This window comes from Notothenia rossii (genome assembly GCF_949606895.1).
Source record: "Notothenia rossii genome assembly, chromosome: 4".
Lineage (NCBI taxonomy): Eukaryota > Metazoa > Chordata > Actinopteri > Perciformes > Nototheniidae > Notothenia > Notothenia rossii.
Window position 1 is genome coordinate 75,284,230 of NC_136902.1, and position 72,089 is coordinate 75,356,318.

General features: G+C 41.9%; 5 protein-coding genes across 5 annotated transcripts; 1 reads left to right on the forward strand and 4 right to left on the reverse strand.

Annotated features, from left to right (window-relative positions):
- Positions 1-8,688: 8,688 nt before the first annotated feature.
- On the reverse strand, positions 8,689-12,650 carry LOC307037453 (extracellular calcium-sensing receptor-like; the record flags this gene model as incomplete). Its single annotated transcript, XM_079678337.1, is given in 7 exon segments — positions 8,689-9,344; positions 9,347-9,820; positions 10,286-10,409; positions 10,613-10,840; positions 11,010-11,804; positions 11,939-12,236; positions 12,418-12,650. Coding segments are annotated over 7 exon segments (2,574 nt in total). The 3' UTR covers positions 8,689-8,922.
- Positions 12,651-28,718: 16,068 nt separating this feature from the next.
- Positions 28,719-32,552, reverse strand: LOC307037459 (extracellular calcium-sensing receptor-like; the record flags this gene model as incomplete). Its single annotated transcript, XM_079678343.1, has 6 exons — positions 28,719-29,736; positions 30,189-30,312; positions 30,515-30,742; positions 30,912-31,706; positions 31,841-32,138; positions 32,320-32,552. The coding sequence occupies 6 exons, from the start codon at positions 32,550-32,552 to the stop codon at positions 28,829-28,831; spliced, it is 2,586 nt and encodes an 861-aa protein (XP_079534469.1). The 3' UTR covers positions 28,719-28,828.
- A 2,455-nt stretch (positions 32,553-35,007) lies between these two features.
- Positions 35,008-40,168, reverse strand: LOC307037461 (extracellular calcium-sensing receptor-like). The gene is made up of 6 exons (XM_079678345.1): positions 38,654-40,168; positions 38,175-38,472; positions 37,246-38,040; positions 36,845-37,072; positions 36,517-36,640; positions 35,008-36,053 (listed from the first exon to the last, which is right to left on the reverse strand). Exons 1-6 carry the CDS (start codon positions 38,884-38,886, stop codon positions 35,146-35,148), a joined length of 2,586 nt encoding a protein of 861 aa, XP_079534471.1. The 5' UTR covers positions 38,887-40,168; the 3' UTR covers positions 35,008-35,145.
- Positions 40,169-57,594: 17,426 nt separating this feature from the next.
- Positions 57,595-61,280, reverse strand: LOC307037452 (extracellular calcium-sensing receptor-like; the record flags this gene model as incomplete). The annotated part of the gene is made up of 6 exons (XM_079678336.1): positions 57,595-58,502; positions 58,962-59,085; positions 59,290-59,517; positions 59,689-60,483; positions 60,569-60,866; positions 61,048-61,280. The coding sequence occupies 6 exons, from the start codon at positions 61,278-61,280 to the stop codon at positions 57,595-57,597; spliced, it is 2,586 nt and encodes an 861-aa protein (XP_079534462.1).
- A 7,577-nt stretch (positions 61,281-68,857) lies between these two features.
- Positions 68,858-71,920, forward strand: LOC307034923 (extracellular calcium-sensing receptor-like; the record flags this gene model as incomplete). The annotated part of the gene is made up of 6 exons (XM_079673849.1): positions 68,858-69,078; positions 69,162-69,450; positions 69,541-70,278; positions 70,369-70,596; positions 70,701-70,824; positions 70,985-71,920. The coding sequence occupies 6 exons, from the start codon at positions 68,858-68,860 to the stop codon at positions 71,890-71,892; spliced, it is 2,508 nt and encodes an 835-aa protein (XP_079529975.1). The 3' UTR covers positions 71,893-71,920.
- Positions 71,921-72,089: the final 169 nt, after the last annotated feature.

Sequence of the window (72,089 nt, forward strand, 5' to 3'; positions counted from 1 at the left end):
AAAACAGGGAAAGGCTTGAAAAACACTGAGAGTTGAGACTCAGGGTGCAGGGTGAGGGTTTCAGTGCAGGTATTCAGGCTCCATTGAATCCCCCTCTGGTTCTTGTGCTGAAAGAGGGAGTAACAGACAGGAGAAAGGGTTATACACACCTATATAGCACACCTATTGGATGGGAAATTGCCTTGGGGAGATAAGGTGTGGTCTTTGTTCCCAACTGAAGTTATGGAACTTTAATATTTGTGAGTTTAACAAAGTATGACAAATGGCATCAGTAACAGATGTGATATGAATTTCTATAAAGTTGTCTCACATTCTTGGTCATATTTTATATACAGTATATAATGAGTATAACATGTCCAGTAAGTAGGCTATAAAGTGTTTCCTAATACTGTGTATTCAACCACTATGGTATAGTGTATGGTACTATGGTATGGTATAGCTTAATCTGTTATCTGTAAACGTTCCCTAAATCCACTAATTTAGGGATAATCCACTGACATCCTTTAATACACATGTTAATTTGAATCAGATGTACTGATAATATCCGCAATATAAATCTTTAAGCTTCTTCTTACCTTTAAAAGTCTGTCACGAACGGTCTATTATGCTGCAACTCTACAGCTCTGCTAGCCTTGGCGCTAACTTCAGGGGAACGATTGAGAGGCTCCACGATCCGCCATTGCTGTAAAAAAGTGGTCCATTGGAGTGAACGGAGATGACATAACTCTCAGTCTATACGGCGCTGGGCCTAACGTTCCAGAGATTGACAGCGTGTCCTCGTTTTCGCAGATCCGTTTAACCGTTTGTAGGTCGCTGAACGGCATTAATTTTAACCAGCGCTAGTGGGGGCATCGAGGGACAGGAAAGGGTGTCGAACTGGGAAAAACGATCGAATAACTGTCTGTTTTGCAAAATACATCCCATCTTCTGGGAGAATAGATGGATATTTGAGGGACTATATAATTTGTATGCGTATGGATCGACCAGGATGTGAAGTGGTAAATCCAGAACACTGAGAAAAGGCGCGAACGAAATTTGCCGTGATTGGTTGAATTCTTAGGCTGCTGAGAGCATATACAGTTATAAACATCAACAGCAACAAATGGACGAACAATATTCAACTACATAATAGAGTAGACTCCATCTATTTGCATACAAATCATATGTATGTGCACCCACTTGCATGGAAAGGAAAACGTTATATTTCAACGTGGCCACAACGTGGTATTTATACGTTATATTTCAACGTGGCCACAACGTGGTATTTTCTTTGTAAAACCACCGAAGTAATATTTTTTGCACAAATTACTATCCTTCAAACTCATATTCTGACAAAAAGGAAATAAATAAATAAATCTATAACATTAAACAAATCAGTATTTTTAGACGGGTGCTTGTGGTGAACCACAACGTTGGGGCCACGTGGCTACCACGTTGTGCACACTTAGACGGGTGCTTGTGGTGAACCACAACGTTGGGGCCACGTGGCTACCACGTTGTGCACAGTGCCACCAAACTACCACTTTTAGGCCACGTGGTGGCAACGTGGCGTGTTAGCTGGGTTAACGTCACTGCAGGCATAACAACAGCCGGTGTTTCTCGTGAGTCTTTTCCCCGGGAAACAAACACAATACACACAAACGCAAAAATACACAAACACACACGTATATACACGCGGCGCGGAACACTGTACAAATCCCGTTTCAATAATTCCCCTCTACTCTAAAGTCGCATCTAAAACGCGATCTGATCTAGCTGTGTATATTTTGTTATTTTGTATTGTTATATATATTCAATCTCATTAGCTACACGCATTTTTTAAGCTTGTAAAGGGAAGACCACAGCTCGCCTCTCACTGGCCACTCTGCTCTTCCGCAGCGCCGCTCCCCCTCCCTCCCGCTGAAATTATGAATGTAAGGCATAGTAATCATAGATAACACGGCAGGGTCCGTTACAGTTCGTTTTCATCTGATTTCAAATAAACAAAGTCTTGGCTTTCAGAATATTAAACTTGTTTCGGCAAATGCAGATGATAAATACAGGTTTGAAGTTTGTAATGGCATAATTACAAGCGGAGAACTGAGTAATTTAACGTCACAACAGGCATAACAACAGCCGGTGTTTCCCGTGAGTGCAGTAATGCAAACGAAAATATCTTCCCTCCGTAGTATTTTTGATCATTTGCTCCGCTAATAATCAATCAGATCGATGGATTCCAGAGAAGAGAAACACTTTAAAGGCCTTTTTCTCAAAACGATGACTCTGTAACAGTCATTATATAATGTGACATATTTTGCTTAATGTTTGGAGTACAAAAACAATCCTGATCTCATTAGAAAGCTAGGAATCAAAATGTGTCTTCGGGTCAATGCGAACGATTTCGATGGAGCAGGTCACTTTGCATTAGGTAAAATAAAGCAGGCAGACATAACAGGAAGAATATGTACATTTTAACCCAATCAAATAGGACAATGTCACACCATTCAAATGTATCCATGTAAATTACAACCAATAAAAAAGCTTAGATTTGTTTATTTGTTACGTTGTTTACTTTATTTGTTACGTTGTTCTGCTGTGTGTGTCAGCCGTTAACCTAGAGATATAAAGAATATATACACTTGCAAACATGTCAGAAGAACCAGCGCAGAAGAAAACTAAATACGGTCAATCTAAACTTAAATTTAACAACTGAAAGGTCACATCCCTGACTACCACATCTCCGGAGGCTGGACCTTCTTCAAACAGCGAAGCCAGATGAACCCAAAAGCAGCAGCTCTAGTCTGCGGCCGCAGAAACTGTCAAAACCGCCGCCGACCCCACCGCCGCCGTTGTTGAACCGAAACAGGCTGGTTCCAACTGCATGGAGGTTTGCTGTCAGGACATTGAGGCGGTTAAAGCTGTACAGCTAACTATCAGAAAAAAGGAGACCGCTAGTAGATTATTTGGGCAAAGAGAAGGTACTTCAACGCAGAATGGTACAAAAACAGAGTGGTTAATTCTTTGCAAAACCACTAAACGATAGTGATAAATTGCGATGTTAACAACCTCATGATAACCTCATTTTTTTTTTTACTTAGGATCATACCTGTGTTTAGTCTAGAAAAAGGTGAATGTGTGCATTTTATTATAAAATTGTGTATATTTACAGACTGTTGCAAACACTAAGAAGCTTATAAACATCAGGTTTAAAACTAAGAGCTTTACAAAAAAGTAACACAATTAAAGATGTTTGGAGTTTTATTTGAGTTATTCATTTACATTTTTTGTCAAAGAGATGCTGATTTGAAACCGTTGTAGCCGTTACGGCATTTCCTGTTTCTGCCGGAGAGAGGGGAGTTTGTCCCAAAGCTTGCCGCTGTATTTACTCCCTCCATCTGACAGGAGGGAGCCTCATGTGTCACTCCACGGAGTTCACTCCGTCACGGAGGGGGAGTGTCTAGGGAGTAGTTTGGGATTGGGCCATACACACGCACTTTTTTTGGCCCCCCCAATTCTAAAATGAATCCGGCGCGCCTGACGCAGAGACATACTGTCTCAGGCGGGGGGGACGATCTTTCACCCACATCCGGAGTGCATGGCCCTATGGGCCTGGCCCGTGAGTGGTATAATCTGAATGCAGTGGGTCTCCCGCAGAAGGTGATAAACACTATTCAGAGTGCAAGAGCTTCCTCCACTAGGTGTCTTTATGACTGTAAGTTGATGGTGTTTGAGGACTGGTGCCTTCAAAAGGGCACACCTCTTTTCAATGCCCTGTGGGAGTGATTTTATCATTTCTACAGGACCTAATTGATAAACACAGAGCTTTCTCCACGATCAAAGTCTACCTGACTGCTATTGCTGCATGCCATGTGGGTTTTGAGGGTAAGACGGCCGGCCAACATCCTCTGGTCTGCCGTTTTATGAAGGGAGCTCGCAGGCTCCTTCCTGTTTCCAGGTCACTGGTGCCCTTATGGGACTTGACAGTGGTTTTAGATGGGCTCACTCGAGCCCCATTTGAACCCCTGAAAGAAGCTGACATGAAGCACCTGTCACTCAAGACAGTGCTGTTACTGGCCCTGGCATCCGCCAAGCGAGTCATTGACATTCATGCGCTATCTGTACATCCTTCATGCACTCAGTTCGCCTGAGGGTTAACGAGAGTGTTGCTGAAGCCCAACCCTGCCTTTTTACCTAAGGTGGTTGGTTCATGTATCCCCATTGACATTGAGGCATTTCCTCCGCCGCTGTGTCCCTCCGGGGAACAGCAGCCGAATTTGCTATGTCCAGTCCGTGCTTTACGCACTTATATGGACAGATCAAAAGAGTTTTGTCATAATGACCAACTCTTTGTGTCCTGGGCTAACCCTCAGAAAGGCAAGCCTGTTACTAAGCAACGGCTCTCTCACTGGATTGTGGAGGCAATTGCTTTGGCTTACACGAGTCGGGGTCTGCAGGCACCTTCGGGTTTGCATGCTCATTCGACTCGTGGTCTGGCTACATCCTGGGCTTTGTTCAGGGGTGTTTCCATCCAAGACATTTGTGCAGCGGCGAGCTGGTCCTCGCCGCTCACTTTTGTCCGCTTTTACAGATTAGACGTCTCTGCTCCCAGTGTGGCCCATGCAGTGCTGGGCCCCCTGCTGAGTTAGAGCTCTCACTGTTAAATTCTGGTTGGGTTTGGTGATTTTCGAGATAAGCTCGTCTGGCAATACGGGAAATACAATATCCCATAGTGAGACATCGAACGGAGTGTTACGAATGAGAACTATAGGTTACTTACGTAACCCCAGTTCTCAGAGTAACATGAAGTGAGATGTCTCACCAGACGGCCCTCCTTGCTATGGTGAAGCGAGAAGAGGTGCTTATTTTGAATGATGCATGCGGCGTAGCGCAAGCTACTTATAGGGGGTGGATTCCCTGACGCTGACGTCAAGATCACCAGCCAATCAGGATTGGCGTAATGAGATTGATGCTTCTGTTTGCTCCGCGATGAGGCGCATCCCATAGTGAGAAATCTCACTTCATGTAACTCTGAGAACTGGGGTTACGTAAGTAACCTATAGTTTTGATCCTTGAAGGGGGTGGAACTTTTTTTACCTCCATTACATGATATGCAAATTAGGCAATGACGTCATTTAGGGACTTCTGGCGACCTTTCGGACAGCCAATAGCTACTTTCCTTACTATGGAGTTGGCAACACTGGCTACCAAGCTAAGCTAACATGCTCCCCATCTGCACACTGCCGTGGCATTTTACGTTTCTAAGGTAAGCGGACATGAAACTACTCAGCAAAACTATAAATAATAATCTAAGTTATTGAGTTTTTAGCATAATACTTCAGAATCTTAAAATCCCTTAACGTTTGTATGCAATTGTGCTAGATTCAACACTGGAATCAAGCACATATTAATATGTTTGCATGACATTAGTTATTTATATTTTGATATCCCTTATTTATACGTTTAATACATTTAAGTCAAGCTAAGGTACATGTGATGGTAGCTAGTTAGTGCTCTTACCTGTGAGGCCTCCTCCAAACAGCATAATAACCAGACTGTATCCTTACAACTAAGTACCAGTTCTAGATCCTTGACTTTAGACAAACAATTCAAGAGACAACATGTATAGAAAGACCAATCTTTATTTGAATGTGCCTCTTAACCTGATATATTAGTTATACAGTAATAGTATTGACAATCTAAACAAATTTAGCAACTCAACAGTCAACTTTATGTTTCTTATTGTCTTAAGCATTTGTTATTTTCATTTTCCCCCTCTCATATTCAGTGTGGACGGATTGAGACAGCGTGGTGTCCAGAAAACTGCAGAGACTTCAGGGAGAAACCTCCGTGTGATGGACACACGGAGTGTTTGTTTGGCCCGGAGAGGACTGAGGGTCTTTCCTCAGCGAGGGGGACCAGGCCTGATGGAGGAGCCCATGCTGGGCAAAGCTGATACCAACTGCACAGGCCTAGTCTGTCACTTTATTTGACTAAATGTGTTTACTTGTGCATTTAATAGTTTTACACCTTCTGTCCATATGTGCTTTTTATTTAAAACATGTTTGATTAAGTTTTGGTTGACATTTCAAAATTGTATTTGTATTTGCACTCCTTTTGTCCATTATTCTTACTGAAAATGTTAGATTACACATTCACATCTGACTGAAGAATGGCCCCATTTGAAATAATTAGCTGATGGAGTGTAGATGTGGAAATAGGTGCATTCAATCAGCTGACTGTTTTTACAATGAAAGTAGTTTCTTAGTGTACTGGTCTTAAAATCTCATAGCATCAGCTTTTAATTTTCCTCTTGGATGTTCTTCTTGACCCTCAGAGAAGGAGAAAATGTTGTGTCTTTCAGGCATGTCCTTTCCTAACAAAAATTACAGGAAACATAAAACATATTATTGCAGAACAAGTGTGTTATTTTTGAAAGTGGTGTGTTTGTGTGTTTAGGAGCTGTAGATATAATTATTTTGTAATTGTAATGTTTTTTTTTTATTTCAACAGTGAGCTACAAAGGCAATCAGATTATGAATGAACAGTATGAAGTTCATCAAGATTGAAATATATGTTATAATCAAAATAATATGTAACTGTTATCAAAACATAGTGCAGCTGTAGAAGCTTGCTCTGTTGTCTCACTGAAAGAATAACTTTTACCACGTTTTTTTTGAACAATATTCAGAGATAAATAGCAGCAGTTCTCACTATGTGTTAAATATCTTTGCCTTTAATACATTAAATTAGAAAGCTGACAAAATCATATTGCATATCCAAATGTAACTTTTTGCACAGAAAAACCCCTCAACTTCACTGGTGTGTAGGTGATCTAGTATTGTTTAATGGAATGTATAGCCCATGTATTAAAGTCAATACTTCATTCATTTAAACCAATATCTTTCTTGATTCTTTGTACAGTATGAAAAAAAGAGTCTTTGTACCTGAACTGAAGTTCACTGCTGTGAGGAGTCCAGTTCTGTCTCTCACTCTCTGGTCCAGCCTGTCTGCATCACCTGGACACCTTAAACAAACAGATATATATGTAAAGTAACATGTGTACAAACAATATAACTGATTCCCTTCTGTTGAACATGTTGGATTGTGTATTGTCCGAGTCAGGGTCCTTTTTATTTTACTGTAACTTTGGAAGTTGTGTTACCAATGCTTACTGTTTATTTGATACCCATTTGGTAATGCAATTAATAAAAACAACAAGGTTTGGGTTCGTTCTTCAGATGACTGTGACGTTAACGTGTAAGCTCAATAATGAACTCCAGATCAACCAACCATATTGTAATATCTAAGTAATCATCTTGAAATGTGACATTAATAATTGTAATATATACACACATCTTATTGTGAGGTTGATTTCACATACACTACTACTTTGACATTAGCTTGTTTACATACTTGAGCATAGCCAATTTAAATGAACCTTCGTGATGCATACAGTTCCTACCTACATAATAAAATATCTCTCTAAGTTACAAGGATGACCTTATTTTATCAACCTCAAACAGAAGCTGTTTGTTCAACAGTATTATCCCACTTTACACTTGACACTTGCTTCAAGTTGTGTTTCCTGGATGAACTGACCAGGCAGAGTCCCTGTAGCTAGGTTCACGGATCAGCTAGCAGATAGACAAGAAGCTAGCAGTAGCAGTCACTTGACAGAGCGGTCACTCAATGTGACCACGCCCTAACTTATGCAAAAACTTTCAGACCTAATATAAATAAAAGGGTTGTGTTAGAAAACAATTCACTCACAGATCCATAATCATGAAGGTGGAATCTAACTATATCGATAATAAAATGTATGGAGCCAGGGGTAGAAACATGTTTTTTTCTGCTGTAAAATTGGGCATTTTAACATGGGGGTCTATGGAAATTGCTCCTTTCTGCAGTCATCGCCTATCGGCCAATATATGAACTGCAGTATGTAGCACTTCCGTATTGGCGTCCCGGCTCTTCCCCAGAGTTTGCCGCTTGGTGTCTACAGAAGGTCCAGTTGTGATAGACACGGTTCGCCACTGACATGCACACATTGTGAAACTATAACGTTGGTAAATGTTCTATCACTTTTATTTTTCACTTGTATCTTATTGTGAAGTTCCTGTCAAAGCCTAACAGTATGGTCTTATCTAGGAATGATTTGACATCTAACTTAATTGCTTCCAAAGGATTAAAAACATAAGCATGTAAACTTAAAGTATGATTCTTTCTTTCTTTCAAAAATCAATGCTTGAGAACATTTGAATTCTCAAAAATTGAAGCTAGGGTGTTGTGAAAGATAGAACACAATAATAATTTTGTCTCAAATACAGTACAATGAACATACAACGTTGAAAATATGCCTGATCATACATACTTTTTACATTTCTGTACTCCTGGAATTGTCTGAATTGTGTTAATTACGTAATCTTGCCTTGTGCAGAATGAAAAAATGCCTCCAATAACAAGGTCACCATCTTGGAACAGTTCAGGCGGTTGTGCTGAGTCTTGCAATCAGCACAGAGTCCCCCTTCCCCATTAGAAGAACCAAAAGAAGCGGCCTGAGGGCTGTGCTCTTCAGGTCAAGCCAATCTGCTTGAGAGATCATGACATCCCTTTATACACCATCAATAACAAGAAGGGCATTTTCCTGTTTGAAAATAAGTCTCAGGAGACGAGATGAAATTTAAGTTTAGTCAAATGTTTTATGCGAGACAATGTTGATTTTATTATTTGAATAACAATTTCTGGCAATTAATCTGAAATCATATAGGAGATTGGTATTTTGGGTCTGCATATCATTTTATTCTTTTTTTATTTGCATATATACATATTGGTTTAAACTTGTATTCTATAAAAAGGAGTCATCTCCATATGCTAAGTTACACAGTAAAATAACTCACAGTTGGAAACAATAAAATAAAGTAATATAATTGTAGGGTTCCATAATTATTTTAGGGCTCCCTTTCCCATTATATATTTTTTTGTATTCCTCTCTGGTTTGAGTAAGATGATATAACATTTTGGGATGAAAATACAAAACAGCAGTCCAAAACTGGAGGACAGAATAGCAAATATCTCTACAGCAACACTAAACTTTCCAGGAGAGCTTACATACGCTGGGATGAAAGTGATCCATACAGCGCAGAATATCAGCATGCTAAATGTTATAAACTTGGCTTCATTAAAGTTATCAGGCAGTTTCCGAGACAGAAAAGCAAGAATGAAACATAAAATGGCCAGTAGTCCTATGTACCCAAGTACAGACCAAAAGCCCAAAGCTGAGCCCAAAGCACACTCTAAGATTATTTTGTCTTTGAAGTCTTTAAAATTCTTAAAAGGAAAAGGAGGAGAAATTGTTAACCAGACATTACTTGTATTAGAGTGAAACCCAGAACAGTTAGTTTCTGCTGGGCAGGCCCAAACCACTTCATCATATTACTGCCTGGAAGTGTAGCCCTGAAGGCCATTAGCACCACTATAGTTTTCCCCAGAACACAAGAGATACAGAGGACAAAGGTGATGCCGAATGCTGTGTGTCGCAGCATGCAGGACCAATCTGAGGGCCGACCGATGAAGGTCAGAGAACACAGGAAACACAGAGTCAAGGAGAAGAGCAGCAGGAAGCTCAGCTCAGAGTTGTTGGCCCTGACAATTGGAGTTTTCCTGTATCTGAAGAAAATCAATGCCACAACAGCTGTGATGCATGTTCCAAATAAGGATGCTGCAGTGAGCAGCGCTCCCATAATCTCTTCATATGATAGAAACTCTGCCGCCTTCTTTACACAGGCATCTCTTCTTTCATTTGACCAGAACTCAGGGTGACACCGCACACAGGTGACAGAATCTGGAGAAAAATTGTTGGTAAACATTATGTATAATTATTTTTTAATGTTGTATTTGTCCCTACGTTGCATATTTTCTAAGCATACAAGACAGTACAGCACATAATAAGTATATAAAATGTTTTGCTTATTTGTACAATCACAAGTTCTTCGCAGGGATTTCTATGAATTTCTATGAATAATTAAATGATTTATTTTAGGTAGACTTGAAGTAGAAACATTTATTTTACATTGGTGCTTTAACATAATGCATTAATCCTAAGGAAGACTTTTGCATATATGTATATAGCTGACTTCAGAATTCTGTCTCAGTATCTGTATATGTATCATTTGCAATGATTTGTTATGGAACGATATTGTGTTTTTTTCTTCTTAAAGGTCTGCATGGTTTTGAAATCCCCCACAAACTCACTGCAATTTCTTAAAATGAACAATACATGTTTTGTCTTGCATTCATGTAACTACACCTGTAATGTTGCTGATGTCTCCCTCTGCACATCTCATACAGTCATAGCAGCAGACAGGCATTCCTTTCTGGAGAACCTTGCGGCTTCCTGGAAGACATTTTTCACTGCAAACTGACACAGGCACCTGTGGGATCAAATTGACTATGAGAAGAAAGAAAAAGATCGGCCTTCACTTTGATTACTGTGTTGCCTTTTTATATTTCCATTTAAAATGTTTATGCATAACAAACACACATTATGACGTGCATGACGAACAGTGTCAATTTCATATTTATAATGAAAAAAATTAGTGTAATTAGCAACGACATTGAACTTAGAGTATTTTACCTGTTGGGAGTTCTGTGTCCAAGTTATAGACTCATTTTGAAGATGTAGCTGTTTGTTTGCAGGTAAAGATGCATCATAAAGGCCAACTGTGACAAACTCCACAATGTCATTTTCTCTTGGCTTCCAATTTATAATTTCATACTTTGCTGCTGGGTCTCCATTTTCATTGAAGTAAACCTCTTCTCCTTCCTTTGTTTTAAACTGAATAGTTCTTATGTGCTGTAAAATCTAAAAAACAAATATCCGTCAATGCAGAACATAATTTGAAGAATGTGTTGTGGTCCAAGTGTTTTAACAGCATGAGAGACAGCAAAAGTTTAATTTACGCTTTTTTAAACATGTTGCTTGTTGATGTGATTTGATGTAAAAACTTCAGTAACATTGGTGTTCAACTCACCGTATATGGATCTAGCTGCACCTTGGTGTTACATGTTTTGTTACAGCTGAGGATAAAATGAAGTGTGTGAGCCGCAGCATACACTCCTTTATATACATTGTTAAAGATAGGCATCAGAGACATATCGGTGAAGATGTTTTGCACTTCAGTCAAATCTTCACGTCCAGTACATTCTTTCTGATTTCTTGATGAAGACTTTGACTGCTTGAACTTACAATTAAATAACGTCTCATAAAACGTTGTAAACATTTCATTACTAGATACATTGAGCGGCCTCACATCCAACATGAACTCCCTCATGCCACTGACATGTGCTTTGGGGATGGACAGGCCTATAGCACCGTCTAGAATGTGATGCTTATCCGAGGCTGCAATTTGTGAATCAAAGATCCAGCCCTCAGAGCCTACCCACTGGTTCCCAGTCAAGTTGTGGTGAGAAAATTCATGTATTATCACATCCAAATCCATGCCGGAGAGGAAAGCAATGATCACCTTGGAAGTGGAAGCCTTGATAATGTCAATTATCTTTTGTATTTTGTCTGGTGGATCGGTTCTAAAGAAGGACACCGAGTACTCAAGACAGATGCCAAGCTGCTGGGCCGTTTCTGTGAATGTGGCCATACCGTTGTTTCCATAATCATCATTTGTTCTAATAGCTCCAACCCAAGTCCAACCAAAATGCTTAACCAGCTGTGCCAGGGCTCTGCTCTGGTAGTAGTCACTGGGTATTGTTCTGAGGAAGGATGGGTACTTGGATTTATCACTGAGACAGGCACAAGTAGCAAAGTGGCTGATCTAAAAGAAAAAAACAAGTTATATCCCAACGTAAAGATTCAGGATATAAAGTAGTTATACAGCCAACTACAATCCCTTTTGCTATACATAGTTGCAATAGTTGAATATTAATAATAACCAAGAATCTTACCCACCATTGGAATATGAAAGGGTCCGATGGCAGTAGCCATAGCCATGCAAGGAGAGGAAGAACGTTCTCCCATAATGGCCTGCACTTGGGCAGGTCTTGTACATGGTACTTCAGAGGGTTGTGATACAACTTCATTACCATTTGCAAAGGCCAAAGCAACCCTCACACTTTTGGCAATTGAGCCACAGGAATCATAGATCCTATAGCCCAGAGAGATGCCAGGCAATAGGTCTGTGCTGTTATTAATCTCCTCTACGGCAAATAGCATAGCCTGGGCAAACTGGAACCCTCTGAAATCCAAGCTTGATGCAAACAGTTAATAATAATTAGTCAAAACAATTCCATCAAGTAGAAAGAGTGGCAAAGTACATGGAAGTATTTGATGATAAAATCAAACACAATAGGAGTATATCCTCATTTAAATATCCAATGTTATACCCTTTCAGAAATTTGAAGCAAAATATTGATATGGTATACTGTTACCTGGTGCATTGCAGTGGCAGTGGTTTGTCCATGTATGAATCCCGTCTGTTCTTCCAGCTGCTGTGGAAAGAGAAGATTCCCCCCAACATTAAGTCCCCATCCTTAAACATCTGAGGGATCTCAGGATCCCCTCTCTGTGTGCACACTGGCTCCTCAGCCTGAGAGAAAGATGCCATTAGCAACAGATGTAAGAGTGCCCATCCCTGCTCCGGCCACCTCTGTGTGGATGACATACTGTTTGAGTGAGACAAAACAATTCAGTGGCATCACATGAACCCCAATGCAAATTTAAATTGAGCACTTGTATTTATATATTTTGGAGAAACTTGTGAAAGAAAAATGGAACATTGATTTTTTATCTCTGTGGACTTGGGGGCAAAGGAAGGAGGCGCCAAACAGGAAAAGGGTTATTTGCCTTACCAAACTTACTGGTACTTGTGTGCTCTCGATTTATCTGCTAAAAAAACAACTATTATTCAATTATTTCTCAAAAGATCATATCTTGAAACTTCTCCAATCCAAAATCCATGGCCTATTTCCAAGTTGCCTTTTATAGTTAAAGCCAGCTTGGAGAATGCGCGTGAACTGTGAGCGTAGGAGCCTCGCAGTGCCGGAACTGTGGCACGCTTAATTTTGCCACTTTTGCGCTTCAGATGAGGTCCCACGCAGTCTGCGTGATCTGCGTGTAGGGAGGGGCGGGCCTGGATGGTATGTTTTAGGTTTGTCAGCTTCAACTTCAGTAAGCAGTTTTGTTTTTTAAGAAATCTACCTAAGGATTAGATATGAAATGCATAAATAAAGAAGCAAAACATTGATCTAAGGAAAAGTGCAGTAGAGGAAGCCGATGGCCTCGGTAGCCATTCGGATCATGCCTTCTGCCATGCCTTCCCTGAGCCAGCTAGCCCACCTACTTTCTGACTTATCTTGTATTTTCTGAACCCTGTGAGCCTTCAATCGACCTGTTGACCAGTAAGCCTGACATCCTTCGGCCATGTCTCAACATGTCTAATCTTGCCATTTGCAGGACGTTCTTCCTAGAAGAAAGCATTCACCATGCCATCTTTGTGGATGCACAGCCAGATCATCAGCAGGCCTTTTACACTAACTGCCAGCCAGATCAGTCTTCGTTGACACCTAAAATCAGATGACCATCTCGTCCAAATCATCGGTTAGCCTACCTGACAGTTCCTGCACTGCTACTCTCACTAAACAAATAGAGCATTATTAATTTGCTAATGCACTTACACGTCACAAAGAACATTCAAAGATCAGAGGGTTGCACACTTTTTATTCCTCCAAATGAAGTAACTTTTATATAAACATGCACCAGTGGCGAACCGTCAGGGCCTTCAAGGTATTCAGAGAATACCCTGGAACACTTAACCCAAAAAAATCGATTTAATTATATAAATAACACGTATGTAAAATGAATAAATTAGAATCATATCTGTGTTGTTGATCTATAATATTACAGTGTTATGTTGATTTGTTTGTCCTTTGCGGTCCAAGTACCACGCATTTCAGTGGTTTTGTGTTAGAAAAAAAATACCAATCAGATCTTGTTCTGGGCCTCTGTGTAGAATATTCTTCAACCAAGGTGTTCTATTTCCTTGATAGAATGCCCTGGCCGTTGCACTGAATGAGAGCGTACCTTTGGATTGACAGTTTGATCAGCCAATCATATATTGATTTGTAGCCAATGGTCGTATTCTTTCAGAGTTTTCCTTGGTTCCAGGGTATTCTAGAAGGCCCGGTAGTTCACTGGCTCGAGACAGAGGATCTAGATAAATGCCACAAAGCAATTCATATGCCGTTTTATTGTTTTTAATATTGAAATGGCAAGTACATCCGGTGAAGATGATGTTGTTGCGGAATTGTTGTGAGTACCCTTTTCAAGACGACAATTCAGTGAAAAGATGGACATTATAACGGCGCTGGGCGCGGCAGCGGAGGGTGTGTGTCTACCATAGACTGTATATATAAATGGACGTAGGGTCCGTGACGTCACCCATAGGATTCTGCAGTAGGAGTGGGCGGATCGATCCCAAAATATCGATACTTCCGATATTACGTTACGTTTCAAAATATCGATACTAGAGCCAATAGGATCGATACTTTTATACTTTTTTTCCCGTCTCCTCTACTCGTCAATTTCTTCAAAAAACTATGTGCAAACGAACACAAGTATGTGCTCTTTTCTTCTCTCTCCATGCTGTCCTCCTCCCCTCGAGGCTCGCGCAGCGCGCTCCCTGCCTGAACGTCGATTATCAAGCTGACTGACAGCAGTCGGCAGGGCAGGACAGCAGCAGCCAGCGACTCACGAGTGCAACACACACACGCGCAGGGGCGCAGCTGCCCTGTGTCAGGGGGGTATGCAGCAACAATTTTGGCGCCCCCCCCACAAATCTTTTTTTTTATATATATATATATAGTAATAATAAATAAATAAGTCTGCTGGACATGGCCTTTAAATAATAAGGGTTTATTTTAAAGCATATCAGCCACTGTAGGTCTACCATCATTAAATAATAAACAAATTTACACATTTACAATCATTATAATCAATGCAACATAAAACATTAAAACATTAAAATGCAAAAGTAAGCTTACAAAGATCCATTAGAACACACTCTGTTAACAACAACCACAGATGTACATCACTTTATAGCTAACTCTGGTACCTGAACTGTCTTGTACACGGCCCCTGACAAATAAGCTAATAAATAAAAAAAATTAAAAAATGATGTAGCTTATGTAACAATGTTGCTACCTGAGATTGTAGTAGAGCACTCTTTAGTTGCTACTAAATCGTAACATGGCGTGCCTTTGCACTTGCCCATTTATCTAGTATTGCATCGAATGAAACAGTTCGTGCCACACTGTTTTCAATTGAAATGACTGCTAATTGGGTTAAGCGATCATTGCTCATGTTGGAACGAAGGTATGTTTTAATCAGCTTTAGCTTGCTGAATGATCTCTCGGCAGAGGCAACTGTCATAGGCATTGTCAGGAAAACTCTCAGGGCTACTGTCAGATTTGGGAAAACCAAATCAAGGTTCTCCTGTAGGAGGACATTTAGTTTATCCAGAGCCTTTTCATGCCCCCTAAGTAGACGGCTTGCTGGGTAAATTTCCTGAATGATATCCCTTGAAACATCATCGGTAGCCAGTGCATATCTTGTCACTGATTCCTCCAACTCAGCTTTTGTCATGTGTTCCATTTTGTAAATGAACTTAAACTTTTCGGACACAAGCTGAAGATTGCAAAATCTGTCAGACAACTCCTGAATTACAGTGTCAACAATAACATTAAAAACCATGCACCTAAAATGGGTCTCAGGTTCCTGTTCAAAATGGCCAGTGCTTGAATCATCTCCATGAAATCTCTTTTGCTTTCTGCAACGTCTTTCCTTAAAGTCAGGGGAAGCATCCATCTCAATGGCTAGTCTGCGTGCAATGTCAAGGGATTTCTGAAACCCCTCCTCTCTATACTTACAGAAGAATTCTTTCAGAGAATCGATCATCCTTATGGCAGTGTCCATCGAAATGTTCACTGCTTGCATTGCCTTGCTAACAAACGTGATCTCTGACAATAGATCATACCAAATCAAGAGGCACATCAGAAACTCCATGGTAACAATCTCGCCAGAGAGCGACTTTGCCTCTGAGACTGTTTTGCCGTCTTTTTCCACTTCCTCAAGCTTTTCCAAAGCGTCAAGAATCCCCCCTAACTGGAAACGCACAGCATTGACAGAGTCTATTTTCGCCTCCCACCTGGTTTCACTGAGAGGCTTTAGAGTAATGTCCACAAACTCTTTGAGGATATCCCACCTCTTCACCGAAGCTGAAAAAATGGTGTACAGTCTCTGGATAGTGCCAAAAAAGGTAAGACACACTCTGTTTGATGATGCAGCATCACATAGGAGAAGGTTGAGACTGTGGCTACAGCAGGGGATAAATAGTGCCTCTGGACACTTCTGCTGCACCAAGGCTTGAACACCTTTGTGTATACCTCTCATATTCGAGCCATTGTCATAACTCTGTCCCCTACAATTCTTCAACTCCAACCCCAGGCTATCCAGCACCCCAGTCAGTGTTTCTGTGAGACCTTTACCAGTTGTGTCCTTCACAACTATGAAGCCAACAAAAGACTCATTGATGGTGGCTTTCTTTTTGTCGTCCGTATGAACATACCGGATTATGACTGAGGCCTGCTCCTGCTTTGAAATGTCAGGAGTGCAATCCAACTCCACAGCAAAGTACTTGGAGGCTTTGACCTGGGCACAAATTTTACCAAGTACACAGTCTGCAATTGAATCTAAAAATTCATTCTGAGTGCACCAGGAAAGATATCCTGTGGTTTTTTTAGCCGCTACCTTTCTAAGATGCTCTGCTAGTGTGACATCATATCGTGCTATGACCTCAAGGACACCCAGAAAATTTCCATTTTTAGGATCTCCTAATGTAGCATTCTTCCCCCTCAGTGGCAAGTTCCTTTCTGCGAGAAAGAGTATGCAATCGATCACTCTCGTTAACACGCTTCTCCAGTGTGCCTTTTCAGCTTCTATGGCTTTTTGCAAGGTACTGTCAATTGTCTTACCAAGGCGTAAGCGAGATGTTAATTCTTTCCACAAAAGATACGCGTTGATGTGTAAACCACTGGTTTCATGGTGCTGCAGCGTTTTTGAAAGACTCTGCCAGTTATTATATCCCACCACAAAGCGTGTGTCAACAACGCTAGCTCCACCGAAAAGTTTACACGCAAAACAATACACCTTATTCGTACTTTTAGAATACAGTAACCAATCTCGTGCAACTTTCTCTCCATTTGACATTGTGCGAAAACAATACGCTTTCGAAAAACACCTTCTAGACTTCTCTGATCTTGGATATGGCCCATCAGGACATTTGTGTGGGCCATTTTCAACAACACACTGCCTAAATGAGTCCCCAATCTGATGTGGTGGTGGCCAGTCTGATGGATCTTCTGAGTAAGGCCTTGACTCAGCCCTCTCCTCTTCACCTCTCTGTTCCACAACCTCATCTTCACCTCTCTGTTCGACATTCTCTTCCACCTCATCTTCACCTCTCTGTTCCACATTCTCTTCCACCTCATCTTCACCTCTCGGTTCGACATTCTCTTCCACCTCATCGTCACCTCTCGGTTCGACAATCTCCTCAAATTCCACCTCTGTGGTGAGTGGCTCTCCATCTCTGTCTGCACTATTATCCCCAAAAAGGACACAGTGAATAGGTTGGTCAACAGAACTTCAAACCATACTGGACATTGAGTTTTGTGTGGTCAAACTAATAGAACTCCTACTACCTGACATCATCACTGGTCTCATCTCTACTTGATGCCATCGCCGACCTCATGTCTGTCTCATTCACTCCTTGCCTGTGTTCTTTTCCACTAAGATATATTGTCAAACAAACATTATGAAATAGATTTTCCATATTAGTTTTTCCTTATTAATAATATTAAAATAATATTAAGAAATGAATCTGTTGGTATCAAGACCCCTACACTTACACCTAATGTTAGACCTACCTGTTGCCTTCCCCTGTCTTTCCTGAGCCACCATCCTCACACCTGAATAAAATGAATTCACTGTTAAAGCAGCTGTCTAAATTAAATTATTATATCAGCCCAGTGATAAGGCAACTTAATAATAAAAAAAACAACACTATTATGCCGTGTAAGGTTGTGCTGCTGTTGAAAGTACATTCACATTTTGGATTTTAAAAGAACAAATAAAAAACACTATTATGCCGTGTAAGGTTGTGCTGCTGTTGAAAGTACATTCACATTTTGAATTTTAAAAGAACAAATACGGAGAGCTACTTAGCACAGACCTGTAAAGAGATGTGACCCTGTAATAACAGCTTCTGTGTCACCAAACAGATGTATAGCCTGTATGTCTGACAGCACAGCTAACATAGACAGCTAATGGCAGCACAACATATTTAAATGATTCCATGGTTAGCTATGTTTTCCAGCTTCTTGACATTTATTGTGCATGCTACCTTATATTTACCAGTTGTTATTTTACCTTAATACAATTTGGACGTGACATGCATGGGGTTTAACCAAAATCTAAATGTAGCTATCAGAAACATCGGTTTGCATTAAAGCTAGCCGTAAACCACACTTCAGCTGCTAGTGTTAGCAAACACTAGCCAATCTGAGAACAGTCTGTTAACATGAACTGACATTTGCAAGCCTCTTATTTGGTAGCAAATGTGTGCATGATTCCATGATAAACCAGAGTTATTGCATTAGTTATGTTTTCCAGATTCTTGTCATTTATTGTACATGCTACCTCATACTTTCCATGTCAGCGCTGGCGCAGCAACATTGGTTTGCATATTCTAAGCTAGCCATAAACCCACCCACCTTTGGCTGCTACATGCCCAGTGTTAGCATACGCTAGCCAGTCAATATTTCCAAGCACAGACAGACGTCACACTTTAAATCATCCTATTCCTACCTGTTGCCTTTCAACATCCACTTATTTAGCTGTTGTCGCATCCCTTGACACGCCGTCTCCTTTTCCCTCTTTCTTTTTCTATTTTCTGCCCCCGACCGCTTTTTTGGTTTATCCATGATTTCTTTTTGACGTTAACTCACAACGAGCGCCTGCTCCTCAGTGTTCACGGCGTCCCTGCTCGTGCTCCCTCCTCTATGTCAAAATTCTATGATGGAATCTTATGAGATAGGGCGCCCTTCTCTAGCATATTACTCCTCTAAAATGTTTTAAAACCTTAAAGGCCATGTAATGCATCTAACACAGGTGTTTTTTAACATGTAGTTTAGATATCACCAGAATAAAAATAAATAAAAATGTTTAAAGTTTCGTCATAATTAAATGACATATACGTTAAAAACCGATGTTGGTTCCGAAGTTTGCCGAGTACGCCCCCGATCACTCCCGAACGAGCGGTGACGTCACACGTGGCAAACATTGCCATTTGATCAAATCAGTCCGAATGGCAAGCAACGCGATAACTTCAGACAGCGACAGCGACAGCGATCATTCAAGCTCAGATTCGGTGGGTTATCTGGATACAGTTACAGAAGTAGAGAGTCAACCAGCTAGCCTTTCACTTCAAGGCATCTTGCCTTATAAGTACGAGCCTCCTGCCCAGCAATCGAACAACGAGGCAGAAACTTGTGAAAGAGAAGCGGATTCCGCAGCCGGCGAGACTCGAGTCGGCAATACTGAATGGTAAATTCTGTTTTATTTAATTTGACCTGCACTAAATGTCGATCTTAATTTGTCATCTGTTCCTCACACGTCCGGCAGATATTGTTTTGTTTTTTAATGTTATGTACAATATTCAGGTGTACATGTCAATGCTGTGAAAGCATGCCCACTGCAGATGAATGTGTATGCTGCAGAGAGATCTGGCAGGTGATGGAACAAATAGACAGTTTGCAACCTACTGACCAGATAGCAGAGTCCTGCATCGGGTCGGGTATCCGCGGGTACCCGACGGGTGACCCGCAAAAAAGGTGATTTGCGGGTGGTATTTTTTCAAACGCTTTTTTCCGGGTTCGCTTCTGGGTAAAACAAAGATGATGCGGGTCCGGTTGCGGGTGTTGCATAATAAATATATTTAAACAATAATAATTTAGTTTAATGTTTAAATCCTCAGACCTCTCCTCCGCGTTACCGAGCATAATCATAACCTCTGCAGTGCATCTATCTGCTGCTGAGCGCACCACATTCTGAATGGCTGAGGTGAAGCTCTCTATAGGGGAGAATACAGCATTTTCAATAACTCTTCCTCAAGAGCGAAATCCAACGTCTGGGAGGCTTTTGGTGTCATCCTAGATGGAGAAAATAAACAACATCCCAGGCTTTTTGAGCCAAATATGCAACTGCGTGTGTTAATAATTGCACGTTGTCACTGCTTATAGGCCTATATATGCGGGTTCGGGTCGGGTTGCGGATCATGTGCCGGCGGGTCGGGTCGGGTTGCGGGACTAATTGGCAATATGTGCGGGTAGCGGGGCGGGTTCGGTACTGCACGTCACGGGTGCGGGGCGGGAGCGGGTCTTGAAAATCAGACCCGTGCAGGACTCTGCCAGATAGAAGACACCGACGAGAAACCAAGGTGCATTATTAGCCACCCAGGCTTTAGAGAAGGCTGTCTCAGTGTTTGGACACTGAAAATAGCGTATCTTCAATACAAACAACAACACAGAGCAGTTGATGGCCCACTACACCAGTAAGTAAATATTGATTGACCCAACTGCCTATTGCAGCTTTGCTTTCATATAATACTTTTAGTCGCTACAGATATGGTACACTTTTAAAGATACCATTAAACTCTTTCAAGCAGTCAAAAACAGCTTGGCTTTTATTTTTTCTGTGTATGCAAGTTCAATGTATGCTTGGGAAAAGAAACAACTACACATGTGAGGAAATATATAAGAGGTCTATGATTCTGTCAAGCAGTCATGTAAAACCTCATATTTATTTTGTACAAGTAAAATACAAATATCATGTTATAAGCCAATTTGTAACCATTGCTACATAATAGTACTACATAACATTTTATTTTTCTCCAAATATATTTATAATCTGTATACTTTTTTTTCATTAGGAAGTATCGATATACAGCTTATCGACAGTTTGTACGTTGGTGCTGGGGTGTACTCGGCCCAAAAATCAGAATCCCGCTGCCTGCATGTGCTGTAACCGAGATACGGAAGACTTACCCTGAACCGGGAGGCCGCTATCAGGGATTTCAATGGCCAAATCTGTAATTTGACATAAGTCATGCAGCTGAACTGGTTAAAATGGTTTCGCATGATGTAAATAATTTACAAAGTACATCATTTACAATATTATTTTTCCAAAGAAACATGTAAATAAAACAACATTTTCCAAATCGCAAATTTGTAAGATTGTATTAATTTACTGTTTGATAAATAAAAAAGGGTTCTTTTGTTAATTTTTCACTTGTAACATTTTATCTTTATTGCAGTGTACATTAGTCTATTTTGGTATATGTGCGAGCCCACAAATAATTAAAAGTGGTAAAAATAATAAAGATATTCAGACGTAATTCATTTTTGGCCTTACTTATTTCACTTCAACTTTTATATATTTCAGTCACTAGGCAAGTTCACTGTACTCTGGTGACATTTAGCTCAAGCTGGCATAACACCTGTAGTAACTTAATTCTGACCCGAGTTTTGTGCACAATCTTCCAGCACCCATGATCAATGTTTATAGCAATCAGGAAACATTCACAGCTCACAATTACACATCGCTTCCCCATCATGAATTGTTAGATAAAAAAAGTTTAGCGAGGTCCGGTTACACATATGTTGAGCGAAAATAGCGGAAGGATACAAAACAAACAATCCAGACGGGGCTGGTGTTTGCCACGTGTGACGTCACACAGCTGGGTTAATGGCTGGCAAGCTTTTTGCTACCGGAGCGGAATAACACGGGAAAGTGGCACACATTTCATGTTATTTGGGGGGTATTTATGGAAAGAATCATTGATGTTGATATGTCAAATGAAACAGTGGAAAGTGATGAAGCGATTTATTAACACAGAATAACATTTATTTTGGACATTACATGGACTTTAAGGAAATGCAGAAACTATTTAGAAACATAAAGAAAATACCATTTTATTTTTATTTAATTTAATTTTTTTTTTTTACCATCGCTTGTTGGGCGCCCCCACTGGTGTGGCGCCCCTATGCGTCGCATATAGTGCATACCCACTTTTTGCGCCACTGCACACGCGCATGATGGCTGAGAGAAAGAGCAGCGTTGTGTGGAGCAATTTCACAACTGGCAATTAAAACTTAGCGAACTGTGATGTGTGCAAGAACACAGTTCGCTTACTCTGGCCACTTTGTATTGTTATTTTTCATGTTTGCACTTTAAATATACAAAAGTAAAACGTTTATTTGTCTATAAAAACTGTCCTGTCTTTATTCATGAAAATTAATTCAGATTTAGTCTATTTATGATGATTTCAGTTCAAAAACCATGTCATGCAGCTCCCCCCTATATGAAAGTACATAAGACGCTTTTCATTTAAAAAAGTATCGGTATCGATATCGGTATCGGCGATACTGGCCCTGAAATATTTGATATCGGATTGAATCTAGATTTTGTGGTATCGCACACCCCTATTCTGCCGAGTTGCCGAGAAGCCCCTAGTAGGCGGAGTCGGCCACTAACGGCTCGACAGTGACGTCAGAGTTCAACTCCCGCCTTCTCCAGCCTGCTCCAAATAAGGGCAAAGAGGCGGAGCCGAGGCGGGACCTGCTGCCACCGAGCTGAAAGTTCCAGAGCTAGCTGAAGCTACCAACAGTGTTGCCAACTTGGCGACTTTGTCGTTAAACTTGGCGGCTTTCCAAACCCTCCGGCTAGTTATTTTTGTCAAAAGCGACTAACGACTAATCTAACGACTTGTAATGGTGTTATTAGGGACTTTTCTGGGGTTTGGAGACTCACGTATTGTTCTGCAGATAACGAGCTGCCGTGAGCCCCTCAGCCCTCCCTTAGTACTCACAGGCGGCACACTCACAGTTGCCTCCCGCAGCAGCTCAGCTGCAGTAAGAGCAGAGAGGAGACAGCCACACTCTCCCGCGTCGAGACAGCTTCAGTCACTTAATCACCTCGTCCACTGTGTGTGTGCCTCTCTGTGACAAGCTAAACATCCACGTAGGTCATCATGTCACAGTCTAAACTGTATTCACAAAAGTACAAAGGAGTGGGAATCAAACCCTGAGTTTAAAGGATGGTTGAAGCAATTATTGGAGATGACACACGGGCATACTATACTGCCTTTATTGTAAGGGATATTTCTACTAAAAACTATTTCTACTTTCTACTTTTTCTAATAGAGACATTTCTGATCTACTGTCGTCTGGATTTACTCTGGTGGTTTCAAGTTTTGATCGTTGAAGGGGGTGGAACGTTTTTTTTACCGGCATTACGTGATATGCAAATTAGGCAATGACGTCATTTAGGGACTTCTGGCGACTTTTCGGTCAGCCAATAGCTACTTTCCTTACTATGGAGTTGGCGACACTGGCTACCAAGCTAAGCTAACATGCTCCCCATCTGCACACTGCCGTGGGATTTTACGTTTCTAAGGTAAGCGGACATGAAATTACTCAGCAAAACTATAAATAATAATCTAAGTTATTGAGATTTTAGCATAATACTTCAGAATCTTAAAATCCCTTAACGTTTGTATGCAATTGTGCTATATTCAACACTGGAATCAAGCACATATTAATATGTTTGCATGACATTAGTTATTTATATTTTGATATCACTTAATTATACGTTTAATACATTTAAGTCAAGCTAAGGTACATGTGATGGTAGCTAGTTAGTGCTCTTACCTGTGAGGCCTCCTCCAAACAGCATAATAACCAGACTGTATCATTACAACTAAGTACCAGTTCTAGATCCTTGACTTTAGGCAAACAATTCAAGAGACAACATGTATAGAAAGACCAATCTTTATTTGAATGTGCCTCTTAACCTGATATATTAGTTATACAGTAATAGTATTGACAATCTAAAAAAATTGAGCAAATCAACAGTCAACTTTATGTTTCTTATTGTCTAAAGCAGCGGTTTTCAAAGTGTGAGGCGCGCCTCCCCTGGGGGGCGCCAGAGAGCTTCAGGGGAGGCGCAGCGTGAGACACAAAAGAACGAGAAAAAGACGAGTAAAATGACACTTGCCCACTTGTGGCTGTCAGTGGAGACCGAGTTCCCCCACCTCGCCAAAAAGGCTGTAAAAGTGCTCATTCCCTTCACCTCCACCTACCTGTGTGAGTGCAGGTTTTCCGCATTGACTTTGATCAAAAGCAAGTACCGGTCAAGGCTGCAGTCAGAGTTTGATCTGCGTTTATTCCTCTGTGCATCAAAGACGCAGACTCATTGTTCACACTAAAGTAGGGGTGAGTGTAATAAGGAGGCAAAGTTGACGTTCAGTGTGTTACCGGGAGCATATAAGGATTTATCCACCATGTTGAAAATGTTAAAAAAAATATGTCTTGAGAACACGGCGTGGGGAAATATACGGGTCGTGCTGCAGCTAGATGTTCCTGTCCTCTGTGAGAAGGTGTCGGCGACTGACATGCAAGGAAGAACGGCTGTCCACAGGCTGTTCCAACTTTAACAACTGTATTAACTTCAAGGGTAGTGAATTGAACATGCAATTGTAATTGGGTGTGTGGTATATTTTTATGCATGGACACCCATGTTCCACAACACACAAACTGAACAACACTCAATTTTCCGATCGCTACCAGCGTCCTTGCGATCTTGTTATAATAACAAGTGCACGTTACTGATGCAATATGGTTGAGACCATTCGGGCTTATTCTAGAGGGGTGCAAGGAATAGTCCAAGTAGTGGGGGAGTTTTATACAATATGTTTAAAACATAAAAATAAAAAGGTTTAAAAAAGTTATTGTTTAATGTTTTAAGGAGGTGACGCTACTCAGCCAATCAAATCGGTGCAGTCAGCACGATAGATTCAAACACACACAGAGACGAGACAAGAGGAGAGAAACAGTCGGAGTAATTTCAAATGGCGGAAGGTAGACAGTGAAAACAGAGCATTTAATTACATTTTCTCTTACTGGACCTCTTTGAAATGCAATTGAATACCCCTGCATTATAGCAACAACAACAATAATAATAATAATAATAATAATAATAATAATAATAATAATAACAGCAATAATAATTGGGAGGGGGGGCGCGGCTGTTCTTATGTTCTCTGAGAGGAGGCTCACCTACCCACACTTTGAAAACCCCTGGTCTAAAGCATTTGTTATTTTCATTTTCAGCGTGGTGTCCAGAAAACTGCAGAGACTTCAGGGAGAAACCTCCGTGTGATGGACGTCCTGTCTGTTTGTTTGGCCCGGAGAGGACTGAGGGTCTTTCCTCAGCGATGGGGACCAGGCCTGATGGAGGAGCCCATGCTGGGCAAAGCTGATACCAACTGCACAGGCCTAGTCTGTCACTTTATTTGACTAAATGTGTTTACTTGTACATTTAATAGTTTTACACCTTCTGTCCATATGTGCTTTTTATTTAAAACATGTTTGATTAAGTTTTGGTTGACATTCGAATAAATTGTATTTGTATTTGCACTCCTTTTGTCCATTATTCTTACTGAAAATGTTAGATTACACATTCACATCTGACTGAAGATTGGCCCCATTTATTTGTGACGTTGCAAACTCTGCGGTACAAGGCACAAGTGATGTGAGGCTCATAAAGCGAGGCAAATAGAAATAATTAGCTGATGGAGTGTAGATGTGGAAATAGGTGCATTCGATCAGCTGACTGTTTTTACAATGAAAGTAGTTTCTTAGTGTACTGGTCTTAAAATCTCATAACATCAGCTTTTAATTTTCCTCTTGGATGTTCTTCTTGACCCTCAGAGAAGGAGAAAATGTTGTGTCTTTCAGGCATGTCCTTTCCTAACAAAAATTACAGGAAACATAAAACATATTATTGCAGAACAAGTGTGTTATTTTTGAAAGTGGTGTGTTTGTGTGTTTAGGGGCTGTAGATATAATTATTTTGTAATTGTAATGTTTTTTATTTATTTCAACAGTGAGCTACAAAGACAATCAGATTATGAATGAACAGTATGAAGTTCATCAACATTGAAATATATGTTATTATCAAAATAATATTTAACTGTTATCAAAACGTAGTGCAACTGTAGAAGCTTGCTCTGTTGTCTCACTGAAAGAATAACTTTTACCATGTTTTTTTGAACAATATTCAGAGATAAATAGCAGCAGTTCTCACTATGTGTTAAATATCTTTGCCTTTAATACATTAAATTAGAAAGCTGACAAAATCATATTGCTTGTTAACATCTAAATGTAACTTTTTGCACAGAAAAAACCCTCAACTTCACTGGTGTGTAGGTGATCTAGTATTGTTTAATGGAATGTATATCAGTGTATTAAAGTCAATACTTCATTTATTTAAACCAATATCTTTCTTGATTCTTTGTACAGTATGAAAAAAAGAGTCTTTGTACCTGAGCTGAAGTTCACTGCTGTGAGGAGTCCAGTTCTGTCTCTCACTCCCTGGTCCAGCCTGTCTGCATCACCTGGACACCTTAAACAAACAGATATATATTTAAAGTACCATGTGTACAAACAATATAACTGATTCTCTTCTGTTGAACATGTTGGATTGTGTATTGTTCGAGTCAGGGTCCTTTTTATTTTACTGTAACTTTGGAAGTTGTGTTACCAATGCTTACTGTTTATTTGATACCCATTTGGTAATGCAATTAATAAAAGCAACAAGGTTTGGGTTCGTTCTTCAGATGACTGTGACGTTAACGTGTAAGCTCAATAATGAACTCCAGCTCAACCAACCATATTGTAATATCTAAGTAATCATCTTGAAATGTGACATTAATAATTGTAATATATACACACATCTTATTGTGAGGTTGATTTCACATACACTACTACTTCGACATTAGCTTGTTTACATACTTGAGCATAGCCAATTTAAATGAACCTTCGTGATGCATACAGTTCCTACCTACATCATAAAATATCTCTCTAAGTTACAAGGATGACCTTATTTTATCAACCTCAAACAGAAGCTGTTTGTTCAACAGTATTATCCCACTTTACACTTGACACTTGCTTCAAGTTGTGTTTCCTGGATGAACTGACCAGGCAGAGTCCCTGTAGCTAGCTTCACGGATCAGCGGGCAGAGAGACAAGAAGCTAGCAGTAGCAGTCACTTGACAGAGCGGTCACTCAATGTGACCACGCCCTAATTTATGCAAAAACTTTCAGACCTAATATAAATAAAAGGGTTGTGTTAGAAAACAATTCACTCACAGATCCATAATCATGAAGGTGGAATCTAACTATATCGATAATAAAATGTATGGAGCCAGGGGTAGAAACATGTTTTTTTCTTCTGTAAAATTGGGCATTTTCACATGGGGGTCTATGGAAATTGCTCCTTTCTGCAGTCATCGCCTATCGGCCAATATATGAACTGCAGTATGTAGCACTTCCATATTGGCGTCCCGGCTCTTCCCCAGAGTTTGCCGCTTGGTGTCTACAGAAGGTCCAGTTGTGATAGACACGGTTCGCCACTGACATGCACACATTGTGAAACTATAACGTTGGTAAATGTTCCATCACTTTTATTTTTCACTTGTATCTTATTGTGAAGTTCCTGTCAAAGCCTAACAGTATGGTCTTATCTAGGAATGATTTGACATCTAACTTAATTGCTTCCAAAGGTTTAAAAACATAAGCATATAAACTTAAAGTATGATTCTTTCTTTATTTACTTCAGGGTGGAAAGTTTTTTATTGAAGGTCAACATCATGGTCAAATCCTCCAGGGCATAATTATGATTATCATGATGCAACAGGCCTGAGGGGATGTTTCCAGTATAGGCTGAGAGGAAAGGTGTGGAGGCAGGCTGGGCACACTGTGAACTACAGAGGAAGTTTGTTAGTTTGTTAAAGCGCTTCGAGTGGAAATAGCTTGAGGTTGATCTGCAGTAAAATAGACACCAGTGCCAGTGCAGCTCTCAGTATGTCCATAGTTCCAGTTATTATAGATACTGTAGCCAAGTTTAGCATTAGGGAGCATGTAAGGATTTTTGTTGATCTCATTGATAGCAAAAATCAATGCTTGAGAACATTTGAATTCTCAAAAATTGAAGCTAGGGTGTTGTGAAAGATAGAACACAATAATAATTTTGTCTCAAATACAGTACAATGAACATACAACGTTGAAAATATGCCTGATCATACATACTTTTTACATTTCCGTACTCCTGGAATTGTCTGAATTGTGTTAATTACGTAATCTTGCCTTGTGCAGAATGAAAAAATGCCTCCAATAACAAGGTCACCATCTTGGAACAGTTCAGGCGGTTGTGCTGAGTCTTGCAATCAGCACAGAGTCCCCCTTCCCCATTAGAAGAACCAAAAGAAGCGGCCTCAGTTAGGACATGGCTGTACTCTTCAGGTCACGCCAATCTGCTTGAGAGCTCATGACACCCCTTTATACACCATCAATAACAAGAAGGGCATTTTCCTGTTCGAAAAGAAGCCTCAGGAGACGAGATGAAATTTAAGTTAGTCAAATGTTTTATGCGGGACAATGTTGATTTTATTATTTGAATAACAATTTCTGGCAATTAATCTGAAATCACATAGGAGATTGGTATTTTGGATCTGCATATCATTTTATTCTTTTTTTATTTGCATATATACATATTGGTTTAAACTTGTATTCTATTAAAAGGAGTCATCTCCATATGCTAAGTTACACAGTAAAATAACTCACAGTCGGAAACAATAAAATAAACGAATATAATTGTAGGGTTCCATAATTATTTTAGGGCTCCCTTTCCCATTATATATTTTTTTGTATTCCTCTCTGGTTTGAGTAAGATGATATAACATTTTGGGATGAAAATACAAAAGAGCAGTCCAAAACTGGAGGACAGAATAGCAAATATCTCTACAGCAACACTAAACTTTCCAGGAGAGCTTACATACGCTGGGATGAAAGTGATCCATACAGCGCAGAATATCAGCATGCTAAAGGTTATAAACTTGGCTTCATTAAAGTTATCAGGCAGTTTCCGAGCCAGAAAAGCAAGAATGAAACATAAAATGGCCAGTAGTCCTATGTACCCAAGTACAGACCAAAAGCCCAAAGCTGAGCCCAAAGCACACTCTAAGATTATTTGGTCTTTGAAGTCTTTAAAATTCTTAAAAGGAAAAGGAGGAGAAATTGTTAACCAGAGGATACATATCATTACTTGTATTAGAGTGAAACCCAGAACAGTTAGTTTCTGCTGGGCAGGCCCAAACCACTTCATCACATTACTGCCTGGAAGTGTAGCCCTGAAGGCCATTAGCACCACTATAGTTTTCCCCAGAACACAAGAGATACAGAGGACAAAGGTGATGCCGAATGCTGTGTGTCGCAGCATGCAGGACCAATCTGAGGGCCGACCGATGAAGGTCAGAGAACACAGGAAACACAGAGTCAAGGAGAAGAGCAGCAGGAAGCTCAGCTCAGAGTTGTTGGCCCTGACAATTGGAGTTTTCCTGTATCTGAAGAAAATCAATGCCACAACAGCTGTGATGCATGTTCCAAATAAGGATGCTGCAGTGAGCAGCGCTCCCATAATCTCTTCATATGACAGAAACTCTGCCTCCTTCTTTACACAGGCATCTCTTCTTTCATTTGACCAGAACTCAGGGTGACACCGCACACAGGTGACAGAATCTGAAGAAAAAAATGTGGTAAACATTATGTATAATTATTTTTTTATTTTGTATTTGTCCCTACGTTGCATCTTTTCTAAGCATACACATAATAAGTATATAAAATGTTTTATTTATTTGTACAATCAAAAGTTCTTCGCAGGGATTTCTATGAATTTCTATGAATAATGAAATGATTTATTTTAGGTAGACTTGAAGTAGAAACATTTATTTTGCATTGGTGCTTTAACATAATGCATTAATCCTAAGGAAGACTTTTGCATATATTTATATGGCTGACTTCAGAATTCTGTCTCAGTATCTGTATATGTATCATTTACAATTATTTGTTATGTAACGATATTGTGTTTTTTTCTTCTTAAAGGACTGCATGGTTTTGAAATCCCCCAAAAACCCACTGCAATTTCTTAAAATGAACAATACATGTTTTGTCTTGCATTCATGTAACTACACCTGTAATGTTGCTGATGTCTCCCTCTGCACATCTCATACAGTCATAGCAGCAGACAGGCATTCCTTTCTGGAGAACCTTGCGAGTTCCTGGAAGACATTTTTCACTGCAAACTGACACAGGCACCTGTGGGATCAAATCGACTATGAGAAGAAAGAAAAAGATCGGCCTTCACTTTGATTACTGTGTTGCCTTTGTATATTTCCATTTAAAATGTTTATGCATAACAAACACACATCATGACGTGCATGACGAACAGTGTCAATTTCATATTTATAATGAAAAAAAAAGTGTAATTAGCAACGACATTGAACTTAGAGTATTTTACCTGTTGGGAGTTCTGTGTCCAAGTTATAGACTCATTTTGCAGATGTAGCTGTTTGTTTTCAGGTAAAGATGCATCATAAAGGCCAACTGTGACAAACTCCACAATGTCATTTTCTCTTGGCTTCCAATTTATAATTTCATACTTTGCTGCTGGGTCTCCATTTTCATTGAAGTAAACCTCTTCTCCTTCCTTTGTTTTAAACTGAATAGTTCTTATGTGCTGTAAAATCTGAAAAACAAATATCTGTCAATGCAGAACATAATTTGAAGAATGTGTTGTGGTCCAAGTGTTTTAACAGCATGAGAGACAGCAAAAGTTTAATTTACGCTTTTTTAAACATGTTGCTTGTTGATGTGATTTGATGTAAAAACTTCAGTGACATTGGTGTTCAACTCACCGTAAATGGATCTAGCTGCACCTTGGTGTTACATGTTTTGTTACAGCTGAGGATCAAATGAAGTGCGTGGGCCGCAGCATACACTCCTTTATAGACATTGTTAAAGATAGGCATCAGAGACATATCGGTGAAGATGTTTTGCACTTCAGTCAAATCTTCACGTCCAGTACATTCTTTCTGATTTCTTGATGAAGACTTTGACTGCTTGAACTTACAATTAAATAACGCCTCATAAAACATTGTAAACATTTCATTACTAGATACAATGAGCGGCTTCACATCCAACATGAACTCCCTCATGCCACTGACATGTGCTTTGGGGATGGACAGGCCTATAGCACCGTCTAGAATGTGATGCTTATCCAAGGCTGCAATTTGTGAATTAAAGATCCAGCCCTCAGAGCCTACCCACTGGTACCCAGTCAAGTTACGGTGAGAAAATGCATGTATTATCACATCCAAATCCAAGCCGGAGAGGAAAGCAATGATCACTTTGGAAGTGGAAGCCTTGATAATGTCAATTATCTTTTGTATTTTGTCTGGTGGATCGGTTCTAAAGAAGGACACCGAGTACTCAAGACAGATGCCAAGCTGCTGGGCCGTTTCTGTGAATGTGGCCATACCGTTGTTTCCATAATCATCATTTGTTCTAATAGCTCCAACCCAAGTCCAACCAAAATGCTTAACCAGCTGTGCCAGGGCTCTGCTCTGGTAGTAGTCACTGGGTATTGTTCTGAGGAAGGATGGGTACTTGGATTTATCACTGAGACAGGCACAAGTAGCAAAGTGGCTGATCTAAATGAAAAAAACAAGTTATATCCCAACGTAAAGATTCAAGATATAAAGTAGTTATACAGCCAACTACAATCCCTTTGGCTATACATAGTTGCAATAGTTGAATATTAATAATATCCAACAATCTTACCCACCATTGGAATATGAAAGGGTCCGATGGCAGTAGCCATAGCCATGCAGGGAGAGGAAGAAGGTTCTCCTATAATGGCCTGCACTTGGGCAGGTCTTGTACATGGTACTTCAGAGGGTTGTGATACAACTTCATTACCATTTGCAAAGGCCAATGCAACCCTCACACTTTTGGCAATTGAGCCACAGGAATCATACATCCTATAGCCCAGAGAGATGCCAGGCAATAGGTCTGTGCTGTTATTAATCTCCTCTACGGCAAAAAGCATAGCCTGGGCAAACTGGAACCCTTTGAAATTCAAGCTTGATGCAAACAGTTAATAATAATTAGTCAAAATAATTCCATGCAGTAGAAAGAGTGGCACAGTAAATGGAAGTATTTGATGATAAAATCAAACACAACAGGAGTATATCCTCATTTAAATATCCAATGTTATACCCTTTCAGAAATTTGAAGCAAAATATTGATATGGTATACTGTTACCTGGTGCATTGCAGTGGCAGTGGTTTGTCCATGTAGGAATCCCGTCTGTTCTTCCAGCTGTTGTGGAAAGAGAAGATTCCCCCCAACATTATGTCCCCATCCTTAAACATCTCAGGGATCTCAGTGTCCCCTCTCTGTGTGCACACTGGCTCCTCAGCCTGAGAGAAAGATACCATCAGCAACAGATGTAAGAGTGCCCATCCCTGCTCCGGCCAGCTCTGTGTGGATGACATACTATTTGAGTGAGACAAAACAATTCAGTGGCATCACATGAACCCCAATGCAAATTTAAATTGGGCATTTGTATTTATATATTGTGGAGAAACTTGTGAAAAAATAATGGAACGTTGATGTTTTATCTCTGTGGACTTGGGGGCAAAGGAAGGAGGCGCCAAACAGGAAAAGGGTTATTTGCCTTACCAAACTTACTGGTACTTGTGTGCTCTCGATTTATCTGCTAAAAAAATTAACTATTATTCAATTATTTCTAAAAAGATCATATCTTGAAACTTCTCTAACCAAAAATCAATGGAATTATTTCCTAGTTGCCTTTTATAGTTAAAGCCAGCTAGTGATAGTGGAGGACGTTCTTCCTAGAAGAAAGCATTCACCATGCCATCTTTGCGGATGCACAGCCAGATCATCAGCAGGCCTTCTACACTGACAGCCAGTCAGATCAGTCTTCATTGACACCTAAAATCAGATGACCATCTCGTCCAAATCATCGGTTAGCCTACCTGACAGTTCCTGCACTGCTACTCTCACTAAACAAATAGAGCATTATTCATTTGCTAATGCACTTACACGTCAAAAAGAACATTCAAAGGTCAGAGGGTTGCACACCCTTTTTATTCCTCCAAATGAAGTAACTTTTATATAAACATGCACCAGTGGCGAACCGTCAGGGCCTTCAAGGTATTCAGAGAATACCCTGGAACACTTAACCCAAAAAAATCGATTTAATTATATAAAAAACAAGTATGTAAAATGAATAAATTAGAATCTAATCTGTGTTGTTGATTTGAAATATTAAAGTGTTATTTTGATTTGTTTGTCCTTCTCGGTCCATGCACCACGCATTTCAGTGGTTTTGTGTTAGAAAAAAAAAGTAACCAATCAGATCTTGTTCTGGGCCTCTGTGTAGAATATTCTTCAACCAAGGTATTCTATTTCCTTGATAGAATTCCCTGGCCGTTGTACTGAATGAGAGCGTACCTTTGGATCGACAGTTTGATCAGCCAATCATATATTGATTTGCCGCCAATGGGCGAATTCTTTCAGAGTTTTCCTCGGTTCCAGGGTATTTTAGAAGGCCCGGTAGTTCACTGGCTCGAGACAGAGGATCTAGATAAATGCCACGAAGCAATTCATATGCCGTTTGATTGTTTTTAACGTTGAAATGGAAAGTGCAACAGGTGAAGATGATGATGTTACGATCTGTTGTGAGTACCCTTTTCAAGACGACAATTCAGTGAAAAGACGGACATTATAACGGCGGGGGGCGCAGCAGCGGAGGGTGTGTGTCTACAGAAGGTCCAGTAGTGATAGACACGATTCACCACTGACATGCACACATTGTGAAACATTACCAATACTATAACGATGGTAAATGTTCCATCACTTATATTTTTCACTTGTATCTTATTGTGAAGTTCCTGTCAAAGCCTAACAGTATGGTCTTTACTAGGAATGATTTGACATCTAACTTAATTGCTTCCAAAGGTTTAAAAACACAAGCATACACTTAAAGTATGAGTCTTTCTTTCTTTACTCCAGGGTAAAAACTTTTTTATCGAAAGTTAACATCATGGTCAGATCCTCCAGGGCATAATTATGATTATCATGATGCAACAGGCCTGAGGGGAAGTTTCCAGTAGGCTGAGGGGACAGGTGTGGAGGCAGGCTGGGGACACTGTGAACTTCAGAGGAAGTTTGTTAGTTTTTTTTGTAGAAATAGCCTGAGGTTGATCTGAAGCAAATTAGACACCATAGTGCCAGTGCAGCTCTCAATATGTCCATAGTTCCACAGTTACTATAGATACTGTTGCCAAGTTTAACATTAGGGAGCATGTCAGGATTTTTGTTGATCTCAATGATAGCAAAAATCAATGCTTGAAAAAATTTGAATTCTCAAAAATTGAAGCAAGGGTGTTGTGAAAGATAGAACAAAATAATACATTTGTGTTAAGTCTCAAATACAGTACAATGAACATACAACGTTGAAAATATGCCTAACAATACATACTTTTTACATTTCCGTACTCCTGGAATTTTCTGAAATGTGTTAATTACGTAATCCTGCCTTGTGCAGAATGGAAAAAATGCCTCCAATAAAGAGGTCACCATCTTGGAACAGTTCAGGCGGTTGTGCTGAGTCTTGCAGTCGGAACACAGAGTCCCCCTTCCCCATTAGCAGAACCAAAAGGAGCGGCCTCAGTTAAGACATGGCTGTGCTCTTCAGGTCACGCCAATCTGCGTGAGAGCTCATGACACCCCTTTATACACCATCAATAACAAGAAGGGCATTTTCCTGCTTGAAAATAAGTCTCAGGAGACGAGATGAAATTTAAGTTTAGTCAAATGTTTTATGCAAGACAGTGTTGCTTTTATTATTTGAATAACAATTTCTGGCAATTAATCTGAAATCACATAGGAGATTGGTATTTTGGGTGTGCATATAATTGTATTCTTTTTTTATTTGCATATATACACACTGGTTGAAATGATTCTATTAAAAGGAGTCATCTCAATATGCTACATTTCACAGTAAAACAACTCACAGTTAGAAACACTAAAATAAATAAATATCATTATAGGGATGCATAATTATTTTAGGGCTCCCTTTCCCATTATATATTTTTTTGTATTCCTCTCTGGTTTGAGTAAGATGATATAACATTTTGGGATGAAAATACAAAACAGCAGTCCAAAACTGGAGGACAGAATAGCAAATATCTCTACAGCAACACTAAACTTTCCAGGAGAGCTTACATACGCTGGGATGAAAGTGATCCATACAGCGCAGAATATCAGCATGCTAAAGGTTATAAACTTGGCTTCATTAAAGTTATCAGGCAGTTTCCGAGCCAGAAAAGCAAGAATGAAACATAAAATGGCCAGTAGTCCTATGTACCCAAGTACAGACCAAAAGCCCAAAGCTGAGCCCAAAGCACACTCTAAGATTATTTTGTCTTTGAAGTCTTTACAATTCTTAAAAGGAAAAGGAGGAGAAATTGTTAACCAGAGGATACATATCATTACTTGTATTAGAGTGAAACCCAGAACAGTTAGTTTCTGCTGGGCAGGCCCAAACCACTTCATCACATTACTGCCTGGAAGTGTAGCCCTGAAGGCCATTAGCACCACTATAGTTTTCCCCAGAACACAAGAGATACAGAGGACAAAGGTGATGCCGAATGCTGTGTGTCGCAGCATGCAGGACCAATCTGAGGGCCGACCGATGAAGGTCAGAGAACACAGGAAACACAGAGTCAAGGAGAAGAGCAGCAGGAAGCTCAGCTCAGAGTTGTTAGCCCTTACAATTGGAGTTTTCCTGTATCTGAAGAAAATCAATGCCACAACAGCTGTGATGCATGTTCCAAATAAGGATGCTGCAGTGAGCAGCGCTCCCGTAATCTCTTCATATGACAGAAACTCTGCCTCCTTCTTTACACAGGCATCTCTTCTTTCATTTGACCAGAACTCAGGGTGACACCGCACACAGGTGACAGAATCTGAAGAAAATAAAATGTTGCAAACATTATGTATAATTCCTTTTTTAATTTTGTATATTTGTGTCCCTACGTTGCATCTTTTCTAAGCATAAAAGACAGTACAGCACATAATAAGTATATACAATGTTTTGCTTATTTGTACAATCACAAGTTCTTCCCAGGGATTTCTATTAATTTATTTGAATAATGAAATGATTTATTTTAGGTAGACTTGAAGTAGAAACATTTATCTTACATTGGTGCTTTGACATAATGCATTAATCCTTAGGAAGACTTTTGCATATATTTATGCCTGACTTCAGAATTCTGTCTCAGTATCTGTATATGTATCATTTGCAATTATGTAACAATACTTTGTTTTTTTCTTCTTAAAGGACTGCAAGGTTTCGAAATCCCCCAAAAACCCACTGCAATATCTTAAAATGAACGATACATGTTTTGTCTTGCATTTATGTAACTACACCTGTAATGTTGCTGATGTCTCCCTCTGCACATCTCATACAGTCATAGCAGCAGACAGGCATTCCTTTTTGGAGAACCTTGCGAGTTCCTGGAAGACATTTTTCACTGCAAACTGACACAGGCACCTGTGGGATCAAATTGACTATGAGAAGAAAGAAAAAGACTGGCCTTCACTTTGATTACTGTGTTGCCTTTGCATATTTCTATTTCAAATGTTAATGCATAAAAACCATACATTATGACGTGCATGACTAACAGTGTCAATTTCATATTTATAATGAAACAAAAAGACTGTAATTAGCAATGACAGTGATCTTACAGTATTTTACCTGTTGGGAGTTCTGTGTCCAAGTTATAGACTCATTTTGCAGATGTAGCTGTTTGTTTGCAGGTAAAGATGCATCATAAAGGCCAACTGTGACAAACTCCACAATGTCATTTTCTCTTGGCTTCCAATTTATAATTTCATACTTTGCTGCTGGGTCTCCATTTTCATTGAAGTAAACCTCTTCTCCTTCCTTTGTTTTAAACTGAATAGTTCTTATGTGCTGTAAAATCTGGAAAAAACAAATATCCATCAATGCAGAAAATATTTTGAAGGATGTGTTGTGGTCCAAGTGTTTTAACAGCATGATAGACAGCAAAAGTGTAATTTACGTTTTTTTTTAAACACGTTCCTTGTTGAAGTGATTTAATGTAAAAACTTCAGTAACATTGGTATTCAACTCACCGTATATGGATCTAGCTGCACCTTGGTTTTACATGTTTTGTTACAGCTGAGGATCAAATGAAGTGCGTGGGCCGCAGCATACACTCCTTTATAGACATTGTTAAAGATAGGCATCAGAGACATATCGGTGAAGCTGTTTTGCACTTCAGTCAAATCTTCACGTCCAGTACATTCTTTCTGATTTCTTGTGGAAGAGTTTGACTGCTTGAACTTACAACTAAATAACGTCTCATAAAACGTTGTAAACATTTCATTACTAGATACATTGAGCGGCCTCACATCCAACATGAACTCCCTCATGCCACTGACATGTGCTTTGGGGATGGACAGGCCAATAGCACCGTCTAGAATGTGATGCTTATCAAAGGCTGCAATTTGTGAATCAAAGATCCAGCCCTCAGAGCCTATCCACTGGTACCCAGTCAAGTTGTGGTGAGAAAATTCATGTAGTATCACATCCAAATCCTTGACGGAGAGGAAAGCAATGATCACCTTGGAAGTGGAAGCCTTGATAATGTCAATTATCTTTTGTATTGTGTCTGGTGGATCGGTTCTAAAGAAGGACACAGAGTACTCAAGACAGATGCCAAGCTGCTGGGCTGTTTCTGTGAATGTGGCCATACCGTTGTTTCCATAATCATCATTTGTTCTAATAGCTCCAACCCAAGTCCAACCAAAATGCTTAACCAGCTGTGCCAGGGCTCTGCTCTGGTAGTAGTCACTGGGTATTGTTCTGAGGAAGGATGGGTACTTGGATTTATCACTGAGACAGGCACAAGTAGCAAAGTGGCTGATCTAAAAGAAAAAAACAAGTTATATCCCAAGGTAAAGATTCAGGATATAAAGTAGTTATACAGCCAACTACAATCCCTTTGGCTATACATAGTTGCAATAGTTGAATATTAATTATATCCAACAATCTTACCCACCATAGGAATATGAAAGGGTCCGATGGCAGTAGCCATAGCCATGCAAGGAGAGGAAGAACTTTCTCCCATAATGGCCTGCACTTGGGCAGGTCTTGTACATGGTACTTCAGAGGGTTGTGATACAACTTCATTACCATTTGCAAAGGCCAATGCAACCCTCACACTTTTGGCAATTGAGCCACATGAATCATAGATCCTATAGCCCAGTGAGATGCCAGACAATAGGTCTGTGCTGTTATTAATCTCCTCTAAGGCAAATAGCATAGCCTGGGCAAACTGGAACCCTCTGAAATCCAAGCTTGATGCAAACAGTTAATAATAATTAGTTTTTAAAAATCCATGCAGTAGAAAGAGTGGCACAGTACATGGAAGTATTTGATGATAAAATCAAACACAACAGGAGTATATCTTCATTTAAATATTCAATGTTATACCCTTTCAGAAATCTGAAGCAAAATATTGATATGGTATACTGCTACCTGGTGCATTGCAGTGGCAGTGGTTTGTCCATGTAGGAATCCCGTCTGTTCTTCCAGCTGCTGTGGAAAGAGAAGATTCCCCCCAACATTATGTCCCCATCCTTAAACATCTGAGGGATCTCAGGGTCCCCTCTCTGTGTGCACACTGGCTCCTCAGCCTGAGAGAAAGATGCCATTAGCAACAGATGTAAGAGTGCCCATCCCTGCTCCGGCCACCTCTGTGTGGATGACATACTGTTTGAGTGAGACAAAACAATTCAGTGGCATCACATGAACCCCAATGCTAATTTAAATTGGGCACTTGTATTTATATATTTTGGAGAAACTTGGGAAAGAATAATGGAACATTGATGTTTTATCTCTGTGGACTTGGGGGCAAAGGAAGGAGGCGCCAAACAGGAAAAGGGTTATTTGCCTTACCAAACTTACTGGTACTTTTGTGCTCTCGATTTATCTGCTAAAAAAACAACTATTATTCAATTATTTCTCAAAAGATCATATCTTGAAACTTCTCTAACCCAAAATCCATGGCCTATTTCCAAGTTGCCTTTTATAGTTAAAGCCAGCTTGGAGCATGCGCGTGAACTGTGAGCGCAGGAGCCTCGCAGTGCCGGAACTGTGGCACGCTTAATTTTGCCACTTTTGCGCTTCAGATGAGGTCCCACGCAGTCTGCGTGATTTACTTGTAGGGAGGGTCGGGCTTGGATGGTATGTTTTAGGTTAGGCAGCTTCAACTTCAGTAAGCAGTTTTGTTTTTTAAGAAATCTACCTAAGGATTAGATATGAAATGCATAAATAAAGAAGCAAAACATTGATCTAAGGAAAAGTGCAGTAGAGGAAGCCGATGGCCTCGGTAGCCATTCGGATCATGCCTTCTGCCATGCCTTCCCTGAGCCAGCTAGCCCACCTACTTTCTGACTGATCTTGTATTTTCTGAACCCTGCGAGCCTTCAGGCGACCTGTTGACCAGTAAGCCTGACATCCTTCGGCCATGTCTCAACATGTCTCACCTTACCCTTTGCAGGAGTTTCTTCCTAGAAGAAAGCATTCACCGTGCCATCTTTGCGGATGCACAGCCAGATCATCAGCAGGCCATCTACACCGACAGCCAGCCAGATCAGTCTTCGTTGTCAACTAAAATCAGATGACCCTCTCTTCCAAATCATCGGTCAGCCTACCTGAGAGTTCCTGCACTGTTACTCTCAGTGAACAAATAGAGCATTATTAATTTGCTAATGCACTTACACGTCAAAAAGAACATTCAAAGGTCAGAGGGTTGCACACCCTTTTTATTCCTCCAAATGAAATAACTTTTATATAAACATGCACCAGTAGCGAACCGTCAGGGCCTTCAAGATATTCAGAGAATACCCTGCAACACTTAACCCAAAAAATTGATTTAATTATATAAATAACACGTATGTAAAATGAATAAATTAGAATCGTATCTGTGTTGTTGATCTGTAATATTACAGTGTTATGTTGATTTGTTTGTCCTTCTCGGTCCATGCACTACGCATTTCAGTGGTTTTGTGTTAAAAAAAAGCAACCAATCAGATCTTGTTCTGGGTCTCTGGGTAGAATATTCTTCAACCAAGGTATTCTATTTCCTTGATAGAATGCCCTGGCCGTTGCACTGAATGAGAGCGTACCTTTGGATTGACAGTTTGATCAACCAATCATATATTGATTTGTAGCCAATGGGCGTATTCTTTCAGAGTTTTCCTCAGTCCCAGGGTATTCTAGAAGGCCCGGTAATTCACTGGCTCGAGACAGAGGATCTAGATAAATGCCACGAAGCAATTCATATGCCGTTTTATTGTTTTTAACGTTGAAATGGCAAGTGCAACAGGTGAAGATGATGTTGTTGCGGAATTGTTGTGAGTACCCTTTTCAAGACGACAATTCAGTGAAAAGACGGAAATTATAACGGCGGGGGGCGCGGCAGCGGAGGGTGTGTGTCTACAGAAGGTCCAGTTGTGATAGACACGGTTCGCCACTGACATGCACACATTGTGAAACTATAACGTTGGTAAATGTTCTATCACTTTTATTTTGCACTTGTATCTCATTGTGAAGTTCCGGTCAAAGCCTAACAGTATGGTCTTATCTAGGAATGATTTGATATCTAGCTTAATTGCTTCCAAAGGTTTAAAAACATAAGCACACTTTAAAAAATGACTGTGAAAGCCACAGTTATTTACAGTGTTTGTGCACAGTAAATTACTGTATACCATTTTAGAGTATAATACAGTGTTTCGAACCAAAAATTAGAGCAACTCTGGAGTTACTGTAGAAATAGCAGTAGTAACGTCCCAACTGTATAAAATCACAGTAACCAACAATGTACCGTATAAAATCACAGTAACCAACAATGCACTGTAGAAGATCACAGTAACCAACATTGTACTGTAGAAGATCACAGTAACCTACAATGTATTGTAGATATTCACAGTAACCTACAATGTACTGTAGATATTCACAGTAACCTACAATGTACTGTCGAGGATCACAGTAACCTACAATGTACTGTAGAAGATCACAGTAACCTACAATGTACTGTCGATGATCACATTAACCAACAATGTACTGTAGATGATCCCAGTAACCAACAATGTACTAGAAGATCACAGTAACCAACAATGTACTAGAAGATCACAGTAACCAAAAATGTACTGTATACAATCACAGTAACCAACATTGTACTGTAGAAGATCACAGTAACCAACAATGTACTGTAGATGATCACAGTAACCAACAATGTACTGTAGATGATCCCAGTAACCAACAATGTACTAGAAGATCACAGTAACCAACAATGTACTGTATAAAATCACAGTAACCAACATTGTACTGTAGAAGATCACAGTAACCTACAATGTACTGTAGATATTCACAGTAACCTACAATGTACTGTAGAGGATCACAGTAACCTACAATGTACTGTAGATCAGGGGTTTTCAAAGTGTGGGTAGGTGAGCCTCCCCTCAGAGAACATAAGCACAGCCGCGCCCCCCCTCCCAATTATTATTGCTGTTATTATTATTATTATTATTATTATTATTATTGTTGTTGTTGCTATAATGCAGGGGTATTCAATTGCATTTCAAAGAGGTCCAGTAAGGGAACATGTAATTAAATGCTCTGTTTTCGCTGTCTACCTTCCGCCATTTGAAATTACTCCGACTGTTTCTCTCCTCTTGTCGTGTCTCTGTGTGTGTTTGAATCTATCGTACTGACTGCACCGATTTGATTGGCTGAGTAGCGTCACCTCCTTAAAACATTAAACAATAACTTTTTTAAACCTTTTTATTTTTATGTTTTAAACATATTGTGTAAAACTCCCCCACTACTTGGACTATTCCTTGCACCCCTCTAGAATAAGCCCGAATGGTCTCAACCATATTGCATCAGTAACGCGCAGTTGTTATTATAATAAGATCGCAAGGACGCTGGTAGCGATCGGAAAATTGAGTGTTGTTCAGTTTGTGTGTTGTGGAACATGCGTGTCCGTGCATGAAAATATACCACACACCCAATTACAATTGCATGTTCAATTCACTACCCTGGAAGTTAATACAGTTGTTAAAGTTGGAACAGCCTGTGGACAGCCGTTCTTCCTTGCATGTCAATCGCCGACACCTTCTTACAGAGGACAGGCACATCTAGCTGCAGCACGACCCGTATATTTCCGCACGCCGTGTTCTCAAGACATATTTTTTTTAACATTTTCAACATGGTGGATAAATCCTTATATGCTCCCGGTAACACACTGAACGTCAACTTTGCCTCCTTATTACACTCACCCCTACTTTAGTGTGAACAATGAGTCTGCGTCTTTGATGCACAGAGGAATAAACGCAGATCATCCTCTGGCTGCAGCCTTGACCGGTACTTGCTTTTGATCAAAGTCAATGCGAAAAACCTGCAGTCACACAGGTAGGTGGAGGTGAAGGGAATGAGCATTTTTACAGCCTTTTTGGCGAGGTGGGGGAACTCGGTCTCCACAGACAGCCACAAGTGGGCAAGTGTCACTTTACTCGTCTTTTTTTCGTTCTTTTGTGTCTCACACTGCGCCTCCCCTGAAGCTCTCTGGCGCCCCCCAGGGGAGGCGCGCCTCACACTTTGAAAACCGCTGCTGTAGATGATCACAGTAACCAACAATGTACTGTAGATGATCCCAGTAACCAACAATGTACTAGAAGATCACAATAACCAACAATGTACTGTAGATATTCACATTAACCAACAATGTACTGTAGATATTCACAGTAAACAACAATGTACTGTAGAAGATCATAGTAGCCAACAATGTACTGTAGATATTCCCATTAACCAACAATGTACTGTAGATATTCACATTAACCAACAATATACTGTAGGTATTCACAGTAACCAACAATGTACTGTAGAAGATCACAGTAACCAACAATATACTGTAGAACATCACAGTAACCATCAATGTACTAGAAGATCACAGTAGCCAACAATGTACTGTAGATATTCACAGTAACCAACAATGTACTGTAGAAGATCACAGTAACAAAAAAAGAAAGAACCAACCGAAAAACCCCATTTATAGCTAAAATATCTTAAATAAACCAACATATTTTTCTTAATATATATAATCTTGATGCAGTGTAATTACTAGTTTGGCTATACTAGATATTTTATATACTTATCAGATATACATTTGCAGGGGCGCCGTAAGGGGGGGAAAAGTTAGAACGATTCTAAGGGCCCGTGACTGACAGGGGCCCAAACAATTTTAGAACATTAAGAAAAAAATGTTTAAGTAACCAATGTGATATCTTTTCATGGGGCCCAAAATCCCTGGCGGCGCCCCTGTATATTTTTAAGACCCTATGTCTTGCAAACTGGAAGAACTACAAATGTGGTGCTGATTTATACAAAGAATGTGTCTTGGCATTGCACCTTAAAAACGCAACACAGAGGAATAAAAATAGACAAAAGTAAGGTAATAATCATCATTTGTGTTATTATTGTAGCGGCTCGAAAGTAGACGAGAATAGCCGATTGCAGCTAGGTGAGGTCTCAAAAATATTGCCTGAAGTCGGACAGCTCGGAGTCGACTTGACTCGGTTTGCAATGGCGGGATTTGCGTTGCCGTTCTTCGTTGCAGATGAACGATTATTATATCACTACAAATGAATGACTCAAGTGTCTCTTCATTTTAAAACAAATCACTACAAGGGGGGTTGAATCCTACATGTAAAAGACAGAACGACTTATTACTTTGCAAAACTACTTCCGTCAGTGGTCTTGACCAGTTTGCATTTATAAAGAATGCACAAATGTGTTTAATCGTTAATGCCAGATATGTACTAAGTAAAGACATTTGTTCCTGCTCAAGATTAGATTCAACTTTATTGTTACAGGTACTGAGACAACGAAATGCAGTTTAGCTTCTAACCAGTAGTGCAAAAAGCAGTAAAGTGAAAAGTAATCTACACAATCTACAGAATAACATTTAGAATGAATTGAATGATGAATAAACAGTGAGGGGTATGTATGAACAACAGGACACAGGAGTGGTTTAAATAATCAGGGTTTTTTATTTACCCAAAAGTCCACAGAAAACATAAACCAATCATTTCTAATAACTAGGCCTATAAAAGAGGTCGACAGAAAATACTTCAAAGAAACATGGCATCAACTTAACACTTTGGTGTTAACTCAACAAACTGACCTGCTACAATGAAAAACGATAGGTTACTTACTTAACCCCAGTTCTCAGAGTAACATGAAGGGAGATGTCTCACTATGGGATGCGCCTCATCGCGGAGCAAACAGAAGCATCAATCTCATTACGCTAATCCTGATTGGCTGGTGATCTTGAAGTCAGCGTCAGGGAATCTACCCCCAATAAGTAGCTTGCGCTACGCCACATGCATCATTCAAAATAAGCACCTCTTCTCGCTTCACCATAGCAAGGAGGGCCGTCTGGTGAGACATCTCACTTCATGTTACTCTGAGAACTGGGGTTACGTAAGTAACCTATAGTTCTCATTCGTAACACTCCGTTCGATGTGTCACTATGGGATATTGTAGCTCCCGTATTGCCAGACGAGCTTATCTCGGAAATCTCCAAACCCAACCAGAATTTAACAGTTAGAGCTCTAACTCAGCAGGGGGCCCAGCACTGCATGGGCCACACTGGGATCAGAGACGTCTAATCTGTAAAAGCGGACAAAAGTGAGCGGCGAGGACCAGCTCGCTGCTGCACAAATGTCTTGGATGGAAATACCCTTGAACAAAGCCCAGGATGTTGCCAGACCACGAGTCGAATGAGCACGCAAACCCGAAGGTGCCTGCAGACCCTGACTCGTGTAAGCCAAAGCAATTGCCTCCACAATCCAGTGAGAGACCCGTTGCTTAGTAACAGGCTTGCCCTTCTGAGGGTTAACCCAGGACACAAAGAGTTGGTCATTATGACGAAACTCTTTTGATCTGTCCATATAAGTGTTTAAAGCACGGACTGGACATAGCAAATTTGGCTGCTGTTCCCCGGAGGGACACAGCGGCGGAGGAAATGCCTCAATGTCAGTGGGGGTACATGAACCAACCACCTTAGGTATAAAGCCAGGGTTGGGCTTCAGCAACACTCTCGTTAACCCTCGGGCGAACTGAGTGCATGAAGGATGTACAGATAGCGCATCAATGTCACTGACTCACTTTGCGGATGCCAGGGCCAGTAACAGCACTGTCTTGAGTGACAGGTGCTTCATGTCAGCTTCTTCCAGGGGTTCAAATGGGGCTCGAGTGAGCCCATCTAAAACCACTTTCAAGTCCCATAAGGGCACCAGTGACCTGGAAACAGGAAGGAGCCTGCGAGCTCCCTTCATAAAACGGCAGACCAGAGGATGCTGGCCGGCCGTCTTACCCTCAAAACCCACATGGCATGCAGCAATAGCAGCCAGGTAGACTTTGATCGTGGAGAAAGCTCTGTGTTTATCAATTAGGTCCTGTAGAAATGATAAAATCACTCCCACAGGGCATTGAAAAGAGGTGTGCCCTTTTTGAAGGCACCAGTCCTCAAACACCCTCCACTTACAGTCATAAAGAGACCTAGTGGAGGAAGCTCTCGCACTCTGAATAGTGTGTATCACCTTCTGCGGGAGACCCACTGCATTCAGATTATACCACTCAAGGGCCAGGCCCATAGGGCCATGCGCTCCGGGTGTGGGTGAATGATCGTCACCCCCGCCTGAGACAGTATGTCTCTGCGTAGGGGGAGCTGCCACGGCTGACCGCACAGCAGCTGATATATCTCCACCAGCCAGTACAATGCAGGCCAGTGCGGAGCTATCAGGATCATTGTGTGTCGCCGTTCCCTCACTCTGGCCAGAGTTGGGGGTATCAGCGGCAGGGGTGGAAACGCGTACAGGAGGACCGGAGGCCAAATGTGCGCGAGCGCGTCCACGCCTAATGGTGCGTTTTGATCGCGCATTGAAAAGAAAAGCTGACAGTGAGCATTTTCTTTTGATGCAAACAGATCTACCGCGGCTCGGCCGTAACGCACCCACAGCTGGCTCACAACCATTGGATGTAGAGTCCAGTCTGCATATAGTGGTAAGCCTCTGGACAGCAGGTCTGCCCCGAGGTTCATCACACCCGGTACGTGCGTCACTCTCAGAGAGAGGAGACGGCCGCAGCTCCACAAGATCAGTTTGCGTGCCAGCATATGTAACTGGAGAGAGCGCAAACCCCCTTATCGGTTTATATACGATATTGTGGTCGTATTGTCCGTCCTCACGAGGACATGGTGTCCTCTGAGAAAAGGCAGAAAGCGTTTTAGGGTGGGGAACACCGCTAAAAGCTCCAGGTAATTTATGTGCGACCGCTGGAGGTCTCTGCTCCAGAGACCCCTCACCGGACGACCTTCGTAAATACCTCCCCAGCCTGTCAGACATGCGTCTGTGGTGACCACCTTCTGTGAAAGGACAGCACCCATAGGCACGCCCCGTACCAGAAAAGTCGGGTGCAGCCAGTGGCGCAGTGCCATTACGCATTTCACAGTAACCATCACTCTCCGCGCGTCATGGCGCGGGGTTTAGTTTTAGAGCGGCTACCCAGCGCTGAAACTCCCTCATGTGTAACCGTCCCAGTCGTACGACCAGGATGGCTGACGCCATGAGCCCCAGTAACCGCAGGCATGATCTGAAAAGAACATGTTTGCGCAGCTGGAAATGAGCGAGGCAAGCTCTGAAAGCTTTCACTCTTTCCACTGACAGGTGGGCTGTAAAGGGCACCGAGTTCAGGTGTAAACCCGAAAAAATCTTTTCTGTGTTTATTATGAAACCCAGGTTGAGCAGGTGCTTTACGAGGACATTTGTCTGCGTAATAGCCTCCTGTTCCGACTGTGCGAGAAGCAGCCAGTCATCTAAGTAGGTTGCCAGGCGAATACCCTGTTGTCTTAACGGGGCTATCGCGGCTTCCGTACACCGTACAAACACTCTTGGACTGAGAGACAGACCGAAGGGAAGTACTCTGTATTCGTAACAGATCCCCTGAAATGCGAACATCAGATATTTCCTGTGTGGGTAATATAGTGGGATGTGGAAATACGCATCTTTCAGGTCGACTGATGTAAACCAGTCGTTTTGTCGCACTAGACGCAGCAGAGATGTGTGAGTGAGCATTCTGAATTTGTATCTTTTTAGATATTTGTTCAGAGCCCTCAAATCTAGTATTGGCCGAATTCCGTTCCCTCCCCGTTTGGGAACGAGGAAATACTTGGAATAAAAGCCGCTCTGACTCTGCTCGGCGGGTATTATAGATATAGCCTTCTTTTCTAGAAGTGAGAGAATCTCTCTCTCCAGAATATGGGCTGACTCTCCTCGGGCTTGTGAATACAGAACGCCCGAGAAGCGAGGGGGGGTGACAGCGAAATTGAGTCTGTAGCCCCGTGTTACTGTCTTGAAAACCCAAGCAGACGTTGTGAGCATCTTCCACTGTTTGCTCCTTAGAGCCAGCGGAGATGTCACGTCTCTTACCCTGTGAGTCTCTATTTGTTGTGTTATGGGGCCCTCTAGCGTCTGAACACGATGGTACCCCATTTCGACAATCCCCACCGAGACTGCGCATGCGCGTGACGGTGGTGCCTTCACAACCCCAGCCGGCACTGCGCATGCGCGTGACGGTAGCGGCTCTATAACCCCAGTCGTCACTGCGCATGCGCATGGCGGTGGTGCCTTCACAGACCCGTCTATTATCCGCCTTTTGAGAGAGGCCGTAGCTGCTCTCAAAAGAGGGACAGGCGACAGACTGTTTATTGTTTTTATTGTCTTTCTTTTCATTTTTTTGGACTGCGCCCTCGGCTTGAAGCCTGGATGCGACAGTGAAAAATGGTTTATTTGAAAACAACAACAATTGTGACATGTGTTTTTGTGACTTAGGCAGATAGCAGAACTCGCTGTCTCTGGTATTAAGTCTGTTTCCCTTCTGGCGCGAACTTGAGGATGGCGTTGCGGCATCACTCGAGGCGGCGGGAAGATGGAGGCCTGGTGGCACCCGGAAAACACATCTGGAGCTGGGGAACAGGGAACTTCCAGCTCTGTCACCGAGGAGAGGAGAGGAGGCTGTCAGGCCGCCCGCTTCTTCTCCCTCGACTGGTGACCGAAAATCTGAGTCGGCTGTGCCTGAACAGCAGCTGCCGAAACCGGAGATTTCCTCGGCCAGCTCGTCCTCGTCTCCTGCCTGGGCTGGGGACTCGGGGCGGGTTGTGGCCTCTGCTGCCTTGGTACCTTGAACCTGGCAGGACGTGAGGCAACTTGGGCGAAGGACTGCCGCGAGACCGTCGCAGTTAGCGGCTGGACCCTTCGGGGGAGACAGAGGTGGAGAGCCTCGTCTTCCTTCTTTTTCGACTCACATCTCCGCTGCATCGAGACTAAAGCGGAGCCGAAAATACCCTCGGGAACGATAGGCATGTCAAGAACATCCTCCTTTTCCCGGTCTGGGAGGTTGGTCAGGTTGAGCCACCTGGCTCTCTCCTGTATGACCATTATGCCCATGACTTTGCCCGTGGCCTGGACTGCACAGCGCTGCACACGGAGGCAAATGTCCATGATCGCTGCGATCTCGTCTCATACGGCCGGCCCAGGTTTGCTCGATAGGTCCTCGCAGAGCCCCGCCTGGTAGGCGGTCAGCAGTGAGGAGACATTGAGTGCCCTGTCGGAAAACGCTGCGGCTTTATAGGCCCGTTCTGTCATCGCTGACTGGAACCGGTCTGCCTTCACCGGTAGCGTGGGGTTCCTGCTTGGTGTCAGAGCCAGCCTCGGTTGGAGGTGGGCTGCCACCAGTGGTTCCATGGGCGGCATGCGGAGCAGGCCGAGCCTCTCCATACCATCACAGTCCAGGGAGGAGGCACCCTGGATTGGGGCAAAGTCTTCCCCTCGTAGCGAGACCTGGAGGTCTCCTTGGCCATTTCAGGCCATGGGATGTCCAGCCTGGATGCGGCACGTTGACATACGGCCTGCAGGTCCATGCTCAGACAGGGCGAAGCTGGTGCGCTATCGCCCGGGAGAGCAGCCATCGCTCCCGGCTTTGCAGCCTGAGCTGATGACACGAAGACATCATCGTCTTGCTCATCCGAGTCGGACAGGAGGAACTCAGAGGTATCCTCTTCGTCCTCCATGTAGTCCAACTCCAGGACATCATCCGCGGGCGAGACCATGGTGAGGTCCAGTTGGGAGCCCCAGCTTGACACAGCGCCGGGCTCCGCTCTCGCGGCTGTTGCCACCACCAGGCCCCAGCCTGACACGGCGTGGGGCTCCGGTTCAGCAGCTGCCGCTGTTATTGAGCCCCAGCCTGACACAGCGCGGGGCTCAATCTCCACGGCGGACGCCCCCATGTCTTGATTGCCGGCCGGCGAAACAGCGGACATGAGGGGGTCCTGTCCCGACAAGCTAGCTTGGCGTGCTAGCTGTCGGCGGAGGCTCTTGATGGTGAAGCGGGCACAATGCCCGCGCGAGCCGGGGTTGTCGATAGCCTCCTGGGCGTGTTCCAGCCCGAGGCAGGACGAGCAGACCTGGTGTGAGTCTGTGCCTGATATCTTCAACCCGCAGCCGCAGAGCCGAGCCTCCGAGTCCCTGACTCCTCTGGTGTGAGGGAGAGAAGCATCCATCTCGTTCGCCGTGGTGACGGCGTGGAGAGGACCCGCTCGTAACAGGTACGTTGCTGAGAAAAAATCCTTCCCCACCTGTCGTTAATCCGGAGAAAAAACGACGGTGTAGAATGTTATTCTCAAAGAATATTAACTGGTGTGTTAATACCCTTTTTATCTTCCCCTCCTCTGGTGTGAGAGAGAAAAATAAAAAACCGTCCCCGCTACCTTTGTGTCGGTAGTGAGGAAAGGCAAGCTAGTAACAGGTGTGTTACCACTTGAAAAATCAATACCTTACTGTGAGCCTCTCCGCTCACACAGGGTTCAAATCGGGACGGAAAGAGCAGGTTGGTGGAACACAGGCGTTTATTAACTCCAAACAATAATATGCGCGGGTCTCAAACGTTGCCCGGGTGGGAAACTTCACAGGTCCTTTGGCGACCTTCCAGGATCCCGCCTACTGCATAACAGAACAGAACCAGGTTACGACATGCTTTTCTTCCCGCACTGATTACCTGATTCCGATCAGCTGTCTGGCCTCCGGCCGAGCCACTCCCTTCACTCCAGCAGCCAGCGCCCAAACCACACCCCGCTGCCACACTTACCTGTAATTCCGAAAAAAGAAACGGCGAGGTAGATTGCAACACTAACTGGTGTGTTAGTATTAACAGTCTTCTTGCAGAAGTATATATAGAAGTAGCCGGCGAGCGCCCGTCGACCGAAGTTAGCTTGGATAGCTTGGTTCCGTCTGTGGACACACCCCGCTGCCACATACCCCCACCGCCCTACTCAGGCCGGGATCCCGCCGGCCGCAAGCTGACTCTCCCCGCCCCCCCCCCCCACTCCGCCGAGCGAGAGAGGAAATCAGCCACGACCATCCGGTTACCCGGCCTGTGGATCACCTTGAAGTTGAAAGGCTGTAGGCTGAGGTAGTACCGCAGGGCGCCGACCGCCCACCGTATGGCGAGGCACTCCTTTTCCACCGTACTGTAGTTCACCTCCCTCTGGGCTAGCTTACGGCTAATGTAGAGTACGGGGCGGTCGACCCCCTCTACGTGCTGGGACAAAACGGCCCCCACCCCACTGTTCGAGGCGTCGGTCTGCAACACAAAAAGGAGAGAGAAGTCAGGAGAATACAGAAGCGGCTTACCACAGAGGGCTTTTTTAACCCTCTCAAACGCCAGCTGACACCGCTCCGTCCACTGGACCGGATCTGAAGCACCCTTTCGGGTCAGGTCAGTCAGGGGACTGGTCAGCTCCGAAAAGGACGGGATGAACCGCCTGTAGTAGCCGGCCAGCCCCATCAACCTCCTGACCTCTTTTTTCGTCTTGGGCGCCAGACAGGCTGAAATGGCAGTTGTTTTCTCTATCTGTGGCCGCACCTGCCTGCCGCCCAAGTGGTACCCCAGATACCGTACCTCCCTCCGTCCAACCGCACACTTCTTCGGGTTGGCCGTGAGCCCCGCCTGCCTCAGGGACTCGAGCACCGCCCCCACCTGCTGCATATGCTGCTCCCATGTCTCACTGTGAATGATGACATCATCCAAGTAAGCAGCACTATATGCAGAGTGGGGACGCAGCACCCGGTCCATGAGCCGCTGGAAGGTGGCTGGAGCTCCGAACAACCCGAAAGGAAGTGTGATGAATTGGTATAAACCATACGGAGTGGAGAAGGCCGTTTTTTCCTTAGACTCTGGAGAAAGGGGAATCTGCCGATAGCCTTTGGTTAAATCCAGCGTCGTGTAAAAGCGAGCAGCGAGCCGATCCAGGAGTTCGTCGAAGGGTCTCGTCCCTCGAACTGTTCGAGGGGGAAATCTTCCACGGGAAACACCAGCGGGTCCAGAGGGACCTCCGCGGCCCCCTCCGTGTCCGTTTCCCCCTCGATGTCGTCAGCCGCCTCCGACTCTCCACTAAACACAGCACACAACTCACATTTCCCTGCCATCCGTGAACGCACCCCCATAGCCCCCGCTAGCTTAGCAAACCCCAGCCAATTCGTTCCCAAAATCAGAGGGTGCGTAAGGCGAGTGCTAACTCCAGCCCTGACTCTATGCTTTTTCCCCTTATAAGACATTTCCAGCGTCACCTCCGGGTACTGGTGAATATCCCCATGCACACACCTCACCTTCACCCACGATGCTTCAATCAATGCCCCAGGCCGAACCAGGTGCTGATGGATCATCGTCTGATTACAGCCCGTGTCCATCAGAGCCTGGTGTGTACCCCCTTGTATACATACCGGTATAAGGTACGTCCCTTCCAAATCAGGGGCGGCAACTGGTGGTCCTGCAACCCGAACCAGCTGTCCGACCTCCATGAGAGGACACTCCCGTCGGAAGTGGCCGGGCTGCCCGCACCGCCAGCAATCCTGCCCTGACGTCTGAGGAGCCCCCCGTGGTGCCGGACGACCAGAAGCGTAGGCCGAACCCTGGGGAGAGATAAAAACAGGAGGGTAAGGTAGAGCTAGGGGGGAAAGTGTCGGGGCTGCAGGGTTGGGGCCGTGTGATGGTGGGGAGGGAAGGGCAGCTGCTCCAGGAAACCTCCTCCTCGGGGCTGGGAAGGGTCTGCCCGCTGAGACGGCTGGTGGTCGGGGCTCCTCTTTCATGCTCCGCCGGGGAAGCGAGAGGTGGTCCTCCGCAAGGACGACGGCTGCTTCCAGGTTGGCGGGGCGATGGCACTGGACCCAATTCGTCGTCGAAGATGGCAGGCCGGCGATTAACTGCTCCAGCGCCACCTGCCCGACGACTTCCTCAGCGGAGCGCACCCCCGGCTGGAGCCAGCGGCTCGCTGCATCCAGGAGCCGCTGCGTGTAGGAGAAGGGCCGGTCAGCGTCCTCGAAGGGGAGGGCCCGGAACCGGCGGCGATGTCCCTCTGGCGTGCTGCCAAGCCGGTCCAGGATGGCCTTCCTCAGATGCCGGTACATATGCCGAGAGGCTGCTGGCAGGCTGTGGGCGGCTAGCTGCGCACTCCCAGATAGCAGAGGCAATAGCCGCGCTGCCCACTCCTCCTCCGGCCACCCGCACGCCGCTGCTGTGCCCTCAAATATGTCCAGGTATGCTTCCGGATCATCCTCTGCCGTCAATTTCTGGAGGGCAAGTGAAGGCGGTCGGGCCGGGTTGGTAGCGGGATCGCCCTCCCGAGTGGCCGGACGCTGCAGCAGCTCCCGTAGGAGAGCCCGGTCCTCGCGCTGGCTCGAGGCGATCCCGAGCAGAGCCTCGCTCTGCTGTCGCTGTAATGCTGTGGTGGTCTCCTGCATGTGAGCGAGACTTTGGAGGGCCTGACCCAGCGGGGTTTCTCCTTCCGACATCAGGTCCCTGTTCAGGCGCCACTGTGAGCCTGTCCGCTCACACAGGGTTCAAATCGGGACGGAAAGAGCAGGTTGGTGGAACACAGGCGTTTATTAACTCCAAACAATAATATGTGCGGGTCTCAAACGTTGCCCGGGTGGGAAACTTCACAGGTCCTTTGGCGACCTTCCAGGATCCCGCCTACTGCATAACAGAACAGAACCAGGTTACGACATGCTTTTCTTCCCGCATTGATTACCTGATTCCGATCAGCTGTCTGGCCTCCGGCCGAGCCACTCCCTTCACTCCAGCAGCCAGCGCCCAAACCACACCCCGCTGCCACACTTACCTTTAATTCCGAAAAAAGAAACGGCGAGGTAGATTGCAACACTAACTGGTGTGTTAGTATTAACAGTCTTCTTGCAGAAGTATATATAGAAGTAGCCGGCGAGCGCCCGTCGACCGAAGTTAGCTTGGATAGCTTGGTTCCGTCTGTGGACTGTGTGAGCAAGCCCGGCTACCAATAGAGATGTGCTCTGAAGCGAGAAGAGGTGTTTGAATGATGCATGCGGCGTAGCGCAAGCTACTTATAGGGGGTAGATTCCCTGACGCTGACGTCAAGATCACCAGCCAATCAGGATTGGCGTAATGAGATTGATGCTTCTGTTTGCTCCGCGATGAGGCGCATCCCATAGTGAGACATCGAACGGAGTGTTACGAATGAGAACCAAGGAACCTATATAGTAGTGGCTTGGCCGAACCAAGTTGAAACCAAGGGATAATTAATAGTAACAGAAAACACAAAGGGCACTGACAAAACCCAAATCCCCCCTTTAACATGAAAGCAGGTGGTTTGTCCCAATCTGTCCCAATTGGCTCCTTGCAGTATTTATGAGTCCTCAGCGCTAGGCCACGCCCTTTGCTGAACCAGGAAGTAAACTCCCCCAATGAACATGGTAACTCAAGAGATAAAGAAAGTAATTAATACAAATAATTTTGTCAGTTAATTTATGTAACCCTAGCCAAAGTTTGACAGTCCGACGTCAGGCCGCTTAGTGAAAAAGCAAGTTAAGCTAACTGTACTCGGCAAGCTTATCAAAATGTCTTACACGTGTAAGATTTGTAAATTCAGGTCCGGGTCCATTCCTGCATGCATTTGGTTGTTTGTATTCAAAGTGTTTTCAAATATTGTGTATTATCTAAGAATAGTGATAATGTCAAACAGTGCCTTTTGGTGTGTCTCGTCAAATGTGTTGGTTATGTTTATGTTAGGGCCGGGACTCGATTAAAACAATTAATCTAATTAATTATAGGCTTTGTAGTTAATTAATCGCAATTAATCGCATTTTTAATCACATATAAATATTTTTCACATGGATTTTAGTATACCATTGAATAATGACTGAATACATAAGCTTAAGCAACAAAACATTGTTTATTTTTTTCAAGGTGGCACTTAACCAAGACCTACAGAAAAGTGCAATTTTTGCCATAAAGTGTAGCAATAGCATATTTAGGAATATAGTACATTTCAGAGACTCAGGTAGCCTATAGGTAGGTAGACCTTCTGTAAACTATAACACTTTGTTTTTTAAGTAAAACACAATACTTTCAAGTACATTCAGAACATTGGAAACCCTGACTATTAGAAAACATCTCTCTGTTGCTTCAGAGGCCATAACAGACTTTGTTGATTTACCAACAGTTGATTTAAAAAATCTAATACATGTCAGTCCAACTCTCTCAATAACCTTGGCAAAAACAATAAACAGTTCAACATAAAGTGCCAGTTGCACCAACAACATAATAAATAGTTCAACATAAAGTGTACTGTACCATTTAAAATAAAATAAAAAAGTGCCAGTGATTGACCTCAATCCCTCCTATTCTTCCAATATCCTGATGAAAAATAAAATCTCTCTGTTGCATAGGCCACTGTTTGAACAACGCGAATTGGGTGTGGGTCCTTGTACTCCAAGTCGGGCTAACGTCCACGCTAGCTTCCACGCTAGCTGCTATAGGTTTTGCATTGAGGGGATATGTGCTGCGGTGATATGCAAATTCCTTTTTGCATAATTTGCAAACAACCGTGCTCTTATCGACGCTTCCATCCGTCCATTTTTTAAAACAAAATGTCCCATCCACGGGGCCAACCAAAGCGGTCTCATCAGCTTCTTCGTTCAAGTTTGACTATTGTTCACTGTGGTTTGTTGTTGTCTGAAGTCATGAACGTTAGTTGGTGCTCCAGTATAATCGGTACCCCTGAAACTCATCCAGTGAGATACGTTCCGCGGTGCAAAAATAATTGCGATTAAAATGCGTGTATTAAAACTTTAAAATTAATCTTAATTAACGCGTTAAAGTCCCGGCCCTAGTTTATGTATTATGTCTGTCATTTCACGTTTAGTAAGGTTTTCATGTTTATTCACGTCATGAGAGGTCTGTCTATTTATGTCATTCATCTCTAGTTAAGTCCCTGTGCTTCATGTTGTGTCTCGTTTCCATTTCCTGTTTAATTTTCTACTTACCTCTTGTCTCTCATTTCAGGCCCTGTTACTTCCTCCCTTTTTGTATTTTCCCGCCATCGTCAGTGTCTGCCCCGCCCCTGATTGTTTCCACCTGTTCCCACTCACCTCATGTATAAATAGTCCTGTCTCCCCCCTGTCCTGTGTCAGTTCATGTTTGTTCCCACATGTGGTTGTGCCAGGCCTCAGCAAAGAGAGGATCGTTTTCAGTCTTGTCAGGTTTTGTTGATTTGTTAGTTTAAGTTTATTTTAGAGGGATTTTCTGTTCAATGACATTAAAAAGAAAAATGTTGTTACATTCAAGACTGTCTCTGGGTCGTGCATTTGGGTTCTGCAGTTTGTGTCGAGGTCGTGACACCTTTTCAACGACAGCACGTCTCTAAAATGGCTAGGCAGAAGAACTGGCTTCATATTCTTTGTGTTTTTTTATCAACACTGTTTTAAAAATGCAATCTCCATGTTTTTGGATATTAATATCGATTGTTATATGGATGAAAATATTTATAATTTAGCAAAAGAAAATACATGGTCTTGATACCGTTCAACAATTAATTTCTGGATTTCTGGTCATCTGTAAATTACCAGCATGACATGAAGTATACTATAATAAAAAAATGTAGTTACAATACTGATACTGTAACTTAAAATTATAGCATTAATTTAGTCTTTCTATTTTAAAATTGAAACACTATTACCGTAAACAAAAATACAGTACTTTTTAAATGGCAGTGTTTTATTTTATAGTTAAAATACTATTAGCTTAAACAAAAATAAAATGCTTCGAAATTACTGTTTTATTCTACAGCTATAACACTACTGCTGTAACAAAAAATAAAGTAATTAAATATTACTGAGTTTAATTTTCATTTTACACTGTTACTGCAAATCAATACTTGTAAATACTGTGATTTCCTTTACAGTATTTAACTGGCAGCAATTGACAAGTGACTTACTATAATTCATTTTACAGTAAGTAACTGGCAACACTTGACCAGTTACTTACTGTAATTCATTTTACAGTATTTAGCTGGCAGCAATTGACAAGTTACTTACTGTAAAATGAATTACAGTATCTAACTCACAGCAATTGTAAAATGAATTACAGTAAGTAACTTGTCAAGTGTTGCCAGTTAAATACTGTAAAATGAATTACAGTAAGTAACTTGTCAATTGCTACCAGTTAAATACTGTGAATTTCACGGTACGTTTCTTACAGTGCATAGTTCCACAGTTATTATAGCCAAGTTTAATATTAGGGAGCATGTCAGGATTTTTGTTGATCTCATTGATAGCAAAAATCAATGCTTGAGAACATTTGAATTCTCAGAAATTTAAGCTAGGGTGTTGTGAAAGATAGAACACAATAATAATTTTGTCTCAAATATAGTACAATGAACATACAACGTTGAAAATATGCCTGATAATACATACATGTTACATTTCCGTACTCCTGGAATTGTCTGAAATGTGTTAATTACGTAATCCTGCCTTGTGCAGAATGAAAAAATGCCTCCAATAACAAGGTCACCATCTTGGAACAGTTCAGGCGGTTGTGCTGAGTCTTGCAATCAGCACACAGAGTCCCCCTTCCCCATTAGAAGAACCAAATGAAGCGGACTGAGGGCTGTGCTCTTCATGTCAGGCCAATCTGCTTGAGAGCTGATGACACCCCTTTATACACCATCAATAACAAGAAGGGCATTTTCCTGTTTGAAAATAAGTCTCAGGAGACGAGATGAAATTTAAGTTTAGTCAAATGTTTTATGCGGGACAATGTTGATTTTATTATTTGAATAACAATTTCTGGCAATTAATCTGAAATCACATAGGAGATTGGTATATTGGGTCTGCATATCATTTTATTCTTTTTTTATTTGCATATATACATATTGGTTTAAACTTGTATTCTATTAAAAGGAGTCATCTCAATATGCTAAGTTACACAGTAAAATAACTCACAGTTGGAAACAATAAAATAAAATATATAATTGTAGGGTATCATAATTATTTTAGGGCTCCCTTTCCCATTATATATTTTTTTGTATTCCTCTCTGGTTTGAGTAAGATGATATAACATTTTGGGATGAAAATACAAAAGAGCAGTCCAAAACTGGAGGACAGAATAGCAAATATCTCTACAGCAACACTAAACTTTCCAGGAGAGCTTACATACGCTGGGATGAAAGTGATCCATACAGCGCAGAATATCAGCATGCTAAATGTTATAAACTTGGCTTCATTAAAGTTATCAGGCAGTTTCCGAGCCAGAAAAGCAAGAATGAAACATAAAATGGCCAGTAGTCCTATGTACCCAAGTACAGACCAAAAGCCCAAAGCTGAGCCCAAAGCACACTCTAAGATTATTTTGTCTTTGAAGTCTTTAAAATTCTTAAAAGGAAAAGGAGGAGAAATTGTTAACCAGAGGATACATATCATTACTTGTATTAGAGTGAAACCCAGAACAGTTAGTTTCTGCTGGGCAGGCCCAAACCACTTCATCATATTACTGCCTGGAAGTGTAGCCCTGAAGGCCATTAGCACCACTATAGTTTTCCCCAGAACACAAGAGATACAGAGGACAAAGGTGATGCCGAATGCTGTGTGTCGCAGCATGCAGGACCAATCTGAGGGCCGACCGATGAAGGTCAGAGAACACAGGAAACACAGAGTCAAGGAGAAGAGCAGCAGGAAGCTCAGCTCAGAGTTGTTAGCCCTGACAATTGGAGTTTTCCTGTATCTGAAGAAAATCAATGCCACAACAGCTGTGATGCATGTTCCAAATAAGGATGCTGCAGTGAGCAGCGCTCCCATAATCTCTTCATATGACAGAAACTCTGCCTCCTTCTTTACACAGGCATCTCTTCTTTCATTTGACCAGAACTCAGGGTGACACCGCACACAGGTGACAGAATCTGAAGAAAATAAAAATGTGGTAAACATTTTGTATAATTATTTTTTTATTTTGTATTTGTCCCTACGTTGCATATTTTCTAAGCATACAAGACAGTACAGCACATAATAAGTATATACAATGTGTTGCTTATTTGTACAATCACAAGTTCTTCCCAGCGATTTCTATGAATAATGAAATGATTTATTTTAGGTAGACTTGAAGTAGAAACATTTATTTTACATTGGTGCTTTAACATAATGCATTAATCCTTAGGAATACTTTTGCATATATTTATATAGCTGACTTCAGAATTCTGTCTCAGTATCTGTATATGTATCATTTGCAATTATTAGTTGTGTAACGATATTGTGTTTTTTTCTTCTTAAAGGACTGCATGGTTTCGAAATCCCCCCAAAAACCCACTGCAATTTCTTAAAATGAATAATACATGTTTTGTCTTGCATTCATGTAACTACACCTGTAATGTTACTGATGTCTCCCTCTGCACATCTTATACAGTCATAGCAGCAGACAGGCATTCCTTTCTGGAGAACCTTGCGGCTTCCTGGAAGACATTTTTCACTGCAAACTGACACAGGCACCTGTGGGATCAAATCGACTATGAGAAGAAAGAAAAAGATCGGCCTTCACTTTGATTACTGTGTTGCATTTGCATATTTCTATTTAAAATGTTGATGCATAAAAACCACACATTATGACGTGCATGACTAACAGTGTCAATTTCATATTTATAATGAAACAAAATAAGTATAAATAGCAACGACAGTGATCTTACAGTATTTTACCTGTTGGGAGTTCTGTGTCCAAGTTATAGACTCATTTTGCAGATGTAGCTGTTTGTTTGCAGGTAAAGATGCATCATAAAGGCCAACTGTGACAAACTCCACAATGTAATTTTCTCTTGGCTTCCAATTTATAATTTCATACTTTGCTGCTGGGTCTCCATTTTCATTGAAGTAAACCTCTTCTCCTTCCTTTGTTTTAAACTGAATAGTTCTTATGTGCTGTAAAATCTGAAAAACAAATATCCGTCAATGCAGAACATAATTTGAAGGATGTGTTGTGTTCCAAGTGTTTTAACAGCATGAGAGACAGCAAAAGTTGAATTTACGTTTTTTTGTAAAAATGTTCCTTGTTGATGTGATTTAATGTAAAAACTTCAGTAACATTGGTGTTCAACTCACCGTAAATGGATCTAGCTGCACCTTGGTGTTACATGTTTTGTTACAGCTGAGGATAAAATGAAGTGCGTGGGCCGCAGCATACACTCCTTTATAGACATTGTTAAAGATAGGCATCAGAGACATATCGGTGAAGCTGTTTTGCACTTCAGTCAAATCTTCACGTCCAGTACATTCTTTCTGATTTCTTGATGAAGACTTTGACTGCTTGAACTTACAATTAAATACCGTCTCATAATACGCTGTAAACAATTCATTACTAGATACATTGAGCGGCCTCACATCCAACATGAACTCCCTCATGCCACTGACAGGTGCTTTGGGGATGGACAGGCCTATAGCACCGTCTAGAATGTGATGCTTATCCAAGGTTGCAATTTGTGAATCAAAGATCCAGCCCTCAGAGCCTATCCACTGGTACCCAGTCAAGTTGTGGTGAGAAAATGCATGTATTATCACATCCAAATCCATGCCGGAGAGGAAAGCAACGATCACCTTGGAAGTGGAAGCCTTGATAATGTCAATTGTCTTTTGTATTTTGTCTGGTGGATCGGTTCTAAAGAAGGACACCGAGTACTCAAGACAGATGCCAAGCTGCTGGGCCGTTTCTGTGAATGTGGCCATACCGTTCTTTCCATAATCATCATTTGTTCTAATAGCTCCAACCCAAGTCCAACCAAAATGCTTAACCAGCTGTGCCAGGGCTCTGCTCTGGTAGTAGTCACTGGGTATTGTTCTGAGGAAGGATGGGTACTTGGATTTATCACTGAGACAGGCACAAGTAGCAAAGTGGCTGATCTAAAACAAAAACAAAAAGTTATATCCCAACGTAAAGATTCAGGATATAAAGTAGTTACAGTATACATCAAACAATCTTACCCACCATTGGAATATGAAAGGGTCCGATGGCAGTAGCCATAGCCATGCAAGGAGAGGAAGAAGTTTCTCCCATAATGGCCTGCACTTGGGCAGGTCTTGTACATGGTACTTCAGAGGGTTGTGATACAACTTCATTACCATTTGCAAAGGCCAATGCAACCCTCACACTTTTGGCAATTGAGCCACAGGAATCATAGATCCTATAGCCCAGAGAGATGCCAGGCAATAGGTCTGTGCTGTTATTAATCTCCTCTACGGCAAATAGCATAGCCTGGGCAAACTGAAACCCACTGGAATCCAAGCTTGATGCAAACAGATAATAATAATTTGTTAAAGAAATGCCATGCAGTAGAAAGAGTGGCACAGTACATGGAAGTATTTGATGATAAAATCAAACACAACAGGAATATATCTTCATTTAAATATTCAATGTTATACCCTTTCGGAAATTTGAAGCTAAATATTGATATGGTATACTGTTACCTGGTGCATTGCAGTGGCAGTGGTTTGTCCATGTAGGAATCCCGTCTGTTCTTCCAGCTGCTGTGGAAAGAGAAGATTCCCCCCAACATTATGTCCCCATCCTTAAACATCTGAGGGATCTCAGGGTCCCCTCTCTGTGTGCACACTGGCTCCTCAGCCTGAGAGAAAGATACCATCAGCAACAGATGTAAGAGTGCCCATCCCTGCTCCGGCCACCTCTGTGTGGATGACATCTTGTTTGAGTGAGCCAAAACAATTCAGTGGCATCACATGAACCCCAATGTAAATTTAAATTGGGCACTTGTATTTATATATTTTGGAGATACTTGGGAAAGAATAATGGAATATTGATGTTTTATCTCTGTGGACTTGGGGACAAAGGAAGGAGGCGCCAAACAGGAAAAGGGTTATTTGCCTTATCAAACTTACTGGTACTGTTGTGCATTTGATATTTGACATTTATCTGCAAAGAAACCCACTATTATTCAGTCACTTTTCAAAAGATCCTATCTTGAAACTTCTCTAACCAAAAATCCATGGCCTATTTCCAAATTGCCTTTGGGGTAAAAAATGACCCCGAGGGTTGTTATTCTTCAAAATCTGATGCCTGCAGTCTCACCACCAGGAGGTCAGTTTGACACAGCAGCATACATGTAAGTATTATCTTCATTTATCAACTCCATGACTTTTCTGTGATAGAGTAGGCTATCATGTTGGTCAACAAAGGAGACATTAGTTAGCTAACCACAAAATAATGTTAGTAGTAATGTTAGTACTCTGCTAACATTACACTAGCTTACTAAACTAGCTAACATTACACTTGCTTAGTAAGCCAGCTGATATTACTGCATTTGTTGTGTACAGACTCACTGTATTCACAATTCCTTCTAATAAAAGCTAACCTGTTAGGTAACCTATTATATGATTATTGAATATTGATTTTTGTGTGTGTGTGTGTGTGTGTGTGTGTGTGTGTGTGTGTGTGTGTGTGTGTGTGTGTGTGTGTGTACACATACATGCACAGACATTTACTTAGATAGCTACATATTGATTTATAGTTTTGTGTGTCATTCAAACATTGTCTGTTTTATGTTTTCTCATCTAGACTATCATGGCTACTTGGAGGCCAGCTAGGATACCCGAAGACGTTGCTCGAGATATGATCCTGAACGGATTGGATGAAGAGCCCATCGGTGGGATTGACTCGGGATCTGACATCTCAGATGTACAGGATCCAGATTATTGTCCACCTTGACATGTCAGGCCGTCTGGGAACCAACCTGCCCCTGCCGAACAAGATCAGTCAGACACGGAGGAGTCCTCTGAGTCCTCCGAAGAGGAAATGGATATTGTGTCCAACAGAATGAGCCGCAAGGGCTCTTACTGGGCAGAGTTACCTCCCACCCAGGCTAAAACACCAAGCCACAATTTAATGAGAAATCGGTCAGGGCCTGCACCTGGGTTTAGCAACGTCTCTCCAATAGATGCATGGAAGCTGTTTATCACTGATAGTATATTAGAAGAGGTGTTGAGATGCACAAACATGGAGGGAAGAAGAGTCGCAACAAACAGAGGAAAAGAGTGGAAAAATCTAAGCAAAGAGGAGCTCATGGATTGACCATTCTTGCAGGAAATGAGAAAAACTGGGATGTACCAATCCGTGTGCTCTTTGGGAGTCCTCGTCTACACAACCCAATGTACAGGGCCACAATGTCAATTGGACGTTTCGAAGATATTCAACGTTTGCTTCGCTTTGATGATAAGAGGACCAGAGCATCCCGACTGGAAACAGACCACATGACAGCCTTCCGCTACATATGGGACCTGTTCCTGGTCAACTGCAGGCAGAAATTCATCCCCAGTGATTGTGTCACAGTGGACGAACAACTTGTACCATTTCGAGGGAAGACCAAGTTTTTGCAGTATATGCCAAGCAAGCCTGCCAAGTACGGCATAAAGATATTCTGGGTTTGTGATGCACGCACCCCTTATGCAATTGATGGAATTGTGTACACAGGGAGACAACCAGGGGAAGAAGTCCAGAAGAATCTAGGGGAAAACACTGTCCGTCAGTTGTGCAGTGGATTCAGACACACAGGTCGCAACATCACCACAGACAACTTCTTCACCAGTGTGCCTCTTGCAGAGCATCTCCTGGAGAAGGGTCTGACTATTGTGGGAACGTTGCGACAGAACAAGCCAGACATCCCCCCAGTGATGAAGGCTTCCAAGCCGAGGGAGGTCCACAGCACTGAATTTGGGTTCAATGGCAGCATGACCATGATCAGCTATATCAGAAAAAAGGGAAAGGCTGTTCTGCTTCTCAGCACAATGCACCACAGCAAGATGGTGGATGAAAACAGCCAAAAGAAAAACACAGAAATAATCCTCTTCTACAACCAGACCAAAGGAGGTGTAGATACCGTTGACCAGATGGTTGGCTACTACACCTGCAAGCGCCAGACACAGAGGTGGCCCATGGTGCTGTGGTACAACATGATTGATATAGCCACTCTAAACGCCTACTCATTTTTCAGGGCTCAGCACCCTGACATTTCCACAGGTATCACCAACGCACGGTGATATTTCCTCACAGAGCTTTCAAAGGAGCTTGTGACTCCTCACATGAAAAGTCGACTGGAAGGTACCCCGAACCTACCAACCTACATCACTGAAGCAATGGGAAGGTGTGGAGTGACAAAAGCTGCAAACCAGCAACAGGAGAGAAGCACAGAGGGCCAACAGAAGAGAAAGAGGTGCCAGATGTGTCCAAGAAACAAAGATCGCAAAGCCACCAATTGCTGTTGGAAATGCAGTACCCCAGTGTGCAATGGTCACAGCCAAAAGCAAATAGTTTGTGACAACTGCACACAGTGAATAGAGAAAATACGTTTGTGTCGGCATATGTGAGTGGACAGTGTTCTGGTCTTATGTATGTTCATTCTCTTTTTTGTCCTCCAGACAGATGGACCTACTAACAATACATTTTGAAGATTTTTTATGTCATTTCTTGTGAATTTCTTTTATAAAAAGTTATAAATAAGCATGTTAAATGTAAAATCAGTCTTTTGTTGACCCAAATATAATAAATATAATCACCTTTAACCAAAATTAAAGACATTTTTTAAATTCATTGCAAAAACACATTGATTCTAATTGGGGTCATTTTTGACCCCACTCATGGAAGAGTGTAGGTATTGGTCGTTCATGCATCCAAGGGTTAAAGCCAGAGTCTCCAATGATATATTGATTGATGGTGATACAGGAGAGTGTTCTGTTTTAGCACCGATGGATATCAGTGCAGCTTTTGACACGGTGGACCATACAGTATATTAATGGACAATCTTAAGGTATAGGTGGGTATCTCTCCTTGCAGCGGACTCTTTCTAGGCCTCTGATCAGTTTTCCAGCTGCTGGCACATCTGATCCAATGGGTCTTTTCCTTTTAATTTCCTTAGTGACAGAATAATTTGACCAAAACATGGACTCAGCACACAGTCTCCAGCTTGCTTTTTTTGTGTGAAAGTTTCCAATTACTTTTTCTAAATGATCATCCAGAGTTGTATGCAGTTTTTGGAAACAGAACCCCTGATTTGTTCATTACGTAAATATTTTTTCAGGTCGCAGTTTCTTGAAAGCACAGCCCCAGATTATATTTATCTTGAAGTCATCATGCAAGGAGGCTTTCCTGAAGATCAGGTAGATCTTGGAGATGGCCAACTGCTGATCTTGACGATCAGTCTGGCGTTTGGCAGGGATGGCAGATGAGATGGTAGATGTTTCTGGTTTGGCGGCATAGGTGGAGAGGAAATGGGCTCTAGAGGAAGCTGATGGCCTCGGTAGACATTCGGACCATGCCTTCTGCCATGCCTTCCCTGAGCCAGCTAGCCCACCTAATTTCTGACTGATCTTGTATTTACTGAGCTTTCAGACGACCTGTTGACCAGTAAGCCTGATGTCCTTCGGCCATGTCTCAACATGTCTCACCTTGCCATTTGCAGGAAGTTCTTCCTAGAAGAAAGCATTCACCATGCCATCTTTGCGGATGCACAGCCAGATGATCAGTAAGCCATCTACACTGACAGTCAGCCAGATCAGTCTTCGTTGACACCTAAAATCAGATGGCCATCTCTTCCAAATAATCGGTCAGCCTGCCTGAGAGTTCCGGCACTGCTACTCTCAGTAGTTAAAGAAATAGAGCATTATTAAGGTGCTAATGCACTTACACGTCAAACATAGGAAGAACATTCAAAGGTCAGAGGGTTGCACACTTTTTATTCCTCCAAATGAAATAACTTTTATATCAACATGCACACATTGTGAGACATTACCAATACTATAACATTGGTAAATGTTCTATCACTTTTAATTTTCACTTGTATCTCATTGTGAAGTTCCTGTCAAAGCCTAACAGTGTGGTCTTATCTCGGAATTGATTTGACATCTTACTTGATGTTTTTGAATGAGACTGCTTCCAAAGGTTTAAAAACATAAGCATACACACTTAAAGTATGAGTCTTTCTTTCTTTACTTCAGGATAGAAAGTTTTTTATCGAAAGTCAACATCATGGTCAAATCCTCCAGGGCATAATTATGATTATCGTGATGCAACAGGCCTGAGGGGAAGTTTCCAGTATAGGCTGAGGGGACAGGTGTGGAGGCAGGCTGGGGACACTGTGAACTCCAGAGGAAGTTTGTTAGTTTGTTAAAGCACTTCGAGTGGAAATAGCCCGCGGTTTGAGTTATCATCAGGCCTGAGGCACTTACATTTCATCATATGTTTTTCTTCTAAATGAGCCCCTAAAGACAAATGAAGTGTTTCATAAACTAACAGGCATCTCTGCAAACACAAACAACACGTTATTTTTAATTAAAGAGGGATGAGGAGGCATGTCAGGTGACAATTAAACATCTCTTTGACTGAAAAATAACAATAACACCAAATTAAATTCACATGGCCAAATTAATGTATTGCATTGTTTATTTTGATCAGCTGTCAAAAGTGTTACTTTAACTCCCTCATCCAAAAGAATACTTTTCTCAAAATATAAAGGACAGAAAAAGACAAGTATAGGGTAAAATAATTTTTAGAAAGGAAATGTAAATGTGGCATAATAATTGGACAGTAATTTAACTATGACTTATTAAAGATAGTATCATTCTAATTTAACTATGACTTATTAAAGATAGTATCATTCTCACAGTTAGTCTTTAAACTAAGATCTACCTGTAGTTATTTTTAAATACACCTTAATACTCCTAACAAGGAAGCATTTTAATAGATAAGGTTTTAAAATGTATATAGTGCATAAAATGATGTGTATCTTTTTCTTTTTTTTTATGAAAATACAAGAATTTTGTATACGTTATCTCCATTTTTAGCAAAGGTGGAACTAGTTGTATATTACGATGGAGTATTAGGGCCACAATTAGAAAACAAAACAATAATAATAAATAAAGTCGTAATAATACGAGAATAAAGTCATAGTTACGAGAATAAAGTCGTAATAATACGAGAATAAAGTCGTAATAATACGAGAATAAAGTCATAGTTACGAGAATAAAGTCGTAATAATACGAGAATAAAGTCATAGTTACGAGATTAAAGTTGTAATTTCATAAGTGACTTGAGAAGGAGACAACAGCAGCGTCCTGCAATAAAATGAGGAATGTGGAGCATCTTGTGAAGCCGTACTTTAGTTTAGGTTTCTCAAGTAACAAAATACTTAATCTTTTGGCACATCAGCATCAGATTATCATAAGTATTAGAACTTTGAAAAGGTTGTGCAAGAAACTATGTCTATTATTTCGAAGAAAGAACCAAACGGACTTGGAGGAGATTGTCTCCTTTCTGCAGGAGGAAATTGCTGGTTCTGGCCGACTATAAGGCTATCGTTGGTTACATCTAGGAGCTGTTCAAAGGGGATTTGTTGTTTCACAAGAAACGATGAGACTTGTAATCAAGGCTTTGGATCCAGAAGGAGTCGAACGATAGCCTTGTAGTGGAATCGGAATGAGCTCCCCATTCAAATCAGGACAGCAGAAAGCTTACACATCTTCCGGCGCAGGCTGAAAACTCATCTCTTTCGACTCCTAGAATTACTAACAAAGAATTGCTAACAAAACACTTATATACTAATAAAGGACTGGCTTATCTAAAGCCAGTTGAGTAGCACTTGAAATGTTTTAGCTCTATGAAACCTGATGTACTTATCAGTACTTCTGTTTTCTTCAAGTTTGTATTTCAATCAGGAGAGACTTTATTTTTACAAGAACATTTATTGACACATGTCACGTGATGAATGTTAAGTCTTTGGTGATTAGACCCCGATCCTGAAATCGTATATCTAAAGGGAGAAATGCAGCCGTGAGCATATAGGGAACCCCCCGGGGTCTAGACACTGGTGATGATGCTGAAGATCTGGATTTTGAGGAGATGGGATGAAGAGGAGGTGTGATGAGGTCTTTGGATTAACTCTCCTGCACTGGGTATGATGAAATGAGGTTGATGGGGAGGAGGCGGGCGGCAGCATGACAACCTGAAATCACAGCTGACTGCAGGAGAGAGGAGAACCATTTTAAAGTTTGGCTGCAGCTCGGTGATTGGCTGCTGGAGAATGAGGTGAATGTAATAGGTTAAAGAGAACGCCCGTGATGAGCTGATTATAAGCAGCTACGGACTGAATGTATACCAGTCTTCCTGAAAGAATTTACGCTAAGCTTAATTTCCTCCTGCAGAAAGGAGACAATCTCCTCCAAGTCCGCTTCTCAAGTCACTTATGAAACTACGACTTTAATCTCGTTACATTACGACTTTATTCTCGTAATGTTACGACTTTATTCTCGTAGCTATGACTTTATTCTCGAAACCTTTCTGTTCTTTTTTTCTAAGTTTGGCCCTAATACTCCGTCGTAGTATATAGCCATGAATAATATGTGTCTAAAATTAACATATATTAAGTAGTTGTGACTTGCATTAGAATCATTATTGTAAAAGCTATAGGTTACTTACGTAACCCCAGTTCTCATTCATAACACTCCGTTCGATGTCTCACTATGGGATGCGCTTCAACGCGTATGCAAACAGAAGCATCAATCTCATTACGCCAATCCTGATTGGCTGGTGATCTTGATGTCTACGTCAGGGAATCCGCCCACCCTTTAAGTAGCTTGCGCTACGTCGCAGCGTCATTCAAACACCTCTTCTCGCTTCGGAGCACATCTCAAAATATCAGTAGCCGGGCTAGCTTAACTGTCCACAGACTGAACCACAAGTTAACTTTCGGTCGACGTCTAAAATTAACACATATTAAGTAGCTGTGACTTGCATTAGAATCATTATTGTAAAAACTGATCCTATCATTTCTAAAATATAAATAGCTATATCTGAGTGACAGAGGTAAACGCTATATATGAATTCCAAAATGTTGGCAGAACTCCTCTGCCTGAGTTGAAGTAGAAACGTCACAATGTAAAAATATATAGTATTTACAGATGTATTCAAATTAAAGTACAGAAATATGAAGTATTCTTGGATCATCCAAAGTAACAGTATGCAGAATGGCCCTTTCAGTGTGATATATTAGAGTGTTTATTTTTGTTAAGCCTTTATTTACAGCAAACATTTTATTCTATAACATATCAAATGTTGTGAACAGAGGTTGTCCTACAGTAACCCACTTTTGTCTGATTGGTTAGTAAGAGGCCAGTGACCCCTGCCTACAACACAGATAATAAACATCACATTTAAGTCCACTTCCACTCTGACCTGACAAGGTAGGTCTGCCTATTCAACATTTGGGAGTGGAACATGTCACATGTGATAACACTGCTGGTTTTCATTGGGCCCCTATTGGTATTTGGATCATCCGAGGATGAAACTCCTATCTGTCAGATCGTTGGGAGTCCAGAGTTCCCTCTGCTGTCTAAAGAAGGAGTCGTCATGATCGGGGGAGCCTTTTCCATTCATAGCAAAATCACCCAACCTCCTCTTTCTTTTACAGAGAAACCAACACGTCTGACATGTTCCAGGTAATATTGATCTCTATATATAAATGCTTCCTCATAATGTCTTCACAGTGAATACAAGTTGTATTTTTCTCTTTGTGTCTCAGTGTCAACCTCAGGGAGTTTCGATTTGCCCAGACAATGATCTTTGCAATTGAGGAAATAAACAAAAGTGAATTTCTTCTCCCAAATATTTCAATTGGATACCGTATTTATGACAACTGTGGCTCAACATTTACCTCCATGCGAGCTGTAATGGCTCTGATGAATGGGGACGAGAGGGCTGTGGGAAAAGGCTGCTCTGGTCAATCAGCTGTCCATGCTATAATTGGGGAGTCTGAATCCTCTTCAACCATTGTCCTGTCACGCACTACTGGGCCATTCAAAATTCCAGTGGTAAGAGCTTTGTCTATTTGTATCTGTAATGTTTTGCATCTATTAAATGGTGACTCTCCTTTTTCTTTCCCTCTCTCTCTCTATGCTTAGATAAGTCATTCAGCTACTTGTGAGTGTTTGAGCAAAAGAAAGGAGTATCCCTCTTTTTTTCGAACCATTGCCAGTGACCTCTACCAAAGCCGAGCCCTCGCTCAGCTGGTCAAGCACTTTGGCTGGACCTGGGTCGGGGCTATCAACAGTGACAGTGACTATGGCAACAACGGCATGGCCATCTTCCTTGCTGCAGCCCAAGAGGAAGGAGTGTGTGTGGAGTATACAGAGAAATTTCACAGGACAGAACCAGAAAAACTAATGAAAGTGGTAGAAGTGATCCGAAAGAGCACTGCCCGGGTCATTGTTGGATTCCTAGCCCATGTGGAAATGAACAACCTTCTCGAACAGTTGAGTCTGCACAACATCACAGGCCTGCAGTTTATTGGTGTAGAGGCCTGGATCACAGCTGACAGCCTTGTGACTCCCACCAGCTTTAGTGTGCTGGGTGGTTCATTGGGTTTTGCTGTGCAAAAGGCCAATATCAGTGGCCTGGAAGATTTTTTGATTAAAGAATTCTGGGAAACAGAGTTCAATTGCAAGGAGAAAACAGAAACGTCATGCAAAGAAAACCAGGATCTAATGGAACTTAAAGATTATGGTGATGACGTGACAGAGCTGAGATACTCCAGTAACATCTACAAAGCCATCTATGCTGTGGCCCATTCTCTGCACAGCATCCTAGAGTGCTCCAAAAGTCAGGGGTGTGAGAACACTGTAAATGTTACTCCCTGGCAGGTAAAACGTAGATATTACTAAAGTGTTTATTTTTCGTCTTTGTTCATTCATTCATTAATTCATTGACATATTGTTTTACTGCTCTTCCAGGTAGTTGAGTCTTTAAAGCAGGTTCATTTTACTATTAAGAATGGGGAGCAGGTGTGGTTCGATAACACTGGAGCAGCTGTTGCTCGCTATGAGGTGGTGAACTGGCAGCGAGGATCAGATGACTCAGTTCAGTTTAAACCTGTTGGCTATTATGACGCCTCCTTACCTCTTGGACAGAAGTTTGTCCTCAAGACTGAAGACATAGTGTGGCCAAGAGGGAAGACAGAGGCAAATATCTTCATTGACAGTAAAATCTACATTTATGTGTGTTGTTTGACCATATGTTATTTTGAATAACGTTGAAAAATACTATTACTGTTTTTCTTTCAAAGTTGCCTGTGTCAGTGTGCAGTGAGAGCTGTCATCCAGGAACTCATAAAGTCCTTCAGAAAGGAAAGCCAGTGTGCTGCTATGACTGTATACCATGTGCAGAGGGAGAAATCAGCAACAGCACAGGTATATGTACCACAACCTGGAGATATGGCAATTTTCATACATTGTTTGCTTTCTACACTCTGTGCATCATGTTAAAGTTTGCTATGATACAGTCTCTTATTTACGTTTTTAAGATGTAACTGATACAATTAAAATAATAGTGACAATATTTCTATTACAGATTCTAATGACTGCCATAAGTGTCCTGAAGAGTATTGGTCCAATGAAAACAGAGATACATGCATACCGAAAAATGTTGAATTCCTCTACTTCACTGAGGTTATGGGTATATTACTTGTATTTTTCACTTTGTTTGGTGTGCTCCTTACTTTTATTATAGCCACTGTATTTCTGATAAATAAGGATACTCCCATTGTAAGGGCTAACAACTCTGAGCTGAGCTTCCTGCTGCTCTTCTCCTTGACTCTGTGTTTCCTGTGTTCTCTGACCTTCATCGGCCGGCCCTCTCAGTGGTCCTGCATGCTGCGACACACAGCATTCGGCATCACCTTTGTCCTCTGTATCTCTTGTGTTCTGGGGAAAACAATAGTGGTTCTAATGGCCTTCAGGGCTACACTTCCAGGCAGTAATATGATGAAGTGGTTTGGACCTGCCCAGCAGAGACTCAGTGTTCTGAGTTTTACTCTAATACAGGTTATCATTTGCATACTTTGGCTGACAATCAATCCTCCATTTCCCTTTAAAAATATGAACCACTATAAGGATAAGATTATTCTTGAGTGTGCCCTGGGATCACCTGTAGGGTTCTGGGCTGTGTTAGGATACATAGGGCTCTTAGCTGTGTTGTGTTTTCTACTTGCTTTCTTTGCTAGAAAGCTGCCTGATAATTTTAATGAAGCTAAATTTATCACATTCAGCATGTTGATATTCTGTGCGGTCTGGATCACCTTTATCCCAGCTTATGTCAGCTCTCCTGGGAAGTTCACTGTGGCTGTGGAGATATTTGCTATTCTGGCCTCCAGTTATGGGCTACTATTCTGTATATTTGCACCCAAATGTTTTATTATTGTACTCAAACCTGAACTGAACACAAAAAAACATCTGATGGGGAAAACTGAATCCAATTAAATACAAATAAAATAAGTATTTTATTTATTTTTATTTTATGGTTTGGCTTGAATTTTGCAGTGACACTATTCGTTACAAACATTATTAGCTAAAACAAAACATTATTATATTTGAGATGATTCCATGTAGTGAATCCTAGCTATCTGGTAGTACAGTACTGACATCAAATACATTAAGAATAATTTGTATTTCATATT

Coding starts and splice junctions, on each gene's coding strand:
- LOC307037461 (XM_079678345.1), bottom strand. CDS start 38,886: ATGTCATCCACACAGAGGTGGCCGGAGCAGGGATGGGCACTCTTACAT. Junction 38,473..38,653: donor CTGCCACTGCAATGCACCAG/GTAGCAGTATAC, acceptor GTTTGCATCAAG/CTTGGATTTCAGAGGGTTCC. Junction 38,041..38,174: donor GACCCTTTCATATTCCTATG/GTGGGTAAGATT, acceptor TTTTTCTTTTAG/ATCAGCCACTTTGCTACTTG.